Source organism: Prunus avium, chromosome 2 (assembly GCF_965620075.1).
Source record: "Prunus avium chromosome 2, drPruAviu1.hap1.1, whole genome shotgun sequence".
Lineage (NCBI taxonomy): Eukaryota > Viridiplantae > Streptophyta > Magnoliopsida > Rosales > Rosaceae > Prunus > Prunus avium.
Window position 1 is genome coordinate 26527891 of NC_142285.1, and position 72089 is coordinate 26599979.

At 37.0% G+C, this 72089-nt stretch overlaps 5 protein-coding genes across 6 annotated transcripts; 1 reads left to right on the forward strand and 4 right to left on the reverse strand.

The window, feature by feature from the left end:
* Nucleotides 1–7638: 7638 nt before the first annotated feature.
* Nucleotides 7639–10634, reverse strand: LOC110759844 (putative 2-oxoglutarate-dependent dioxygenase SLC1). The gene is made up of 4 exons (XM_021961984.2): nt 10058–10634; nt 9544–9791; nt 9099–9444; nt 7639–8168 (listed from the first exon to the last, which is right to left on the reverse strand). The coding sequence occupies exons 1-4, from the start codon at nt 10349–10351 to the stop codon at nt 7920–7922; spliced, it is 1137 nt and encodes a 378-aa protein (XP_021817676.1). The 5' UTR covers nt 10352–10634; the 3' UTR covers nt 7639–7919.
* Nucleotides 10635–31586: 20952 nt separating this feature from the next.
* On the reverse strand, nt 31587–32508 carry SIM (cyclin-dependent protein kinase inhibitor). The gene has a single exon (XM_088247777.1). The coding sequence runs from the start codon at nt 32296–32298 to the stop codon at nt 31960–31962; it is 339 nt and encodes a 112-aa protein (XP_088103903.1). The 5' UTR covers nt 32299–32508; the 3' UTR covers nt 31587–31959.
* A 6510-nt stretch (nt 32509–39018) lies between these two features.
* LOC110759831 (DNA binding protein) lies at nt 39019–43817 on the reverse strand. Of its 2 annotated transcripts, none has more exons than XM_021961968.2 (5): nt 43662–43817; nt 41665–41834; nt 39861–40851; nt 39351–39517; nt 39019–39237 (listed from the first exon to the last, which is right to left on the reverse strand). In XM_021961968.2, exons 2-5 carry the CDS (start codon nt 41796–41798, stop codon nt 39129–39131), a joined length of 1401 nt encoding a protein of 466 aa, XP_021817660.1. In that variant the 5' UTR covers nt 41799–41834; nt 43662–43817; the 3' UTR covers nt 39019–39128. The 2 variants fall into 2 exon arrangements, with proteins under 2 accessions (XP_021817660.1, XP_021817661.1); XM_021961969.2 differs by lacking the exon at nt 43662–43817 and adding an exon at nt 43007–43214.
* A 586-nt stretch (nt 43818–44403) lies between these two features.
* Nucleotides 44404–46961, forward strand: LOC110759830 (protein LOW PHOTOSYNTHETIC EFFICIENCY 1, chloroplastic). The gene is given in 2 exon segments (XM_021961967.2): nt 44404–44499; nt 44501–46961. Coding segments are annotated over 2 exon segments (2205 nt in total). The 5' UTR covers nt 44404–44448; the 3' UTR covers nt 46655–46961.
* A 588-nt stretch (nt 46962–47549) lies between these two features.
* On the reverse strand, nt 47550–58239 carry LOC110759828 (UDP-Glycosyltransferase superfamily protein). Its single transcript, XM_021961964.2, has 14 exons — nt 57590–58239; nt 55053–55139; nt 54325–54428; nt 54078–54128; nt 53014–53185; nt 52585–52905; nt 52059–52262; nt 51457–51966; nt 51117–51326; nt 50587–50775; nt 49738–49910; nt 48827–48979; nt 48614–48695; nt 47550–48529 (listed from the first exon to the last, which is right to left on the reverse strand). The coding sequence occupies exons 1-14, from the start codon at nt 58076–58078 to the stop codon at nt 48140–48142; spliced, it is 3135 nt and encodes a 1044-aa protein (XP_021817656.2). The 5' UTR covers nt 58079–58239; the 3' UTR covers nt 47550–48139.
* Between the last annotated feature and the right edge of the window lie 13850 nt (nt 58240–72089).

Consider the following 72089-nt stretch of genomic DNA (forward strand, 5'->3'; position numbering starts at 1 on the left):
GTCACTCACTCCTCACTCTTCTTGTGTTAAAAAAAAAAAAATTAAATAAATTTATATGCCACTCTAACATTATATATATGACGGTGAAGAATTTGTTCGTATTTCTAAAAAAATGGGTGTTCATGTAGATAAAAATATAGTGTAAGTAATATATATAAAAGCTCATAAGAATAAAGTAAAGTATAAGTTGGTTTGTAAGGTTGTGCAAAGTGGAGATTGTAGGTTTAGCTCAATTGCATTTTACTTTTATTACTTCGTTTTTAATTTATTTTAATAAGGCAACACTTGAGGTTGCAGCCAATATTTCAAGAGTAGGGGGGCAGCCACGTATGGGATCAAGTGTGGCATAAGTGAATTTTTGATATTCTTGCTTTTGATTTAAACCTTACTATTCAACTTTAATAAAGCATCTCTCTTTCATTGGCTGGAAAAAAAAAATTATTTTAATAAAGGTGTTAACCCTTAAACTGCAGGTCATTTAGCATGGTGTCACACATGGTTGTCGACGACCGGCAGTGGTGGCTGGCTGGCATATCCTAATTCCTTAAGATTTTCTTGATTTAAACTTAAATTTTCTTAAATTAAAGTGGGAAATGTGTCATTCGAATAAATAGGGGACGTGGAGGGTATAGACAAATTGGGTAATACAAGTACTTAATAAGATTGTGAAGTATTCATTACTTATTGACTTAGAACATTGCCTGCCGTATGAAATACAGCAATATATATTTCATCAAATTCATATTGCATGCAAATCACAAACGTTCTCCCTGTCTTATTTTCCTCGATGAAAAATTCCAACCTTGATTATTTCTACCAAGGATGGGTCCAATAAAAGGTAATAAAAGTCAAAGATTGCCACACACATCCCAAAAAACAAAAAATTTCACTTTCTTATTGTATATATGGTATATATTTGACAACATCGATGGCTGCTTTTGATTTGACTTTTGTTACAAACCATTCATTTGTGTCAAATGTATTTACTTTATTAAAAAAATTATTAGGGTTGCCAACCACTAGGGGTGAGCATCGGGCCGAAACCAATGGTTTCTTAACAATCCAATCCAATCCAATTTTTCATTGGATTACAGATTTTACAATCCAATCCAATATAATCAAATATCAGGATCCAATCCAATCCAATCCAATGTACATTGGATTGGATTGGATTGGATGATCGGTTTGTATGAAAATATAATCCCCCACCCCGCAAACCCCTCCCCTCACCTCCGCCTTTCTGTTTTTTAACCCCCAAGCCCAGCCCCCCTTGGGTTTTCTTCTCCTCCCATTCCCCATGTAACCAGCACCTTCTACCCTTAGACCAATCCTCCATCCCCAGATCAATCCCCCACCCCACAGATCCCTCCCCCCTCCTCCTCATTCTTTTTGTTCTCTCCCCAGCCGAGACCTAGCCCCAGACCCAGACCCATTCCATTCCCCAACCCTTGCCTCCAGATCCATCCCTCCCTTCCTCCCCGACGGCGGCTATAGATCCCTGCTCCCGCCTCCCACCCACGGAACCCAGCCTGCATATGCAAGAGAGGATTTGGTTGGTTCGGTTTTGGTTGGATTTTAAAAACTTGATCCGCCATCCAAACCGATCCAATTGGATTTTCAATTTTCTGATCCAATCCAATCCGCCGATGTTGTCGAAACCAATAAAAATTGGATTGGATTGGATTGGATTGGTCGGTTTTAGCGGATTGGTTTGGATCCTGCACAGCCCTACCAACCACCGCCACCTCTTACATCCCTCTACCATCCAAATCAGCGCCTCTCTCTCTCTCTCTTTAAATTAAAATTTTCAACCAAAATTAAAATTTTCAATACAGTCAAAGCAAAATCGATTTGTCTTACAATTGGAACAGTGAACATGTACAAACTTGTTAGGCTTGTCCTACAAAACGCAAACTTTTCATTGTCGTTCATTTCACAAAGAACGTATTTGACCATCCATAAGAATTTAGAACAACACCAACAGAGAGTGAGAGAGAGAGAGAGAGAGAGAGAGAGAGAGAGATCACCTCTTTCAATCTACAATTGTTCATGGTGGAAGGCAAAAGGAGGAGAAGATAATTTTTTTTCCTTCTAAAATGAGGAGTCAATAAATAGAATAAATAATTATTTTTAAAAGTATATAAAACCTGAAGGCGCAAAAAAGTTTTTCGTGTCCTATGGAAAGCACAATTAATCATGCTTTTAAACTATAATAATTACTCTCACTAACAGTGAGGTGACAAGATGGAAGTTGATATTAGCATTGGACCCAAAGGTCGTGCCCAAATTTCAATAGGCACAAATAAATTTGTTCTTAGACATACATTTATTGTGTTTTTTGTGGAAAAGACATCTTTAAATATTTTTTGTGCCAAATGAAATTGAAAAGGCATAAACCCTTCTTTCGTGCTCTTTGAAATGTGCCCATAGAGGAGTTTTGTAGTAGTGAGATAAGTACAAAGTAAAGTATAAGTTGGTTTGTAAGCAAAGTGGAGATTGTAGGTTTAGCTCAATTGCATTTTACTTTTTTTTTTTTTCACTTTTTTTAAAATTTATTTTAATAAGGCAGTGCCCTGACTGACCCCTCTGACTCCTACCACCCCGCCCACGGAAGGTGGACTGAACTCCGCTGCTCGATGAACCGGCTGCAGAAGAAGATGCCCCGCCCCGGGTCTGACCATGTCCTCTACCGCTTTGCCCCTGCTGGGCCCCAAGCTCCTGTCCGGTAGTGTCACCAGTAATAAGGAGTGGACACTCACTCCTGTAGTGCCCTGACTGTCCACAACTAAAACAAGTCACCCCGGTCCTCTGGGGAATACTACTATGCTGTGCACGTTGCGGGCAATTCCTCTTGATATGTCCTGTCTGTCCGCAAAGGAAGCAGGCTGCACTGGTAACAGGCTGATATCCCAAGTGCTGGCTCCAAGCTGGTCGAGAGCCAGACCTACCGCTGCCTGAACTGGATCCCAATCCTCCGGACCAACCACTACCTGCTGAGCTGGAGCTGGATCCTCCTCTCTTTGATGGGCCCTGGCTCGGTCCACCAAAGCCTGAAGTGTACCTGCGACGCCGGTTTCCGTCCATACTGTGAGCCTTGGCTACCCTATCTGCTGCTTCGGCCAAAGCCCTCATAGTGGGGTAGATGGTGGCAGTGGTCACCCCCTGTATGTCCCACCACAGGCCATTTTGGAAGCGTCTGCATTTTTCCTCCTCTGTGAGTACTGCCTCAGGTGCAAATTTGGATAATTCATTAAACTTCTGCTCATACTCAAATACTGACATAGTTCCCTGCCTCAAATTTTCAAACTCGGTCTTCTTCGCATCCTGATAAGAGTGTGGATAATACTGTATGAAGAAGACTCGCTGGAATTCCTCCCAAGTGATGGCAGCAACACTGGGGTAACCCCTCCTGATAGTCTTCCACCAATAATAGGCATTCCCTTTCAGAAGGAAGACAGACAACCGTACCTTGTCTTCCTCTGGACACTGTAAGACATCAAAAATTCTTTCCAAATCAGTAAGCCAAGCCTCAGCTTCAATAGGGTCTGCACTTCCAAAGAATTCTTTAGCCCCTAACTCCTTGACCCTCTTAATATCCAACCCTTCCACATTTCGTCTCCCTTGCCCTTGGAGAGCTGTGGCCATGGTCTGAGTGAACTGGCTAGTGAATTGATTCAGCACTTGTTGGAAATCCGGCACATTGTCTCCCGCTTGTTCTCCAATAGGTGGAGATGGTGATGGAGATGATGGCGGAGTTGGAGATGGAGGCGGAGGATTAGGTCCGTATCTCTGTGTACGACCATGACCTCTTATTCTGCCACCACGGGGATGCATGGTTCTAAACAAAAGAAACCACAAAATCATTAGTACCAACACGCAAAAGAAGCATGAAAGTCACAAGAAAAGAAACCTAATGCTCTGATACCAAGTTGACAGGACCCGCCCCGAATTTCCTCTGAAACCGGGACGGATCCCGTCTATAAATCCGGCATTCCGCAGATGCCAGGCCCACTTACTAATAACCGAGACTTTCTACCAGAAAAATTTGGCAGAGTCTCCCCTGTAAACAGGACAAATCCCAAACTTCAAACCTGCCAAAAACATAGATAAAAACAACCCAACAGCCAGCATGAGCACGAAAAGTTATCGAAAATCCATACCTCACTTGTCGAAATCGGTTGAGAAACGAAGGAGAACGAAGACTTCGAAGTTTCTGAAATTTCCGGCGACTTTTCTGCAATTTCCGGTGGTTCTCGTTGCTGCCGGCGTCGGAGCTGGAGTGGAACGGAAGGAGGAGGAGCTAGCGGTTCTAACCCAACCGGTCTGGTGGCTTGCCGTGAACTGTGGCCGAAGTTGCAGAGAGAGGGAGGTGGAATGGGTCTGTCGCAGAGGGAGAAGTCGGGGGGGAGAGAGAGAGAAATGAGAAAATGAAAAGGAATTTCTGATTTTTTATCCAAATTAATTTTGAAATAATTTCAATTAGGTCCTCAATGATTTTTTCAATCGTAACTTCTTCGTTTCAAGTCCGAATCGAGCCTACCGCGTGTTTACGGACTCGGCTCAGTACGACCTTCCTAAAAATACCATCCATTGCTCCAAACTCTTCTCGGATAAAAATGACCCTTTTTGCCCCCACTTCAAGGGCAAAATTGGAAATTCCATTTTTAATTTAATTAATTAGTGAAATGTCCTAAATTTTGGGTCGGGATGTTACAGTTTCTTTGTAGTTTAATCGAAACATACCATCCACAATACTTGCTTTTCCAACTAAACTTTTATTTCTGAAAATAGAACAACCAAAATCATCAAAGTTCAAAGTGAACTTTGACTTTACAAGCCTAGTAATTGAGATAAGATTCTTCCTCATTGAGGGAACATAAACCACATCTTCTAAATCAAAAACAAAACCAGAATCTAGTTCAATCCTAACTACTCCAATATAATCTACTTGCACTTTATCTCCATTGCCTACGAACACCTTCACTTCATCCTTGTTTGGCAGCCTCCTCTTTATGAACCCCTACAAAGAATTAGTCACATGAATAGATGCACCACTGTCTAACCACCATGAATCATCAGTAAAATCAACTAAATTGGATTCAAAGCAAACCAAAACTTGATCAGTTTTACCTTTAGTTTTTTTGTTTGTCCAACCACTTCTTATACCTTTTGCATTTCTTCTTCATATGCTCAGTTTTCTTACAGAAGAAGCATTTCAATCCCACTGGTTTCAGAGCATTTGGACTGTTATTATCCTTTTCCTTTTCTTTCTCTTTTCCAGCAGCAGTACCTTTGTTCCTATATTCCTTATTTTGCTTTGACTGCACCAGATTCACCATTCTTGCACCTCTTTCTCTTGTTATATTGTGTTCCTGTTGAACACATGTGGTGATAATATCATTTAGTGTCCAACTTTCCTTTTGAGCAATGTAGGTATCTTTGAGAGACTTAAACTCCTTAGGCAGTGAATTCAAGGCAAGATGAATCCAAATCCTGCAACTTAGTTCCAACGTCAATCATATTCATGATATGAGCTCTCACACATCCTTGTCCATCATATCTCATATTAATCAACTGATTTAGTAAGGTACTTTTGATAGCTTTCTCAGACTCCTTGAATCTCTGTGCAATAGCTTCATTGTATTGTTTAGCATTCTCAGATTTGGGAATGCTACCTTTCACAGATGATGCCATTGACCTTTGCATAATTAGCATGCTCATACGATTAGCCTTTTCCCACTTGGCATATTTGGTTTTCACTGCTGCAGAAGCATCTGCAGCTGGTTCTTGAACAGGTTTTTCTCTAAGCACATAGTCATAATCAAGGAAACCTAAAGAAATCTCCCAATCTTGCTTCCATTTTTGGTAATTCGATCCAGACAGTGTTTCAATGGATTGATAGTTTGAAGGATTCAATGTAAACATATAACAAATAATAAATAACTATCCCCATTAAACTTTACTTAAACATTATCAATTCACACCTGTGGGTTGTGATTTGAGCATGTTCCTAAATACTGGATTTAGAGTTTGAACAAACTTCCTGCACAAGTAGAACTTCTCATCTGTGGATTAAGAAGTTTTCTTGTTAGTCTGTTCAGTCCCTTCATCCATATTGTACCATCACATCTGTTATCAGTTTGTGTACTTACTATCTGTGGATAGAAGTAATCACAAAAGGCTACCAGTTGTGATGCAAGTATAGATCAATTTTTCGATTGAACATTACTCTTGCAACAATTAAGCAGCTATGGCTTACTTAATTTAAGCAATAATAATTCACAGTCTTTGATCAATAGTCTTTCAAGCATGATCGAGCAGATATTCTTGATGCCCTTGATCATACCTTATCACATAAGATATGCAATTGGTTAAAGTCTACATGCTTCATGACTTATGATCAAAATTTTATTTTAGCAGCAATTTTATATAAATCTGTAGGTTAGATTAGAGAACAAGACCTAGTGCTCTGATACCACATGTAAGTTCTTTCAAGTCTTTGAATCTCAAATACTAACCTTGATAAGACATTATGAATAAGGATCTTCTTGGTTGTGAATAAGGATCTTCTTGTCCTACACGGCTCTTTATCTCTATCTCTGGATGGGGTGAGTTTTCTGTTATGAGTGTATTTTAGCCGATAGGGAAGGGACCTTATTTATAAGCATCTGTTCTAGTACCTTACCCATCAAAGAGTACTCGAACAAATTCTGTTTGCTTAGTAATAGGATGTTTTTAATCCATATTGAATTAGGAATCCTTAAGATACTCCTATCTCAGTGTAATCGCACTATTTGATTGAGTATCCTACTGGTATGAGGATTAATACTTCCTGATCAATTAGAGTTCCTCCAAACCAGATATGATTAGAAGACCACAACTTAGACTAAGACACGAATTTGTCTTACAATGCCAACCATCTGTTCGATGTAATGGTCCAAATAAAGGCTTAGCGGCAGCTTGCATGCATGTCTGTTCTTCTTTTATTATTGATTTATTCTTTAAAGTTATCAACCTTTCTCCCCAAGCGAAAGAAAAACAATAAAAACAAAAAACAAAAGAGGAGGCCAATAATCCCCCAAAGTCAAACATATTTCCCTCAAAGCAACTCAAATCCCCAACGCAAACCCTACCCACCCAAATAATTGAGATATTTAGTCATATACTCGTCACTAGCTTTCTGCAAGAGCCTCGACGCTTCTTCAATTTTGTTCAACTGGAGTGAACTTGGACTTTTGTATTAAATTATTAATAATAGTATATAATACTGATTATGACCACGTGCAAGGCTGAGAGGAATTTTATTTTATTTTGCACTGGTCCAAAAACGACAGCGTTTTGGCCAGGGATTTTAAAAAAAATTATATGCATTGTGCTGCGTGCAGTAGCCCAGAAACACAGCAAACAAAAAGGAGTTTCGCTGAGGCATTTCCTTGAGCAGTTTGTGAGCACCTCCATGACAGAGCAGAGGTACAAATTCTGCCACCTCCAAAGCGTTTTCCTGTTAAACTTAAATTTTCTTAAATTAAAGTAGTACATGTGTCATTCGAATAAATAGGGGACGTGGAGGGTATAGACAAATTGGGTAATATAAGTATTAAATAAGATTGTAAAATATTCATTACTTATTGACTTAGAACATTGCCTGCCGTATGAAATACAGCAATACATATTTCACCAAATTCATGTTGCATGCAAATCACAAACGTTCTCCCTGTCTTATTTTCCACGATGAAAAATCCCCCCTTGATTATTTCTACCAACGATGGGTCGGATAAAACCTAATAAAAGTCAAAGACTGCCACACACAAAAAAACAAAAAAGCAAAAAAATTCAATTTCTAGATCTTTCTCTCATTTGCAGTCATGGCATGTGCAATACACCAAAAATCTTGTGGAAATCTACTTTTCTTTTTTGGGTCATGCAGTCAATTTCCTGGATTCTAAGAAAGTCTTGGCGTTCATGTCATGAGAAGAAACAAAGCGAAGGAAAGTGGCAAAGTCTGTGTCCTTATAACGTGTAGGGTTGGCTTCGTCAATGAGTTTTGGTGATGGTCGAACCATGCTGTTGAATGGCAGGCTGTGCAATGAGGCCACAGAGATGCGAGACTTGCAGGAGTTGACAAGAACCCTGTGGAGTACGCTCTTGTATCTCCCATTGCTGAATATCTGTCCAATATTTTTACCACACGTAAAAGTCAAAATTTCATATTATATATGATTAATGTTGTTTGTAAACCGTTGAATCTAAAACATTAGGTCTTTTTTTACAATTCTTTTTTAGGAATGAGTTAACTAGGTGCATGCTCAACCAACACGTGGAGAGGCATTCTCATCCATCACATTCGAGACACTGTATACCTTGCAAATTAATAAGTAGGTGGCATGGGAGATAGAATTTTAAATTCGAAAAAAATATCTCGAATGCTATGTTAAACAACCACTGAATTCAAAGAAGCTTAAGTTTTACGAAATAGTCAGCTTAAATACGTATCAAACCCAGAAAAAAGTTTGTGAGACCCAAATGAGAAATTTTTGTAGATGACGGTATATTATCTGATATAGTGTTCAATTATAACACACATGATTAGACCGAGGGGTTCTCTATTTTGATTTTAGGGTTTCGATATTAAAAATTGTACAAGTGTTACATTTTGGTTGAAAATATAATACAAATACTATATCAGCATGTCACGTCTTCATGTTATTCTTGTTTATTCCTTTTAAAATAACACATTATTGTAAAATGAGAAAAGTTGCTTGTTCAACATTTATTGGTTAAATGTTTGAGATAACTATGTCACTATCATATGACTCATTGTTCACATAAGTGGATCTCATCACCTTTCTGAGAGAGATGTGGTTGAGTGTGTGGATACCAGCTTTGTAAATGAGATCTATATGAATTAGAATGTTATCATTCTATGTGTGGAATAAAATAAATTAAAAATAATAATTCTTTACTCTTCCAAAAATATCTGTGTATATTGGTAGCTTCTAAGTTTTATATAATGATTTGATGATGATTAGTATGACTTAATTAGGAAATCTTATTGGGATCTATGCAAGGATATGATGGTTAATTTGGTAATTACTGACCTCAAGATGATCACCAACATTGACAACGAATGAATTTGGAAGTGGTTCCACAGTTACCCATCTGCCCTCATGTTGTATTTGAAGGCCCTCAACTTCATCTTGAAGGAGAAGAGTGAGGAGGCCATAATCGGAATGGGGTGGCATGCCTAGTGTTAAATCTGGCTCAGGGCATGCAGGGTAGCAATTTGCCACAATGAGTTGGCTTCCATCTTCAAATTCCTCTATACTTCTGCTTTTTCTTTCAGCACCTTCTGTTGTTTCCTCCAATCCTAGGCTTTCCAAGATGGCCTCCATTAGCATTAGATACAAAAAATTTGTGCTCTTCGAGTAGTTCACGACTGCCTCCCTATATATATGCATGGTGGCACAATATATTAATGTGATCGCATTCAAATATTAAGCACTACACAGAGAGAGAGAGAGAAAGAGAGAGAGAGAGAGTCACCTTAAGTCCCCAGGAGAGGAAGGCCAAAAAGGCACAGTGTCTTCCAAAGGTTGGCAGCTAAGTTTCAGAAAGTCTCTCCAGCAGAACACTTTGTCATTGCTCTGGTTAAAGCTTGTTCCATACCTAGCCGGGGAAGCCATGTCCTTTGACATGTACTTTGCTCTCTCGTCGAAAGGGAGCTCGAAAAATCTTCTACTTACATCCACCATTCGAAGAATATCATCATCTTTGATACCATGGTTTACCAACTGCACACCAATCAAAACTTAATGATCAGGATTTTATTTTCAATCTCCTTACTTTTTGTATAACTAATTATGCATGGATCAATATAGAGTTTAGGGCATGTTTTAAACAAAATTCAATGCCCCGTTCAAAACCCAAGCCTGATCCGATTTAAGAAGCAGACTAAGATGACATGCATATGAACAAATACACACAACAATATGAAATAGATGATGTATACCAAGAACAACGCGCGAGAATGCATGTATGAAGTTAAATGAAGATCAACCTGAAAAAATCCGAATTCTCGGCAAGCTTTTTCGAGGGAGTGTATTGCTTGGCATCTATCTGAGCCTTGAAACTGAGTGAAATCAATAACTGGCAGCTTGAGGTTAAGGTTACCAGCATTGACCCTTGTGTCTCCCAAGTTGGGTCGTTCGTTGATGGGCAATATGTACTTGCTTGGAACTCTGGTCAGCCCTTTTTCACACAAGTGTCTCACTCCTTTCTGAAGGTATTGGATTTCTATTTCTTCATTTTCTGTGGTGGAGCTTTCAAGGATTGAACCCATTTCAAGTAACATATATTATAGTACTGACTAAGATCAAAGAGGGAGTTTGTTTATATATAAATACAAAGCAAAGAAAACTAAATGGCAAGAACCCCAAGGAAATTATTGGGTGGCTTTGGACCGTCAAGTTTGGGAGAGAGAGAAGAAAAGGGTTGGGTGGGGAGCAAAGGGAGGGCTGGAAGGCAATAATTTGAAGAATGATTTCAGAGGTGGTGTTCTACTTATAGGTAGAGGAACAATTGGACTAAATAAAAGTAGTAAATTTGTGAATTAAATGGAGGTCCCCATATGTATAAATTCCATTTCCTTTGTGCAAAGTGACCTTTGACCAAGTTTAGTCTGACCTTATACTGGAGCTAAAAGAAGCCGAGTCTAATCTTGAGGCGGTGGTGCATGACTGGTGGTGGGTGGTGAGGTGCTTCTACAACCTGCATGGCCCGCAGAGAAGAAAAAGTCAAAGATTTCATTTTCTAGGCTTTTCTGGCTTGGGCTAGCCTCTAGAAGTAAATCGATTTATCGACTTTGTCTTCCCATTATTCATTTCCCGACACTTGCAAGTAAATCTTTACGGTAGAAAAGTATGAGTCTAGATATATGATGACGCCAAAAGTAATGTTAGGGTTCGGTAAGAAGGTGACGACTTACCTGAAATTGATGATATCAACCGATGTCACCTCCATGTAAAAGATGTACAAATTATTTGTTTATTCTTATGCTATATGGATACTATTATTAACATAACTAATCTCATCGATAACTTGACACTAATGGAGTTTTAGTTGGATTGGCTCAAGTCTTTAGTGTGCTCCCAAGTTGTCTGGGTTCAAGCTCTCGTGGTACTTGTGTGTGTAAGTTTACCCCCTTCCCCTTCCTAAATTTGGAAAGAAAAAAAAATCCAACTCATTTATTAACCGTGACATCTTACTTAGCATGAGCAACATACATTTTGAACTAGAAAGTAGACTAATTAAGTAAGAAACCAAATTAACTCATCTCTCATACACTCTCCTTATATAAAATGAAAATTCACTTAATCTGGATGTTCTTGGAAATTTTGGCTAGAAGGAAAACAAAATCCTATAACTTTGAAAAAAAAAAAAAACTCGACTTATTCATTATTCATGTTAGAAAATTATGTATATCATTTATCTATTTTTTATATATTGTCTCATCTTTACAAGTTATTCTTGCATGTCACACCTCTTTATTAGCAATGTAATTAATAAATATGATAGCAGTTTTTGTTCTTTCAGGAAAGGTATTTCATACTGGATGTCAATTATAAGCAGTTGATCATTTGTCGCTTGTTGCTGTTGCTGGTCATTTCTCATGCCTTTTTTAGGTAACTTAACATATGTTTGTCCAGGGCCTCCTAATCAGGGGCGGATCCACATATGTAATTTGTATATAGAGAGTTATGAAACAATGCAGATTTCCTTATTTTCTTCTTTGTCCTTTTACTTTTATTTATTTTTATATTACTCCATTTACTTAAGTTTACAATGTAAATAAGGAAGTACCCCCCATTTGGATTCAAATAAAAATACTAGAAAATCAAATTCTCACCAAATCAAAATATGAAAAATCGGTTTTAGTACAAAATACGATTTAGGCTAAAAATGATGGCTCATTAAGTCAATATATACGTCATAATAAAATCCCATAAAATCAAGTTTTCTTATTTGATGTGTAAGGAATAAAAGCCGCCAAAAATTATCTTGAGAAAATTATTATGCCGAAAAATCATTTTTCATACTTAGCCCATTGTGGAGTCAGGAAGTGCGCCATGATGTTGTATTTTTTTTTTAAAATTTAAATTTAATGCAGTCCCTTGCTTCCTCTCTTTTTTAATGTGGAAAATGTTCGGAAAGATTGTTTTGAGTCTTGTTCTAGTTTTTTGTTTGCTCGAGGACTATGAAAAGATTGACCCCCGGAATGAAAATTTCTGGATCCGCCACTGCTCCTAATAATATAAACCATTTCCATTATTGCATGCATGTGTCCATGCTTCAGTCTTCATGTTACTCCTCCCCCATTATGTTGTTGACTTCAACTCTAATTGCATATATATATATATATATCATCATTCCATATAGGCATCAGTACTTGGGATTTTGAGGACCGACACATTTTCTTCAGTTTTTTTCTGTACTTGGCCGTTTCTCTTTGAATACAACTAGTAAAGTCATTCAAACCTTCTACTAAAGTTGTTTCAAATCAAACTGCTACGACTTTCCACTATATGGTATAGTTATTCTAATTACCAGTAGTAGTTTAAAGCCTTTGTTGACATCATGTTGACCTCACCTTTTTCCTCAAGTAAATTCCACCAATTAAGGGATAACACTTGCTTATCATATGTGATATCCCACCAAATAAAGAGTAGCTAGCCATGCCCCCTCCTATGCCTTCTCAATGCCCAAGACCCTAAATTAAAGGGGGCCATGCAAAGGACCCAGCCATCAATCAATCTTGTCTACTCCAACTTAGACTATAAAGGGAGCTCACCACCTCCAAGCAAAGGATCAGCTGCTACTTCCTCACTTCTCCAAGAGCTGTCCAAAGCTCTCCCAAGCTTTTTATTTCTCTTCTACTAGAGCTCTCAAGTCACTCTCCCCATATCTCTCTCATGTATAATGTAATCTCCATTTTCAAATACAAATACAAATACAAATACAAAGCTATAAGCTATAGTGGATGTAGCCCCATTATGGGTGAACCACTCAAACACTTGTGTTATGTGTGTGATTATGTCTTAATCCGTTAGGTACAAATTCGCCCATTAACATTTGGCGCCGTCTGTGGGAAACGCGGCATAGATCCATGTCGTTCTCACCATTTTGTTACTAACCGTGAAGCACCTTGAGCAACCAAGAGGTCCACCAAAAAATTTGTTCTGATTGGGGGTAGCCCCTCATCTCTTGGTCTGAACAAGGCCTGTGATGCATGAAGAATGACCTTCTCTGTCACGACACACCCAACCTGTTGCTCCAGCCAAGCAACTATGAAGACACCCATGTGTCTCCTCTGCCAAAACTTTTCAAGATAGGTCCTACCATTGCTGGACTTGGGGGCTTCTCTCCAAATACAAACACTCGGTCGGCAACCTCATCCATTTCTCTAGGCATGATCAGTACCATGTGTCTTCCACCTCCTAAATTTCATGCTCCTTTGTGCTGGGTCTGAGACCATTCGAAGAAGATGAGAAATCTCTTCTCTCATTTAGTGATTTTACCATAAAATAATATCTAAACATAAATATCTAGGTATGATATCTCAACTTAATATCTGTGATGGGCTGTCATAACATAATATCTTATGATATTATATTGTTATTATGTATCAATACACGAACCAGGTTATGACCACCTTGTATGGCCGACCCGACCACCGTGGATGAGCGCCGACCACTTTGCATGGTCGCCCGCCACCTTGCATAGCAGACCCGACCATCGTGGATGAGCGCCGACCACCTTGCATGGCCGACCCGATCATCGTGGATGAGCGCCGACCATTTTGCATGGTCGCCCTCCACCTTGCATGGCAGACCCGACCGCCGTGGATGAGCGCCGACCACTTTGCATGGTTGCCCGCCACCTTGCATAGCAGACTTGACCACCGTGGATGAGCGTCGGCCACCTTGCATGGCCGACCCGTCACCGTAGATGAGCGCCGACCACTCTACATGGTCACCCTCCACCTTGCATGGCAGACCAGACCACTGCGGATGAGCGCAGACTACTTTGCATGGTCGCCTGCTATCTTGCATAGCAGACCCGACCACCGTGGATGAGTGTCGACCATCTTGCATGGCTGACCCGATCACCGTGGATGAGTGCCGACCACTCTGCATGGTCGCCCACCACCTTGCATGGCCGACCCGACCACCATGGATGAGCGCCGACCACTTTGCATGGTCGCCCGCCACCTTGCATGAGCAACTCGACCACCAAGCGAGGCGACAAAATGTGTTCATTTCCACTGACTACCCAGCTTCCCTTCTGTCACTCCTTGATTTCGACCAGACCTCACGATTGTCACCAACCTAGTCTCATTGCTGCCTACCAGACCTTACCACCGTAACCAACCAAGTCCCATGGCTGCCAACCAGACCTCTTGATTTCCTTCAACCCAATCTCATCTCTACCGAGCAGATCTTACTATTGCTGCTGACCAGGTCCGGTCGCTGCCGACTAGATCCATTTAACCTTGGGACACGGGGCAGCTAAGTTTGTTGCACCCATGCCTCTTCTCTCTCAAAGAGACTAGGAAACTCTCCCCCTACTCAGACAAAAAGGCAACACGTGAAAGGAGAATGGAAAAACGGCTCAGCTCAGAACCTGCCTGCCTTTCTCTCATGGGGTGCCCCATCACTCTTGCCTAGAAGTCAGCTAGTAGCACCACCGTGCCCTACCACAGACGAAAGTCCAAATGGGCTTTATATCTTGATGTTGCCAGGACATGTGTGCTTTGCTCCTATCTCAGCCAGAGATCAAATAAAGAGCATAGGTGCTATTCAGTGAAGTTGCGTGGGATTGGTCAAACCACCGTCTTGTTACATTATCCATTATGATTGGCTTGGCACTCTCTCCACCTTGTCCCACCATGGTCAAAGATAGAAGTAATATTAGCTTCATATGTGAGCTCGGCTTGACCTCACCATCTCCACCTTATCTTACCATGGCCAAAGAGAGACAAGGAAAATTATATCACCACACTTGTGCTCAACTAAGGACGAATGATGACTATCTCGATGTCGAAAGTAAGGGATTACACATACCTATTATTATCTAAATTACCAATTAGTGTGCGCTATCATCGTACCATCATATCATAACATATATACAACTCCATTACATCGCCATCATTACATGGCATACATCGCCGTCATTTCATGGCATACATGGCAACCATGACACGACATACATTGCCATTATGACATGGCATACATCGTCATCATTGCATGGCATACGTCACCATCATTGCATGGCATACATCACCACCATGAAATGACATACATCGCCATTGTGGCATGTCATACATCGTCATCAAGTCATTACATACAACACCATCATCACAACATTATGTGATATTTGCTTGGCGCAGCCTTGCTATATTTATGTGTGAGCTCGGCTCGGCCACACCATCTCCAATATGTCTCTCCATGGTTAAGGAGAATGAATATTATCTCCATACATGTGTTCGGCTCGGCCTTATTATATCTTCACATATGTGTTCGGCTCAGCCTTATTATCTCCATACATGTGCTCGACTTGGCCTTATTATTTTCATATATGTGTTCGGCTCAGTCTTATTATATCTTTACAGATGTGTTCGGCTCGGCCTTATTATTTTCATATATGTGTTCGGCTTGGTTTTATTATATCTTTATAGATGTGTTCGGCTCGGCCTTATTATCTCCATACATGTGTTCGGCTCGGCTTTATTATATCTTCACATATGTGTTCGGCTCGGCCTTATTATTTCCATATATGTGCTCGGCTTGGCACCTCTTTCACCTTGTATCGCCATGGTTAAAGAGAAGGAGAATTATCTCCATATATGTGCTCGGCCTCATCATCTCAACAGATATGTGCTCGGCTGGGCCACACCATCTCCAATATGTCTCTCCATGGTTAAGGAGAAGGAATATTATCTCCATATATGTGCTTGGCTCAGCACCTCCTTCACTTTGTCTCGCCATGGTTAAAGAGAAGGAATATTATCTCCATATATGTGCTCTGCCTCATCACCTCAACAAATATGTGCTTGGCTCGACCTCATCACCTCAACAGATATGTGCTCGGCCTCATCACCTCAAAATATATGTGCTCAGCTCGGTCAGACACTAGTTTTACTTGAAAGTCCCCAGCCAAGAAGCCATTCTAGATTGTGAACTTGGGGGGCTTCTGTTGACACCATGTTGACCTCACCTTCCCCTTTAAGTAAATCCCACCAATTAAAGGATAACACTTGCTTGTCATATGCGACATCCCATCAAACAAGGAGTAGCTAGCCATGCCCCCTCCTATGCCTTCTCAATGCCCAAGACCCTAAATTAAAGGGGGCCATGCAAAGGACCTAGCCATCAATCAACCTTGTGTACTCCAACTTGGACTATAAAGGGAGCTTACCACCTCCAAGCAAAGGATCAGCTGCTACTTCCTCACTTCTCCAAGAGCTATCTAAAGCTCTCCCAAGCTTTCTATATCTCTTCTACTAAAGCTCTCAAGCCTCTCTCCCCATATCTCTCTCATGTACAATGTAATCTCCATTTTCAAATACAAATACAAAGCTATAAGTTATAGTGGATGTAGCCCCATTATGGGTGAACCACTCAAACACTTGTGTTATGTGTGTGATTATGTCTTAATCCATTAGGTACAAATTCACCCGTTAATAGCCTTGTAGTCAATTAATGTGAGAGAATACAGTATTTTACCAATGACATATCTTTAATAATTTAATATCTTGCCATGCAGTACGTATTAGGGTCCATTTGCATGGAAGGATTCCAAATTCAAGGATTTAGAGGCCATTGTAAGATTATACTAGTGTAATTTATGTATGTCAAGATTTGAATATGAACAAAAAGAAAAAGAAAACAAGTGGATTTCAAATGACTCCTTTCAGACATTTCAAACATTCCAAATATATTACATCTAGTTATTTTAAATACATTGAATCTCATGTTTTCTAGTTTCTTTTTAGTAAATTTAGCTTTGTTCTCAAATCCAATAATTTCTTTCAAATACCTCCATCCAAATGGAGCCTTCTACTTTTTCCAAAAAGAAAAATTTATGCAGCAAGAGAGAGAGAGTGAGAGCTTCAATTGAGAGATCCCTCAAATAAGTTATTTGAGGGACACCCTTGTAGGGTCCACCACACATTGTATTTCAATGATCCGAACCGTCTAGTTTTTAGATATTCCCTCAAAGTTCATCTCAGCAAAAAATCACTTAAATCCAACACCATTTGACCACTCAATTAGATGGTTGTTATTATAGTATTCTCTTGAAGTACCGTCTTCGTCTATTTTGTTGGTGCCAACCAAATTCCTTAATAATTTTCAATTTCTCTAAGTTTTTGCAAGGATGATCTATGAATGAAGACTTGAAGAATAGATAATTTGGATCATTGAAAAAAAAATTATACGGGACCTTAAAGGGTGTCCCTCAAATAAAATTATTTGAAGGATATATATAGGATTAATGATAATGGCAAATTTGTTTGATTTAGCTAGAACAACATATGCACATCTTGTTTGAGTTAGGTATCATTTCCTTCTATCTTGTAGGAAGTTGTAAGAACATAGTTTTGCAGGGGTTATAAGTTTTCTAAATTGACCTAAAAAGCATAGAAGAGCTCAAGAGAATAAGGGGGCACTAGTGTGGTGTTGGCTAAAGATCCTCCTTAATTCAGTAACCTTACAATTAGAGAACACGAAGCAGTATGTTAAGGTACAATGTATGGTGTACCTTTGTATATGGTCTCTAACTAAATCGGAGTAACACTTGCTTGAATTCCACTCCAAGTCAAACGAGATTCAGAGACCACTATTGGAAAGGATTTAGGGAGGGGTTCAATCAGACAGTTCAAGAACAACTCTGTACTGGATCATACCACTATTAGGCCATCTCCAATAGTGGAGGTTAAAATATAGCCCACCCATGAAATATAGCCCACTATTTATAGTTTTGTAAGGAATAGTGATGGCCTATATTTTTACCGTCTCGAACAGTGCATGGCTAAATCAGTCTCCTCAATATTTTATTAGTTTTTAGTATATTCTTTAAATATATTGGATAATTTAAAAACAACGAACAGATTAAAAAAGATAATCTTCATCTCCCGGCATTGTAGGATGGATGAAAAAATTGTGGGAAATTATGTAGGTTGGTATTTATAGAAAGAAAAAAAAACTGTTTGAATATATATATAGGGGGCGAATCCGTGGCACTATGTTTTTAACACAAATTTTAATCCATTAGAGTTAAGCACTATTAATGGCTGAGATTAAATCTAACAACTAATTTATTATTATCTTTCTAATAATTACATTTATTCAAATTATTATTATTTTAATCTAATAATTATGAATTTCACAGTACCCCAAATTCTACATCTCCTTTCCTCCATGCCCAATGTTGGTAATCTCCGTAGCCTCAATGTGCTAAAAATCACCATTTTCCCACCTTTCATACCCAGATCAAAACAAAGCAATGCATATGGAGTTTGAGAAAATACCCAAGCGGACATGAGATTGTTAGGATCAGAAAACACTTCTCTCCACTCAAAACCAGAATGAATTTGGGGGACTTCCATGGGAGGGCAAGGTAATCATGCTCTTAGGTTCTTGAAATTTCATTAGGGATGATCGCAATTTATCTCAATCAATTGCTTTTCCGCTTTATCAGTAATCTTAATTTTATTTCAGTATGTAATAAGTTAGCAACTAAAGAGCCGTTGCTGGCTTTTGAAAAATCCAAAAGTCTTGCTTGCTTTTGGAAACAAAAAAAAGCCCACCCCAGTACTATCCTATATTTGGCCCAGCATATAACCCTTTTGGCATGCTGATTGTGTTTGGCCCAATAACATGGCACATATAGCCCATTTACTGGAGATGGATTTTGGGTGTGAAAGGGCCAAAAGTGAGGATATAGCCCTCTCTTGGAGATGGCTTGGAGGGCTAAATATAGTCCACCCATAAAAATTGGCCCACTATTTATAATTTTTTAAGAATAATGATGGGCTATATTTTTACCATCTCCAGCAGTGCAGGGCTAAATCATAGTCTCCTCAATATTTTATTAGTTTTTAGTGTATTATTTAAATATATTGGATAATTTAATTAAAGTACTATTTTAGACCCTATTTAAAATTTATTTTAGAAGACACAATTTTTTCGGATATGATTTTTGACATCCACGTGTCAGCATGTGATTAGCCCCCTTTTTTATTCTTTTTTATTTTTTGTCCACGAGGCACATCTTATCCTGATGTAATCCCAAAAAAAATTCAGATAGGATTTTTTAGTGCCACATGTCAGTACGTGATTAACCCTCTATATTTCGGATTTGATTATTTTTGTCCTTATGGCACATCTTATCTTCATCTTCAAATGTCAATTAAAGGGATGTTTTGGGTTTCATATCTCACACCTTCATCTGATTCCTCTCAAATTTCTCTCTTTCATTTTGTATAATTTGTCATTCCAATTCAATTCTGCAATGGATTTCAATTGGAGTTCCTATTCTAATTCCGAATTGGAAAACCAATGGGAGGAGAGGAGACGCCAACTAATGGAGGAGGATGAAGAAGATAAAGCCCGAAGGCGCAACAATGACCTTATGGAGGCAACCGCGATAGCCTTGGTGTGTGAGGTAATGTCCAAACAAACTAAGTGGGGTGGCTTTATTGTTGGTCATGCTAGCAAACCCCAACAATGGGAGACTCCTTACTAAACATTGATGAAGAACTACTTCAACCCTAATCAGGTGTACACCCCATAGGATTTCAGAAGCTGATTCCGAATGAGGCGCAATGTTTTCGAGGGTGTGCTACATGCCATCCAAATGGCCAACCTTTTCTAATGGCAAAGAGTGAATAATGCAAGTTGTCTTGGTTTCTCACCCCACCAAAGGCTAAATGTTGCACTCCGTATGATGGCCTACGCATCCTCGAATGATGCGATAGATGACACATATTGTATGTCTGAGTCTTCCTCCCTTGAGAACCTTGCTGAATTATGTCGTACAATTGTAGACATCTACAAAGATACGTACCTCTAAGCACCAAATTTGAAGGACATAGAATGGCTCCTACGGAAAGTGAAAGACCGAGGCTTTCCCGACATGATAGGATCACTAGACTGCATGCATTGGGATTGGAAGAATTGTCCAATCGGATGGTAAGGAAGCTCCAACGGAAGATCGAGAAAGCCAACTATTATTTTAGAGGCCATGGAATCGTACGATACATGGATCTAACATGCTTTCTTTGGGATTCCAGGAGCCCAAAACGACCTCACCGTACTCGGGCACTCACCTCTCTTTGATTCCATCATAGAAGGTGAATCACCCCAAAACAGTACTACGTCAATGGTCGTCAGTACAACATGGGTACCTTATTGAGACCCAAAGTGGGCAACTCTTGTCCAAGAAATTCCACAACATGTGAATGAACAAGAAAAGAATTTCTCTAAGAAGCAAGAGGGGTACCAAAAGGATGTTGAAAGGGCATTTGGTATTCTACAAGCGCGATGGTTAATCATTAGGGCACCAGAAAGAGGGTGAAGTCTAGAAAAACTGAACTCCATCATAATGGCATGCATGAATTGCACAACATGGTTGTAGAGGATGAACGAGATGCTTATATTGATGGTTATTCTGAAGATGATAAGGTTGACCCTATTGACCTCCGCAAATCTCACGGCCTGGTGCCCTGGGCCAAGGGGATCTGCGTCAACACGGGTCGTCCTTTTTTGGTGTGGTGCTTTTGTGCGCGGGCGTGCCAGCACGGTCTATCGTGCATGCAAGGATGGTGAGGGTGGATGGGTGGATGAGTTGCGCGCTTGTTTGAGTTTAACTTCTAATCAAAGCGATTGTGGTCGAGAGAGGAACTGATCTCGACCGTCGGGTTCATGGCCTGAGCTATAAGGCCGTTAATGGTGGATTTTTAGGTGGTGCTTCGGCGCGTCGCTGGATTGCAGCGATCATATAATATGTGGGATGAATGGAAAAAAAACAAGGATGGTGCTCCGGCGCCTTGGAAACCAAGGGTCATATGATATATTGATGAATGGATTTTCCCACAAGTTGTCACTACTCCTAAGAAAACAAGTAAAGATACTGAAAGTGCATTACAGGAATATAAATGACATAAGGTAAATAACAGGAAAATATAATCTGCTTCATTGGAGGCTTGTGTTTGGTGTTTGAACCCTTTAGACGTAATTGGAGCCTGGTATTTATAGGAGAGGTCCTGAGAGGACACTAAGGCTGAAAATCTGCATGATGAGGTTGACCAGAGATAGTGGTTAGTCGAGCTGACGTTCGGGGACGTGAAGTATGGTGGTGTGACCCCCATAAATCTCGGTCGCCGCCCTGATCGTGGGTTCTGCGTCTTGGGCCTTGGAGGAGCATTTAATGCTTTGGTCTGGTGGTTGGTGGCTCAACCTCGCCAATTGTAAGATTTTCGCACCTAATCACCCTGATTTTACTCGCCATATCCTGACTTCAATCACTTCCCCTCTTCTCTTGTGCATTAAATGCTCTCGCATGGATCGTGGGTCCTCTACTGTAGTCAGGGGCGTTACTTCATTAAATGGAGTGTAGGGCCTCGATGCCACGTGGTGACGCCACTTAATCATTCTACTTTGGTCGTGCATTTGAGTGTTTATCAATTTCTTCGTTCATGCTCACCGTGGTCGTGGCCGGGATGGTTTCGCCTTCACGGCTCATCCCTATCCTACGAGAGAAATGAACAACAACTTGACGCGTTCGGCCCCCCTCCCCCTTTTTCTTTTTGGTGGGCGCCCTGGCCGAGAGGTCGCTCCTTCGGTCGGCCCCATAGGCCGAGATTTCTAGGCACAAACAGACCCAAATGGGTCAAGGAGAGCTTGTGCAAGAATATATGATGGCCATAATTTGTCGCAGGATCCAAGAATTGGTAGGATTTATGTGAAGGAATACATGCATCCTCATATGTCAATACGTTCTCGTACTAAAAATGACAACCTACAACGAGATCTTGTTGCACATCTTTTGGCTAAATGAGCGCTAGAGTGAAATTGTTTTAGAGTCTTTCTTTTCATGTATGGGGTTTTGTGGCTTGTTTTCTGAATGTGTAATAAATTGAGTCATGTTTGTGGTGTTATACAAAAATTGAGTCATGTTTGAGGAGTCATGCTTGTTTTTTGAATTTCTAATAAATTGTTTTTGAGTCTTTCTTTTCATGTATGGTGTTTTGTGGCTTGTTTTCTGAATTTGTAATAAAATTGATAAATAAAAAGGGATATGATTTCCCCACTCCCCTTTTCTCCACTTACACTCCCTTTTGCTTTTTAATACTTTTTAATCAATTTTGTTCTTTCTCTTTCCTATTCTACCCTTACCCTACATTATTTTCTTTTCACTTCACTTTTATATTAGTTCTTTTTCTTTAAATTTAATTTTCCAACTTGCACTCCATCTTCAGTATTTTTTTTCCCTTTAATCGAGTAAGAAATTAAGTTTTTTTCCCCCCTTAAATATTGAAAATGGAGTGTAAGTTGGAAAATTAAGTATCAAGAAAGAGAAATAATATAAAAGTGAAGTAAAAAAGAAATTAATGTAGGGTAAGGATAGAATAGGAAAGATAAAGAACACAATTGATTAAAAAGTATTAAAAAGCAAAAGGGAGTGTAAGTGGAGAAAAGGGGAGTGGGGAAATTAGCTCCCAATAAAAATTATGTAGAAGGGTGTAAAGAGTAAGGATAGTATGTAAAAGGATGAAAATAATGTGGGAAATTAGAAAGAAGGATGAAGAGAATGTGGGAAATTATGTAGAAATGAGGTTCGTATTTATAGAAGAAAAAAAAATATGGGGATATTTTTTTTAATATAAAAAAACCAATTTAACGGCTTGTTGACGTGAATAATAATAATAGAATGCTGCTAAACAAACTCTAAAATTAACTGAGTACATCCTACTATCAAAGTATTTATTGAATTACTAATTTACCCTAATATAAAATGACCAAAAAGGATATATGGAATTGTGAAACAAATATAATTTTAATAAGTACACCTACTCACCATATTCAACCCCAATCAAACGTATGTAGAGAAGTTTCGTATAATTTTAAGGGCATTTGATGCTTCAAAGGCTTAGAGCTTCCTTACAAACATGGCGAAAGACAAGTGTTGGCGTTTCTCCATGTACTTGATTCTTCCTGATGCAAAAGATGGGCAGCCATATTTGAATGAAAAAATTTGTTCCAGTTTGACTTCTTAGCTCAACATCATACACACAATAAAGTTGAAGTGGATGACTTTAAAATCCCAGGGTTTAAATTTTTCTTCTAACTTGGAAGCATCCAAAATTCTCAAGGATTTCGAACTGGAGATGATGCATTTCACTAGTAATTTGACAGAGATGTTTGAGTTCCTTCACATATTTCAAAGAAAATCACAAGGATTTACAAGAATTAAGCCTTGAATTGAAAGAGCTAGCAAATCTGCTCCAACAACAGCTTACGAAATTAAAGATTTTGATGCGAACCCAAAATCTAAAAAGATGGCATAAAAGGAGAGACCTGGTTTAGGATTGGTATTAGGGTGTTGTGTGATAGAGTGTATTGAAGTGTACCAGGGGTATTTTTGGTAGTTCAATAGGGTGTACTTAGTTAATTTTACATTTTGATTAAAATATTAAAGTGTACTTGGATCATACGGTAGTTAACTTTAGGGTTCGTTTAGCAACACTCTAATAATAATAACGGTTTGTTGACGTAGCAGCTTGAGAGAACGTCATGGGCTTTGCAGGTAGTGTCCGAAGAGCCGTTTGTTACTTTTGAAAAAATAGAATTTAATAAAATAAGATATAGCCCACCCAAAAACCATCTTACATTTAACCCAGCATATAGCCCCTCTCAAACTGGAGTGACAATCATGGGCCGTTTTTCCTTTCTTGGATTTCATGTGCCTGCCTTGGGCTTCTATATTAGAAGTAGAGGTAAGTTGGATCAAAGTTTTCTCTGGGCCTTGTCTTGATTGCCACATTGTAATCCTATGAAAGGAGAGGTCATTGAATTTTCCAAAACAATTTGGAATTTAAGTTTATCAAGAGTTTGTACCTTAGCAGATGTGGGTTTGGTAAGTCAGCTAGAGCAGTGAGCCCATCCCTTTTGTACCAAAGTTTGAGTCCCCCTTCCCGTAAATTAGATTAATTTAGAGTAATTTAAACTACTGCTTGTATTTGTAAATAAATAAAAAAAACTACCTTAGACTAATCATAATACAGGTATAAAAATAAACATTTTCAAAGTCCATAGTAATTTTTCAGGGATTGTTCAACGTGAGATACATAATTCATGCAAAAACCAACAATCAAGTAGATTGTACGTTTTCTCTATATAATTTGTTGGATAAATAAATATGTTGTTACATGATTTAGACACATTTTTAGATTTATTTATGATTATTTCTTTCACTTGATTTATTTATGATAATTTGTTGGATAAACAAAACAAGGACTGTCATGGAGTAATCAATCATCTAATCGAAGTACCTAGTCCAAACAAACAAAAGATATCCTATCGTGTTTTTTTAAAAATTTATAAATAAGTAATTATAAATAATTTTTTTAAAAAAAGGGAGAAATTGTAACTTGTATTTTCTATATTAAAGTTTTCATCACAGGATAATTTATTTGTATGAAAACAAAATGCAGTCTGATTGTCAACTGATCCATGAACATGGCGTGTGTAATAGGTTGTAATGACTGAGAGACAATATCCAACACAATAGGTGCTGTGGAACCTGCTAAATACTTTCCTTTTTGTCATTTCCTACATATATTCCTGCTCCAATGTTTGGTGATGAGGCATGAAATAATTAACTGAAGAGATAAATAATGATCATGGAGCTATCATGAGAGCTTGAAAAAGTCCAATTCCATGGATCTTTTTTTCCTCGAGTTTAGAAGATGACATGTATTTTGATATGGTACATGATTGGATGAGCCCAACTTATTATTTTTCCCTTTTTAATGAATATATTTTGATGAATTAATCTGTGAAATGCGTTGGTTGGTGTTACTGTAAGTTATAAGTTACTTGTAGCTCAATTAGTTAAAAGTATTCGTCTCTGTCTTTAACGGCTTAGAGTATCTCCGAGGGAGATATTAAAACACAAATTTCGAATTTAAATTCGATGACTTATGTGGTATTTTTACATATTGTAAACTTATATATGGAATATATTAATAAGAATAAAAGCTATTGGGACCATCAAGAATAAAATAAGCTGATGAGACTAATGAAAGCTACAATCATTAAAAGCTTGTGGGACCAGTACAAATAGAAAAATGAAGACTATGAAAATAACGCCTGAGCATTTGGACGTCAATTATAACGCCTTCACTCCAACCTTCATTTCCATGTCAATTTTGAGAGTTTGGAATGCTCTTATTTGTTGAAAGCATGCTTACCTATTGCCAGGAATGGGGGAATTCATGAATCGGGGACGTAGTAGGGATTAGTTGGAATTAGATCAACTACTTCCCTCAGTTAATAATCTCTTATTCTTAATTTTGAGAGCATGAGAAGTCATTAATTGGAATAATTTGAAAAGCTAGAATTAGAATAATTCTTATATATTCATTCATGATAAGTAAATATGTTATTAGTTCTTGTCTTCCCATATTGTCACTTGTATAATCTTATTACAAGTTTTAAAATAGTTGTTGCGCTAGGATATACAAGTAAGAATATATTTTGTAAGGAATTTTTTTTTTTTTTATACAAGCAATATTATGTGAGTGCAAGAATCGAACCTAGAAGTTCAAATGCATGAATTGATACTTTTAACCACTTTGAGTTACAAGCCTCTTACTTATTTGAGAAAATTCAAAGTGGATGTTGAATATGTCTTGACATTTTTCTTTTATATAAACTTTGACTAGAGCAACTTATCTTAAAAATATGTGAAACTGGCCAAGCTAGTGCAGCAAGTTGTGTGACAGAAACAAAGACACATCTGCAGTGGAGTGGTTGACTGGAACAGTAAGTCTGGTAGCCTGAAAACAAAAAAGACTTAGCCATGGACTCTTAATTTGGTGTGTTGCCAAATGTCTCTATAATGCTTATATTCAAAGGCAATATCAATACGTAAACGTCCAACTCAGAAGGTTGAATTGAGTTATGGTTGGTGTGAACATTTAACCTAAAAATCAATCGAGAATGTGAAATACTCTTAATACGCCCTTTCACATGCATAACTTTCAAAAGTATTAATTGTAATCTTAAGTTTATTTATATTTCTATGCAACTTTCTAGGAGTGCAATTTCACATTCCAGGAAATTCTTTTTCTTAATTTTCCATCCACACCACACAGAATAACATGATGAAGTATAAAGTCTACGATGCTTCAATATTCCCAAGAAGCAAGATTCCTTTAGCCTTTCTTTCACTGACAAAATAAATAAATATATAAAAAAAAGAACAACACTTCCAAGTACAAAATGGTTGGTCTTGGGGAGCCCTTTTCTTTCACTTTTCCACGATTTTCTTTTCTAAGTTGTCATTTCTGTTTGATTTGCTTTTTCCTCTGGTCTTGTGTACCTTTTCCCAGTTTTGTTTCCTGGGATTTTGATTCCTTTCGGCATCAAAGAAAGCAATACTTAATTTGCAAACAATTGGTTGGATACTCTCTATTTAGGGGAAGAAAAAAAAAACTACGTAAAGCAAGGTTCTTAGTTATGGCTTTCACAACACGTTTTTTGGACGGTAGACTCATCTTTCTCTTGTTAAAGCTTATTCTCAAGTTCTCAAGCTACTTTAGGACTTAGGATTGTGGCACCATCATACTCTCCTGCACTTTATTTTCTACAGCGAGTACGATGTATATTTGTGATGAGTTCGATTGTTACTGGTGTATTAGCCCGTTGTAAAAGTACTTGTCGTTTGTTGTAAAATATATATATGATGGTACTTTCCTTTCTTTTCTTCTTTTGTTTGTTTCTTATTATTTTAACAAGGAATCCAATGTCCCTTTCTTTGGAGCCATTGGCTAAATCCAGGAAAATGGAATCCTTTCGCACAAAGCATGTGCCTTCATTTAGGGATTTTCAGGAAAGAACAGTGTACCATTTTCAAGTGGGGCCGGCCTAAAACACAAATTAGTTGTATTGATGGAATGAGATGGTTGGACAAAATAAATGAAATGGATGAATTTTTATGGTGCATTCATGAACCATACAAATCACATTTCCTTACTGATTTATTTCAATGATTTGTATTCTTTAAACCGTAAATTATACAAAAAAGAACAAGTTGCATTTCGTAATACATACACAACTGCGATTGAAAGTCAAGTGGAGAATTGATTGCTGAAAATTCAAAGCCTTGTAAAAAAAAAAATTAAAAAAATTTAGTTCTCCCACATGTTTGTAAATTAAAATTTTTAAAGTCTCTAACTTTAACCAAGTATATCATGGCTGAAATATTTTTTTTCCCATGTATAACATGCTTGAGTATCCAACAAGAAATACATCATTTACAACAATGAGTAAGTACACCTCTCGAAAAACAATTTGAGATATCACAAGAGTGCACATTCTACTATAATTCTGTTAAATTCAGAGAGACGAGTCAGCGGCCCACTACTAACAACACCGATATTGTCCCCAACTTAACCACCTACAAAATTCTGTGGGTGTGGAGTTTTATCACAAAAGACCTCGATGATATTAGTAGTGGAACCATTCATCATATATTGTATTTTACTTAGTCAAGTTTTCAATGTGGGATTTATATTCTTTCACAAATTCGACATAATTTTAATTTTAAAATTAAAGAATTCAAAAGCTTGTCAAAAAAATATAAAATTTTAGTTCTCCCCACATGTTTGTAAATTAAAAATTTTTTAGTCTCTAACTTTAACCAGTTATATCATGGCTGAAATTTTTTTTTTCCCATGTATAACATGCTTGAGTATCTAACAAGAAATACATCATTTACAACAATGTGTAAGTACCCTCTCGGGAAAAATAAAAAAAAGGGATATCTTATTGTCAAACTACAAATCAAGAGTGCACATTCTATCTTGATTCGACATAATTTTAATTTTAAAATTAAAAAATCATAATAATATATAAAATATATTTAAATATATAGACGACTATCAACCGTTAATGCAAAGTGTAGATTTTACTAAATCGATAAAAGGGTTAACGACTATTCCAAGCATTCTTCCACCATATAAAATAGTAGGCGTAAGGGAAGATTTATCAAAAGAATACTTTTTTCTGTTTGGGTAATTGACCCGAATATTAATTAATATTGATGGATGGCTGTTATATGTGCTTGCTCAACTCCCGATGGTGATCCCTTCCTAGTTTTGTCCTGGACAGTGACTCTGCTTAATCTTACGTACTGGTGTGATTGGACAGTCACAGAGTGTTTCTTACACTTTGAATAGCTAGACAACTCTAAAAGCAGAACTTCCCTTTCTAACCAACCCTCCCTTCTTACACGAATCTCTGGTACACTTTATCCTCTTCCTCTCTCTCTCTCTCTCTCTCTATCTTTTCGATAAACGATAGAATATGTACAAAATAATAAGAAGGGCCAATAAACCACAACTAAGTATCGAACTCATCACAATTAAGTTTACACATTTTCTCTTGTCATGATGTTTGAAATTTTTTATCGTACAAATATTATTGTTTTTTCAGTCCTTTCTCAGTTTTCCTCCCTGTTTTTTTGTACTCATATGCTTCAACGAGCAGCAGTGGGTATACAAAACAAACTTTAGATGTAAGAAATATAGCTGTAAACAATAGAGTCTGTACGGTAAGAAAATCCAAACGTCCGAATAAGAGAAGAACTATATATATATATCACCATCGTCATCCATATAGATTGAACCTAAATAGAAACCAATTCTACAAGACGAAAGCCTAGTTGATTCTTTCTCTCTCTCTCTCCCTCACAAAAAATTAAAGTAAGCCCTTTAATTATTCTGTCAAAATTATGAGACCAAAGAGTAGCTTATAATCTAAGCTCTCTCTTCTTGTGATTATTATTCCTTCTCCCTCAATTATGCATGCTTAATTTTATATAATATGGCCCGCCTGCCCCAACTTTTATGACAACTTTAGGACATGTAAAACTCAAGCCAACCCCTAATTTTCCCATTAAAATATAAGCATAAGATCGAACAAGCTGGTGTGTACATGGCCCTTGTTGTTAATGTTGGCTGAGATTGATGTGGCCTATCCTTTTGCATTTTATCTTAAATTATTCATCATTTTCCCAGATACTATTGGCACATGGGAATATATCCTAATCGATCTATATGCCTTAAATCAACCAATAATTAATTTTAATTATCTAATTAGTCCCAATTTAGCTTTTAATGAGCCGTCAGCAGCCAATTTCGTCTTTTGGTAAATTTTCATATATAAGAGATATTTTTCTTTTCGAATTCGAAAAAAGTGGAGATTTTCCCTCTTTTTTTATGAAAAAAAATAAAAATGTTACATGTATCAAATTCGTGACCACATCTTATTTACAATCCGAATAGTATAGTTGTAGATGATTTTTTTTTTTTTTTTTTGTTAGAGTTCGATACGAATAAATATTTATTTTTGTGGTCTCTTTCTGAAAATTTTGGGCACTGCTGCTAACAATGATAAGGCAATTAATATTGGTTTTTATTATTTAGATGAGGGACATGGAGGTCAGTAGGACTGAGCTTTCAGTTACATTTTGAGCTTCGATGGTTAAGGTACAACATAACCATCAGTGATCAGTTGATGGTGTAAAATAGAAAAATAAGCTATTTATAGTATTCAGGCCACAGAAAGTTTACCGTAAATTTGAAAAGGTAGAAATCGGGAAATTATTGTTTGGCTTTTGTTACATTGCCATGAAGTATTTTAAATGAATGCGTTGAAGCTTAGTTCCATTTTCAAGTTATGTAAATTTAAGGTTAAATTGTAGCAGTAGTCTCTACATCGATTTGTTTTTTATATATTTATATACATAGAGAAAAACAATGATTGTATTCATAAATTAGGCATAAATACTATAAGCCACAATGGCTAGTAAAAGTACCCATAAAGGATTAATACAAAGATAGAAGCATAGTAACCACGCATGGTTAATCTAAATACATAGAAACACATAGACAACATCAAGCGCACAAAATGTATCCAATACTGGCCTCATAAGACAAAAGAAATTTGGGCATAAAGGATGCAAGCTTGAATAAGCCAGACATGAACCGCAGTGCATGAAACTATCAATACAACTATAACTGTAAAGGGAGCTATCCCAATAACAACAAGGCATACATGGGTAAAACTTTTCTAGTGGCCTGAGCCAACTAAAAAACTGAAATGATATGGCGAGAATCACTCTCGAAAATAACTTTTCTATAACTTCTCTCAACCACCATAATTTCCCCAAATCTAGTCCAATGACGTTAAGGACAAAAACTAGCAACTAACTGGCATGACTCTCCTAGAGAGACTAAGAACACCCAACAAACTTAACTAAGTTTCTGGAATTATAAGTGAAAAAACATAGAAAACTCATATAATTTCTGGACTTGATTGAACAAACCAACTCAAAAATACAAAAAAACTAAACCAACGCCATCAAAAGGAAAACCAACCCCTGCTAATCTTCCTCGAGACATGACATATAGAGCGTCACATAGTTACTCTAGGGCCTCAACACACCAATAAGCAGTGAATCTACCATGACCAAGCCGCAACACCTCAAAGAGTAGCCTCGCAAGATGAGGCACAACTAGAGCCAACCTAGATATGAGACAATAGATCTGCCAAAAGGATGAGCAGATCGACATAAGTCCACCAAAATTCGAAGAACACTGAAGATTTGAAGGGATCTGGGAGGAAATTACCCTAGAGTAAAATTAATATTTTATAAGCATTTTATTGAAGGAGGGTGTAGTGATGGGAGGTGAGGGAGAGGGAAATTACCCTAGAGTAAAATTAATGATGTGAATTGTTATTTGTCAAAATAGACAAAAGACAAACACATTGAATTATACTAGTATTGTTTATGACATCCCATATTGCACCATTCTTGGGATTGTAAAAGGGTACAAATCTCTCCGTCAGTCTCTCTCTCTCAGTCTCAGACACACAAAGAAAAAAGAAACTTAAGAAGAAAAAAAAACAGAGGCTGATTAATCAAGTTTATCGATCCCAAAGCCGTGTCAATCACTCAACTCAACGTGGAAAATGTCAAACGTCGGGTAGATCAACCAACTTCTTAACCAACAAACAACCATTTAATTACGCAACAAATAAGCCATCAAATGCTACCTTAATTATATGATTAATCTAAGTCATCTTCCTTCCTTCAACCCAACTCAAACAAGCAATCATCACACCGACCCGGCATCTACCATCTTCCCCCACGCAGATCATGCTTTTGAGTATATACAAAATTCCAAGAAGAAACAGCAGGAAGATGAAGAACATGAACCCAAAATGATCAAAGTCAAATTAATGAAAAACACTTTATTGAAGAAAGAACATGTACAAACAAAACAAACCAATTGGTTATAGTGGAGGAATGTAATTCATACTCTCATGAACATTGATGAAGGGCATACAAATATATATAATTCAGATCCAATTCTCTGAATATATAACCTGGAAATTCTCTCTTCGTCCCCAACCGACCGGCATGAATTTATCAGCCACCGTGTAATACAAATTATATCAACGTAATTTTCACGTTTTGGACCATACAAATCCCATATATATAAAACCCAGAAACCAAAAACTACGAAAAAAAAGAAGAAGAAAAACGGTGTAATAATTAATACTCCGTTCCGTTCCCGTTCAATTGAATTGGCACCGGTGGAAGCTTTGTTTATGTACAGGGGCAGCTCCTCTTGGCACGAGAGTTAATCAAAAAGCTCGATCTGAAAAATTCCTCGACCTCATCCTGGTTCACCGTCTCGAAGAATTGCAGCTTCCTCTTGCATGAGGAAGCCGCCCGTCTGGCCGGCTTTCGGGGTGCAGGCGGGCATGTAACAACCGTGGGAATCTTGTGCTCTTTGGATGTTGGCGTGCGGCAGTCATGAACGACCTCATCGAGAGCATCATGGTCATGGAGAGATAATGGTTGTTGGGCTTTTGGGGTTGAGATTTTGATGGTGAGGAATCTCGGATTTGGGAGGTCTTGGCAGAAGTCTAGACCAGTGGCCATGGTTGAAGATGAAGATGAAGATGAAGATGGAGATGGAGATGGTGAGGAAGAAAAATGGATTATATTTTGGAGAGGGGTTTTGGTGTGATGTGGGTTTTTTTGTGGGGCTATTATATATTTATGGTTTTGGGATGGGGAAGGTAAAGGGGGCTCATCACAACGTGTTAAAGAGTGGGAAGGCGTGCGTTTGAAGGTAATACAGCAGAGAGACAAACAAAGAAAGCTCATTGCTGCTTCTTTTATTCTATCTTCTCAGCTACTAGCGCTACAGTCCTTTAGGAAAATGACCCCTACCCCCTCCACTCTCTTCGTGACACGTTTAGTCCAGTTAAAAGATTACATGCGTTTAAGAAATAATTGCGGCCGAACAAATTTGGACACGTATAATATCCTTTTGTTTCTATTTTTGAGTGGCTGAGCTGGGAGGAGTGATTATTGGATATCCTTTTCGGTAATTAAATTTGAATTAATAACCAACAAGTATATGCAGGCAGCTTAGAGATGTAGGTGATGAGCTTAGGTTTATCACCATTTCTGTGATGTCAATTTCGATCTATAATTTCCTTTTTTGGGTAGTTATTTCATTGTTGTCGTTTCCTATTTATACTTATGAAAATTTTGGTAATGTGTTAATATCGTAATGAATACTATGAGTTACATACTTGGACCACACATGTTACTATTTTGTGCATTAATGTCATATTTACTTATCGGAAAGGGATATGAGAAGAAATAAAAATATTCTAATTCATAACTTTCTTGCAGTTACTAAAAATATATGAGTCCAATTACTTATTACTTACTTTCCCGGTTCCTAAATTTCCCGATTTCTTACTTTTTCGTTCTAAATAATCAAACATACCAAAAAAATAAACGAGGTAAAAAAATATATCCACCGAAGAAAAATGAAGGTACGTAATAATTAGGAATTTAATTTAGTTGTACGACAAGCTGTGAGGTTTTGTGGCCAAGGCCTTGCATGAATCAGATCTCATTCTCCTTGCTTTTTTGTGTCTTTTTTATTTTTATTTTTATTTTTCGCTTTTGTTTTGGATCGACATATTTAACGTAAATCTTACGTTAATGGCAAAAGGTCGTAATTCTAAAGCTTAAATTATAATCAACGCGCTCTGGAGGAGAGTGCATCCCGCGCTCAAACCAAAAGGTGGGTATGGCATGATATTCATGTTCATTTTTTGCTTTTTGGCTAACCGCACGATATTCATGTTCAATGGTGAGCTTTTTAATAATCCGCAATTTAATTTTGTTTTTTCTTTTTAACTAAATAGTAACTTTTTTTTCTTTCTGTTTTTCTATTTCATTTTTTAGGAGCAATAATATTTTATTAAAGACAATCAAAGTCGATTATAAAATACGACATCCGACAGTCCCCTATGTAAAGCGAAACGTACCAATCAAAGTGTAACTATATTTGCAGTTCAAAAAATATGGCCAAAACCATCCCCGGAGACTTCTCGCAACCAATGTACGATTAACATACTATATTATCTTTTTAACTTTCCAAAAAGAACTGAGATATGAAAAAAAAAAAAGAAAAAAAAAAAGATGATATTAAATTAAGACTGAAAAACTGCAAAATCGATCGAACCGATCAAATTTTTGCCAACACAGTGCCCAAAGGGAAAGAAAACCGATCGACTAGGCCGATTTTTAAGGATGGACAGACTATTGCGGTTTTGAAAACCCAGAACCGACAATATACTGCATCGACCGACTTATATATAATTACTTAATTAAGTATATATTTTAAATTATATTTGTATTAAAAATAGCCGTTAGATCTAACGGTTAGGATTTAAGGATTGAGATTAATCCAAGCCGTCAAATTAATCTCACTCAACCTCATCTTTCTCACTCTCATATCAGACTTTTCACTCCCTCATTAAAAAAAAAAACCTACACATCATCTTCTCTTCTTCTCTATCTTGTCGCTTGATTATTGCCATCGACCATCGCTCCCCATCGACGAATTTGACCTCTCTCATCATCTCAGTCTCACCTCTTTGTATCTCAGTTCTCATCTCATCATCTCATTCACTCACCCTCTATTCTCACCTCTTAGTATTCTTTTTTTAAGTTATGGGTTTGCTTTATTTGTAGGATAGTCGAAGATGACGATGAGTTTAGTTGTGGTGGCGATAACTGGCCAAAGATGACCGCAGTCGACTAACACCGAAACATTTAGTAACAGTCTTTTGGTGGTTCGGGGGCTGTCATGATTTTAGCCATACCGCACCCTTTTCGTGGGTATGCGATTTCGTCATTTTGAGTCAATTGCCGAACCGAAACTACTCCTATGTTCAATAATGAAATACATCGAAATACAACCTGAAATACATCGAACACGTACAAATATATCTCATTTCACTAAGTTTTTTTTATTTTACATATATTAGCCTCTCCGCATGCGCTTTCGCGCCTACAAGAGGTTTTTTTTACAATTTTAAAATTTATTTTAGAATTAAAAAAGAAAATGGGTAGTTGTGTTCCATAAAAATAGGATCCATTATTTGATTTTTCTTTTAATTTTAATTTTGTTAATATGAAAAAGTATGAAGTTACCATATTATCCTCATTTAATTAATAATTTCAATTCTTAATATTTGTATTAATCAAAGGAATTTTTTGATATTTTGAATATTTTACTATTCTCTACCTTTTACTTTATATGTATATATAGATATCAAATTTCTTGACCACATAAATCAAAGTGAAAGTGCTATGAAATACCTATCTAAATTTGGGGGTGCATTTATTCCAATTTACAGACAACATCTTTATTAGATATCATATCATACAATGCCTATGTATAAAAACTAGAAATAAAACTTAATAAAAACATGGCGCTTTTGGCCACGAAATCGTCAACTCTTTCAAATATTTTATCTTTCATGGTGGATGGAACCTACCAATATAAGTAGCTTTTAATGATAATAAAATAATTTTTTGTTTTGGATTTTTAGGACTTGAAATTTTGGCCCCATCTTTGTAGAGTGCCTTGTTGGCATGTTGTTCTTTCGTTTTGGCAGACATGTTGGCATGTTGCTCACTCACTTCCACCATGTGCGCGTAGACATGAAGATATATATACAGCCTAATAAAAACACATCAAATCATCTCTCTCTCTAAAACGCTCAAAACGGTGCATTTTATATAGATATAAATATATATAGCAGCATAGGATACCATGTAAGAACCTTCAATACGCTTATCTACCGATACCAAAAAATCTTTCGTCCCCAAAAAAACCATCTACCAAAAGATCTCTCTCTCTCTCTCTCTCTCTCTCTCTCTCTCTCTCATACCATAAAAATAAGAAATATAAAATATAAAAATATAAAATATAAAAATATAGAAATATTAAATAATAAAATAAAATAAAAGTATGGATTAGATTACCAAATACCAACCTTTTATGAAATTGCATCTTTCCACGTGAACTGTCCCCTCCCTCTTGCTTGGTTTTCACCGTCAATCATTAGCCTATAAACCAAACGTATTTTTATAATCACAAATTAACATGCAAAATAATATTCCTTTTCACCACGCGCCAGATATTTCCAAAATTTTAATTCATTAAAATGATATGGTGCATGATATGGTTCATGTATCTTAACAATTCAAATTCGGATGAGCTTAGATCCAAAATTTTGTGTTTTTATTGTTGGTTGTTTGTAGGTATTGTATAAGTTTTTATGTACTACTTGTGCTTTTGTATAAGTTTTTGTAAATATAACTTTGATTGGTCGAGCAGTTGAGTTTTGATTCTGCCTCGTCGAATATTGCTTGTATAAAGAGAAAATCGATACTCCTAATAATCGCCTCGTATATTTATGTAATTATAAATACATTTAATTATTTACAATATACATCTATGTAATTATCAAAGCTATGGAAGCTTTATCGTGAGGTAAACCAGACAACAACATTCCAAATCTGACCTCGTTCATCACCACTTTATTCTTCATGTCAAGGTAAGGATATATGCTTAAGAATTCCAGTCTTTATCTCCCCTTTTAGTATAGTATTATACCTTTTTATATGTACCCATATGTATATATATAGTAATACGCCTTTCTATATATATACTTCTTCTTTTTTATACATGAAATCAGGGTTCTTTCTTCTATCTAATTATTTTTCGTTTATTTAATTAAAATTAATTTATCGAGTGCTTTTGACTGGATTAGAATTTAAAACTCCGGTGGTGATTTGTATTTCTCACATTAATGGAGTGGTTATTATTTATAAATTAATGGAGTGGTGATATCTGCTTTCTTGCTTTGCTCAAAACGGGGATATGCGATTATTTATAAAATGATTTATCCATGGTCGTCATCTAAAGAAGGGGAAAAAAAAAAATTAAATAGAGAAGAGATAAGTCAACTACTGTCCAAATGATTTTGGAGATCGCTACACCATGGTTTAAGTATTATATTTTCTTTTTTGAAATTGTTTTACTCTAAGTCTATGACGTGGCAAGCTAGTCCTTTTCTTTTGGGGGTGTTTGGTATCTTATTTAAGTAAGCTTTGATTTCTCTTAAAAATAAGGAGTTCTAAAATTCATTTTGTATGATTCAAAAACTTGTTTGGTATGCAACTTGAAAACTGTTTCTAGAAAATGCTTCTAAAGAAAAACATATTTTTTCTGTTTTGAAGTGTTTATGTATTTTTTTTAGTTTGGGTTTTCAAAACGGAGCATAACAAGCAGATTTTTTTGGGTCTTGGACTCAAATACTGTTTTTAAATTTAAAATTTTGGATTCAAGTAGAATACCAAAATGCCCTTAGCTTGCCACACTTTTTACTCGTTGTGTTCATTTAGTGTTTTTTGCATGTCACATTGGTTTTTCTTTCCCCCTTTATGAGGATTATTAAGTATATGTAAATTCTCAAATCCTTTTTTTTGGAGAACATAATTTCCTTTTAAATGAAAAAAAGAAACTATCAATTACCTGAAAATATTTATAGTCCTTATGCATTGCAGTTGTATGAATACTTCATATTAAAGACTAAATTTATCCCGTCAATGAGGTCTAGTCCAGTGTGAAAAAAAAAACTAAAAATCCCAATTACTAAATAACCCAGAGCTATTAGTGGAGAATTTGTTAACAGCTCAAAATGACCACCTCAATGAGATTTCATCACTTGTATGGCTTAACAGCTCAAAGTAAGTCACCAGTGGCTGAGCCACATAGGCTCAAGCACCTCCCATCGCCGGAAAACCCCATGGCAACCGCAGATATTAACCTTTGCATCTTTGGTTGGCTAGGCAGGAATGCCAATCAGGTGTTTGTGTAATTTTCTGAGTGAAGCTTGTCCTGCGTGCTGGGTATCAGGTAGGCACGCGAGGTCTTTCTATTTTTTTAAAGACCTAGCCAAAACTACTTCGTTTTAGACCATGTCACTTGAATATTTTGAACTTGTTTCTTTTCGTTACTCCTTAATTCACTCTACCCTAAAGAAGGGAAATAAGAAGAGATTTGATCCTAGACCTCTTATAGCAACAATAAGAACATTTATGCTTTATTTTTGGTCTGACCTGAGCAGTTCATTTGAAAGCCATAGATGTTATTTTCTTGAAAACATTATTTGAATTGAAAGACCCATGTATATGTCATATGTTATCATATCTAGAGAGTTTAATCATCTTCGGTTTGTAACAAAGAGAACAAAAGGAAAAAATGGTGGTTAGCAGTAAGAAAAAATGTCCCGCAATCCTTAGGCCTAACCATGAATCTAAAGGGAATTAGTATTATTTAAAGTATAAGGGTATTTTTGTTGTCTGAATTTTTTTTTGGAGCTTTTAGCTTGTTAAATATTGCCCCTCCCCTAAAATATTCATGGCTCCGCCACTGCTTCCCACCATACTTGAAGACTGTAAATGGAAGTTATGTAATTATGTCTTGTAGTAGGAATTTTTAAAGCTTTGTGTGTGTGTTGTAAGTAGTGGAAATGGTAGTGTTCATGTTCAGATTTAGGAGTTTGATTTAGTTATCTTTGCATATCCCGGTAGTTGGAAATCTAAGGGGATGTTTAGTATCCTATTCAAGTGGGGAACTCAAAACTTTGATTTTTCTTAAAAACAAGGAGTTCTGAAATACAATTTTTAAGATTCAAAAACTTGTTTGGTATCCTATTCAAATAAGGAACTCAAAAACTTTAAAAACAAGGAGTTCTAAAATCCATGTTTTAAAACTCAAAAACTTGTTTTGTATCCAACTTAAAAACAGTTTTAAAAAAAAACCAAGAATCTAAAAAACAGATTTTTGTTATGTTTTCAAGTATTTGAGTGTTTTGTGTTATTTTTGAGTTCAGATTTTCAAAACTAGATCTACCAAACAAATTTTTTGAGTTTTGAACTCAAATTCTGTTTTTGAGTTTAAAAAGCTGGATTCAAATCCAATACAAGAAGTTACTGAAACAGACTGAAGACTTATAATTGCTTGTTCATGTAAAATACGAGCTCACCTCTTTGGATTTAGTTTCATTTTCGATCAAACACGGTTGCCACAGAAAGTTTGAAATTTTTGCATATAGTAACGTTGATTTGAATTTTTTTGCATATAGTAACGTTGATCAGGAGGTAGTTGGTAGAAGAGCTGATGCCATAAAAAAGAAGAAGAAGAAATGTGTTTACAGATGGAAAGATGAAGAGATGTTTGAGTCATGTCAAGTATGGGAAAGGAGAAAACCAGTCTAATGAAAGACCACAGAATTAACCCAAGTGAAATCACAAATTACTCTGGCAGGTACAGAACTCCTTGTTTCACTCACCAGTAACAAAAACTGAAACTACACTCTTTAAGTTCATTCAGACCAAAATTTCACAAAGGCGTCTATAAACGCTTTAAATACATCCCAAAGTGGGTTACCTTCTGGTTTTGCCGACTTTTTAGATCTCCCTTCCCATGATTCACTGCCAAGAGAAACAATTGACCAGGCAAATTAATGATCCTAAACAATAATGTTAAATTGCCTAGTTCTGTAAGTAAAAAACAAGCACTCCGTTGGTTTACAACATATACTTACAGATTAATTCTGTCTAAAGTTGGGCTGCTTCCTTTCTGCAAGCTGCCGCTGGATTGAACATCAACTTCGTCTTCAATCACAAGCACCTCTTTGGTTTTTGACAGCTCGCTACTACCACCGGTACCATTTCTATTGTCCGTATGTAGGCTATCTGGAGCTTTGATAGCCTGTAAAAATGCAGTAACAATAGTTTGAAGCTGAAATTTCTACTCCGACATGATTTGAACAAAAGCAACTATTGTTAAGAGAAAAAGAGAATTCTGCACTCAATATGGTATGGATAATTGAATCCTTACTATCAATCTAAGAGACAATGTTGAAGCAAATTCCAGCCAGCAGTGTTAACATCATTACTAGAATTAGACTAACAATATTAAAATTGAGGGCACATCCAATCATGAATTGCAAGAATGCAAATACATGACCATATCGACACTTCAGTTTTTAATTATATATTAGTAATTAAGAGAACAATTATGAAAAATCTATAGACATTCAAAATAAAACTACCTTAGGCCCAGCAGTCAGCTGACTTTGTTCTAAGATCTCAGATGTTGGAACATCTTTATGAGGTGCTTTGACATTAAGGTCTGTGCTTCCTTTTTCATGCACAATACCATCGTTAAAGGTTGAGCAATTTGAGCTTTCAAGTGATGGATCTCTGGCATTTCCTAATGCTTCCTCATCCAGTGAGCTGGAATTGTTCTCAAGCAATGGACTTGAAAGATTCTCCTCTACTCTATCCTCGGTAGATATAGCCAAATCTGTTACTTCTTGTAACCTTCCATCCAAGCTCTCACTTGTCCCACTAGCCGGCTTTAATGGAAATGTCTCCACTATCACATCTGCTGCTATAGGAGTCACTTTAGACCTAGATGTTTCCTGAACTTCTTCAACATTCTTCTCTGCTTCCAAAGGTTCAACGGTTTGTAGTTCTGTACATGTCAGTTCCTCAGTTTTTTTGTCTTTCAGATCTACCTGGTTACCATTGATTAATCCATTGTCAACCATCTGATATTCAGGCCCAATGCAATGCCCATTATGAACTACAGATTCTTCAGCAACTTTCTTCTCTGTTTCCACTGGTCCTTTTACTTGTAACTCTGTACTTTTCAGTTCAAACTCTTTGTTATTCACTTCAACTTGAGTACCATTGATGATTTTCCCATTGTCAAAATTCTGACGTTCAAGTGTAGCTAAATGCCCATCCGATGTGAAAACCAGTTCTTCAATTCTACCCTGATTTTGATTGGAGATAAACTGAGATTCATTTAATGATATTGACAGAGTATTTGGTGGTTCTGTAGCGATGGAACCCAATGGACTTTGTTCCAAGAAATGATCAATGGTCTGCTCCTCTGCAGTAAACTTAGCAGGACCCAGCACTCTATTTTCCTGGATTATATCTCGGACAATCTCTCGTACAGTGTAGAAAGACCCGCCAACTTCCTTGTGGGTCAGATTAAGTGATGGGAAACTCCCATTGTTTAGTTTCTGATACCTGTAAGCAAGATCACTAAACAGGTTGCAGTTATCTGCTTCCTTGAGAAATTCACAAATGGAAAATAGATATTCAAAAATCTTACAACTAAGAAAATACAACAGTAGCACTATTACATCCTAATAGTCCCTCCAGCTTATAACAGGGAACAATACTACTGCATATACCTATAAAAATTGGTCCAGCTAAACAATATTGCAAGTACGACACAATCATATGTTTTATTCCTATGAAACATCAAGGTTACTATTAGTTTTTCATGTTCATTGACCTGAACTCGAGAAACATAAAAACAAAAAGTCCTTAAAAGAGTGGTCAGACAGAATAAATTATCTTTATTCTTACAGGTAAAATAAAAAAAATATCAAAGCACTGTACGTCAAAGAATTTGGCTGGCAATCAATTGGAAGGAAGCATATATCTTCAAAATTGATCATAAGCTCATCCAGAAGCAATAAACACGGATCTAGAAAACAGCCCATGACTTAAAGACATCCAAAAGCAGTGGTATCCTGCTGAATAAGAATAAAGTAGTACCAAAAAGAAAACAATCATAATGGATGAGAGGTAATGCTTGGTCAACAGCTTCCAATTTAAGATAATTTAATACAGGAATATAGAATTCATTCTTATTTAATTATCCTGTGTAAAGGGTCGGGAGAAGATCAAATTTATTACTGGTGCCCATAATCTTAGTAGATTTCTTCAGAACTATATTGGTTAACAGATTAGTGATTTTTACATCCTTTTTCTCAGTAAGTTAGAATGGTAGCAATTTTGAACAAAGAAACTATAATCATATAATGTGATTACGTTTTTATAAAGGATTCAACCATTGCCTTCCTCTCCTCCTTTGAACGCCGAATTCGGGACTTCCTTCCTTCAGATTCATTGTTTTTAGCCAGGGCAAATGTACGCCCTGCCCAGCCACCCTTTATAGCATGCATTACATTCACAAAGTTCGCCACTTGTGAAATTCAAACCTACACGCAGGTAAGCTATGTGAGATACAGAAACATTGCATTTAAAAATATCTAATGAACAAACAGACACTAACAATTTAATACAAAAAAATTACATTAAAAAAAAATAAATCATTTGCCACTTGTGAAATCTTATTTGTATTTTGGATATTTGGATGATGTCTAAGTAATTAAAATAAAAGATCAAAACAGGAACTACAGGAATACTTATGTCTCTCAATCACAAATGGTATCCAACATGCAAATGTCCAAAAATTTGGCCTTCTAATAACGAATCTGTTTCATATTTTAACAGAAGGACAACATTATTAATAGGAGGAAAAATGCTCTGAACAACAATGGTAGTCAGGAATCATTAAAATAAAATAAATTCAAAGACAAACAAAAAACAAAAGAACTGATTGAGATACAACAAATCAAGTAGTAAGGAAAGACAAGTGAAGCCAACACTGAACTTTGAAAAGAACCAAACTGGAGAAATATATAAGTTTTGGGTAAATAAAGTTTCAAAGATATACAGTGATGACTCATCATCACAATCACCATGGCTCCTGAATCATGAGTCTTACTTTCCCTTTTAGAATAAAACGACCTTGAATGTACTATTATTATCAAATCCACAAGCACATCAGTCAATACGGAAAGCTCAAACAAATCATGGGTGAAGAAAGGAAAAGAAAGAAAATCTTATACCACCTTTATGCCATTGACTACAGGGAGATAAGGAGAAATATTAATGTCGAAACTTACACAAAAATTTCTTTTGTACATGAACAACAAAAACCCCAGCAAATGAAACCAAAAGTTGCCCCAATGCTTCAGGAAATTATCATGGATATACCAGTAGGGGATATGGCATGATATGATTTGCGTGCAACTTGAAAATAGTATAAAAATATGAGTATTAAAACAAGATCATAATATAGAAGTGTAAGTTCACTTTTCAAGAGTTATAAACTCTGGTTTATTATAATTTTGAATTGATGTTTTGAGAGTTCAAAATACAAACTTATTTTGTTTCCTACAATTTATTTGAAACTTGGCAAAACATACAGTCACCAACAAGAATTCTCGCCTAAGAGGCTCCAACAACCCAAAGAAAACGGGGTAAATCATAAATAAATAAAATACACAATAATAAAGTAGCAAAATGAATCTTTTCTTAAATCAACCTTTGAAGAAAGCGTAACAGCTCACTGGTCTAGCTCCATGGATTTTTGAGTGCAGAGAGGCCGGAGAAGTTAACCCAATGATGCCAATAGGGGTCTAGCCCAGTGGAAAAAGGGCCTTGACTTGGAGACTGGAGGTCTTAAGTTTGAACCCCCATGGCATCTTCGTTGTGTGTGTGTGTGTGAGAAATCCCCCTCCCCTCTCTAGTTTAGACTATCGCTTGTATTAAAAAAATAAAAAAATAAAAAAATCAACCAAATGATTTTTAAAATAGCCGCAAGTTAATATGGGCCAGGTTTTGGTAACTAACTGAAGAAATAGAGCATCAACAACATATACAAAGAAACATAGCATGTGTGTTTTATGTGTGTGTACAAAAGGGTCGCAGTTTTAAGCACGCAAACAATCCAAAGACATCAACATCAAGAGAAGCCAAGAGCAACCCACATAAGAAGAGAGATACATCAAGAAAACTCAACAATAAAAACATGAATTTCAGAGAACTGAAGAATTTAAAACTGCCACAAGATATGTGTAAACCCAAACAGACTAATTACAAAAGACGGCGATAAAAAAGCAAAAATCTGGAAATGAGGGTCAGAATGAAGCATATAAGAATTGGGAAAACGAAAGAAGCACAGAGAGTGAGAGAATTACCTGAACTGAGGACGAGAGATTAGGTTTCGGGGTTTTTCAAAACCCTACTGCTACTACACAGCGAGGCTGACTGAGAGAGTGAGTAAGAAGCCAAAATGGAAATACAAAATAAATAGAAAAAAACAAAACGACTGTCGAGTGTTGAGTGGCAGCATTCTAATTGGTAAAGCTGTGGGAGGGCGGGAGGTGTGTAATTATTTCTACTTGAGAGGGGGGTAAATGGTAAAATCACAATACTCATCGGGTCGCACCCGACCCGACCACCATTCTGCAGAGGGTAAATGGGTAATTAGGGCAGAATAAATACCTGAGTCCATTAGGTTGAGCCCAGGACAAATTAATGGAAGGCCTGGCCTGCTTCATTTTCCCCCATTTTTTCCAATTGTTTGACTGATTTGTAGCTCTCACCTCTTATTTTCTTCTCATTACAAATGAATGGCTGTGAGAAAACCACAGCACCATGGAGAAATAAAATCAAAACCCACTTTGGAAGTTCACTTGGTTTTATTAGTGGCACAACCCAAGATTGCAAATTTATCTCTCTCGCCTTTTCAATCTACTCTCACAGTTTCTGGGAATTTCGCAAACTCAGAATCAAACTAACAGTTGTTGTTGGAGTTCAGGTATGTAACCACATCTCTCATAGTTGTTGTTTCTCATTTAAGTTTTCTCTCTCTAAAGATGAAAACTATGTTGAAATTTGTATAATGACAACCTTTATGATCCTACTCGTCCACAGGATATACAATTCTGGGTTGTTTCTCTTTTCCTGTAAATTTCATGGAAAATGCAAGCTTTGGTCACTTGGCCTTCAAGGGGTGAAACCTGGGCAGTTGCCCCAGTTAGGCTTTGAACTTGGTTCTTCTTGTAAATTTAGTTCTAGGATAAGAAGAAAAAAGATGTGGAGTCTTGGTTTTCCTGTTTGTTATGGTAGAAGTGGTGCTGTATTATTACTTTCTAGCAATTCAGGGGCTATTGGGGCTGAGGCTTTTAGTGGAAGCTCAAAATTCGATTATGGTTGTGGGTGTTTTTTTGGGTACTCCAAACTTAAACCTGCTCGCATTTTTCAGTCTAAGAAGCGTTCCTTTGGTGCTTCGTTTGTAGTAGCATGGGCATTGGAAGAACAAGCAATTGGGAATGACATTGTTATAGAAGAATCCACATCAGAACATAGGTTGTCAGGGGAAGGTGAGAGTAAGGGTGTTGATCATCTAATTGTGGATGGAGCAGAGGGTGGTGAAGATAAAAATGAAGTAGATGTAAGAAATCGAGGAGCGAATTGGGAGCAGAAAAATGACAAGATTGATGTGCGTGCGCTAGCATTGAGCTTACAGTTTGCAAAAACAGCAGATGATGTAGAGGTGGTTCTTAAGGACAAGGGTGATTTGCCCCTTCAAGTATTCTCATCCATGATCAGGGGTTTTGGAAGAGACAGATTGATGGATTCTGCATTTGCTGTTGTTGAATGGCTTAAGAGAAAGAGTGAAGAAACTAATGGTTCGATTACCCCAAACTTATTCATATATAATAGTCTTTTGGGTGCAGTGAAGCAGTCTAAACAATTTGGAGAAATGGACAAAGTCTTGAGTGCTATGACTCAGGAAGGGGTGGAACTGAATGTTGTAACTTACAATACTAAAATGGCAATTTACATAGAGCAAGGACTAAGTACTAAGGCCCTTGATGTTCTTGAGGATATTGAGAAGAAGGGCCTGATTCCATCTTCAGTATCCTATTCTACAGCATTGCTGGCTTATCAACGAATGCAAGATGGAAATGGAGCTTTACAGTTCTTCATTGAGTTCAGAGAAAAGTACCATAAAGGTGATATAAGTAAAGAGTCTTTTGAAGACTGGGAACATGAGTTTATACAGCTTGAGAACTTTACAAAACGTGTTTGCTACCAAGTGATGCGCCGGTGGCTTGTGAAGGACGATAACTTAAGTACCAACGTTCTAAAACTTCTAGCACAGATGGATATTGCTGGGCTTCCACTCGGTCGGGCAGAACACGAGCGCCTTTTGTGGGCTTGCACCCGTGAAGTACATTATATTGTGGCAAAAGAATTGTATAATAGGATAAGAGAAAGGCATACTGAAATAGGTATATCTGTGTGTAACCATGTAATTTGGTTGATGGGGAAGGCTAAGAAATGGTGGGTAGCTTTGGAGATTTATGAGGATATGTTGGACAGGGGGCCGAAGCCAAATAACATGTCATATGAATTGATAGTATCTCACTTTAATGTTCTTCTGACTGCAGCTAGAAAAAGAGGAATTTGGAGATGGGGCATCAGGCTGCTCAACAAGATGGAAGAGAAAGGTCTTAAACCTAGAAGTAAGGAGTGGAATGCAGTTCTTGTTGCCTGTTCCAAGGCTGCAGAAACTTCTGCTGCTGTCAAGATTTTTAAAAGAATGGTGGAACAAGGTCAAAAACCTACAGTACTTTCTTATGGAGCATTGCTTAGTGCCCTTGAGAAGGGAAAACTCTATGATGAGGCCCGGCAGGTGTGGGAACATATGCTTAAGGTTGGTGTAAAACCGAACTTGTATGCCTACACAATTATGGCTTCAGTTTTTAGTGGACACGGAAAATTGAATATGGTAGATACCATCATTCATGAGATGGTTTCATCAGGAATCGAGCCAACTGTTGTCACGTACAATGCCATTATCAGTGGGTTTGCACGAAACGGTTCAACCAATGCTGCATATGAATGGTTTCAGCGCATGAAGGATCAGAACATTTCACCAAACAATGTTACATATGAAATGATGATTGAGGGTCTTGCCAATGGAGGTAAACCAAGGCTTGCATATGACTTATATTTGACAGCTCAAAATCAGGGCCTTGACCTCTCACCAAAGTCTTATGATATAGTTGTTCAATCCTCACTGGCTTCTGGAGTTGCTATTGAGGGATTTTTAGGGGCTCGGCCACCGGATAAAAAGGAAGAAGCGCAAGGTAGAAAATCTTCTACCCAACTTTCGTAAACTCGGCTATTCCCAAATGAAGTAAACCATTTGATACTTGATAGCTAGACAGAGGAAATATATGCCCTAAACAGATCAACCAATGAGAATTCATTCCCATGAAATTTCTGTGACTTTCAGTTCATTCCATGTACAAACACCATATATAATTGTCTGTGAAGTAACTTTGTACCAGCCTCTTTGATCTCAGGTCGTCTGCTGCTTAAAACATGGATGTTTCTTTTTCCCCTTTGTAAACAACAAATTAGAGATATGCTCAGGCATTTACAGGAACTGCTAGAATATAGTATGTGCTATGTTAATGCTATTGGAGCTCAGAACTCTGGACGAATATGAACAAACTCAATATAAATGCACAAAGCTAAATCATTCTTCAACCGAAAGTGAAGGTGTTCTTGTATCTTGTTTGTCCGCATATTTGTAATGGATGAAAATTTGAGTGCTTATCTGAGTGGAGATTTACGACGTTGCTAAACCAATTGCATGAAGATCGATTTTTTGCTTAATGCCATTGCTATAGTAAAATACAGCCTTACGAGTTCACATGTTGCATGCCAGTTTCTTGTCAAAGAGAAACCTAGCTAGTGTTTCTTTTGAGGTTGTGATACATCCTGATGTTTCACTGAGTTGTATAGGCTGATGCCCGAGCAAAGAGCTCGCCGCACAACCCATTCACCACTCACACCCCGTCACCTTAGTGAGACCTTATTTTCAAGTTTGGATTACCATTGTCGATATAATAACATGGGGCAAGAGGGCATTCAATTCACTGATGTAGGAAAATTGATGCATTTTCTTCCCCTACATCATGTAATCACCTCTGTCGTGAAAATTGATGCACTACACTAAATCTTGCACAGTTTGTGTCTGTTAAAAGAGGCATGTATTAGATTAGTTGGGTCAAGATCAACACAACATGATTATTAATCTCGTCGAGTCTTCTCAACACGAACATGCCACTATTATTACACGTGTAACCAAGATGACATGAGCGATTACGTTCAGTGTACGAAAAAATCAAAACAAGAACCGCCGAGAACTGCTTTATTTTAATCAAAATTTCCTATCAACATTGCCAAAAGAATACATGATGTCAATTGTGAAAAAGAATTTCAACGAATGTTTGTGTGTACTGCTCAGAAACTTGGTAGCCTCTGCCTCTGTTTGTGTATACTGCTCAAAAACTTGGTAGCCTCTGCCTCTGTGACTTGAAACGTGTAAACGCCTCACATGCTAAGTGAGCTGCAATTGCTGGAAAAGCTACAGTCTTCCACCCACTTCGAGTATCTATATATTCAGTCAGAGAAAAAGACCTACAAAATTCCTCTTTACAAACCATACTGTCGCCGTTAGAAAGAATAAATCGTATCCAATCCTCGAGAGTCTTCTTCTCCCACTCCCAAGTTGACGAGTTCAGTAACCATATCGTAATTCTGAGTGTGACAGAATTAGGACTAGACCATTTCAACTACAACTATAACCTTCCTATCCTCCAAGCGTCTTTTGTTTGTATCCGTACTTCATTCTTTCAAGTAATTTTTCTTTTGTTTTCCTCTTCTTGTCCATCTTTAGCCTGTATCTCTCTTCCCTTTCCCTCTCATAAATTCCTTGCCAATGCAGTTCCCCGGTTAGCGGCCACAACCACTTCTCCCTTGGATGGTCACCATCATCTGCAGCTTCTGCTAAATCTTCATCCATACTCTTCAGTAATGTAGCATTGAAATATTTTGCCCACATGAATGCTTGGCGTTGCTCAAGTGGGTGCTGCTCCTCCATTGAACCAGAGATAGGATCTAAGTAAACTAACTTTCGTGCACTATGATAAGCCCAGACATTGACAAGGACTTCTAATACCCGACAGTAACAATGTTTTTGCTGTTGATTATTAAAGAATGAGTGAGGAAAGTCAAACTCCCAGTGCGACCAGAAAAACTATACCTAAAGACCTACATGACATACCTCAAGCTCCGAAGAACCCAACAAGCACATGCTTTGTCCGCTGTTGTTGGTGTGCAATGCATCCAGAGAATCAACAAACATCCTGTAGTTCAAATACAAACTTTCAGTTATAATACTCTCATAACTAACCATCATCAACTTCCTTTAGTGTTGAGGGCTGCGACTGAATAAAACCAAAAAATGTTATTAGATTTCAGATCCTCAGTAAATTACCGGGAAAACATTACGAACTCAAGGAACGAATGAGTTGGCATCACCCAGCTATGCAACGCAGACCAGTGACCACCATCTTCTGGCATGGGAGGAAGAGCTTCTGTATTATTTGGCAAGGCATACATCCAGCGAAATGCATGTTCAAAAACATTTCTGCATTCATTTTGGGTGGAAAAAAAGTTATGTTCAAGGAACATCGATCTTGATGAATTAATGAAATCAAACTCATGATTATAGGACCAAGACAAACCCAATCAGAATTGAATTGTGCAAATATGAAACCTTAAGCACCCAATTAATACATGGGAGTGTCTATGAATGAACATTTTGTGCATGCTCACATTACGAAACTGATGGCCCATCTTTTTGATTCATTGAAAAAAAAAACCTGTATTTGAGTATGCATACCTTCCTTTTTTTGCTTGACAATATTAAAGAGTAGTTGGTAAAAAACTTGTTTTCATACATGATTTTATGAAGCTCAAAACAAAGCTAATTGTGTGGTTTGGTCTATTAATCCAAAAATGTATTATAAAGTTATATGAATGCTCTAGCAAAAAAATATGGTAATACTAATGAAACTGGAATCATTTGGTTCTAAGTGCACCATTGGCATTTGATGACGAGGCAAGACAGGAACCTCATATTCTCATAATACCAGCCATAAAATCCACTGTTCAAGAGGATAATTCTTGTATAGCACAGCCCTATGTGGCCACCTTCCCACCCACTGTGAGAGGTGGTCGCATATGGCTGCCTCACCAAAGAATTTCACGTTCAAGAGTGTATCTCCTAAAAGCATGGCATCACATTATATTCGCAACCCATGAAAACAGTGACAGCTATAAGTCACCCAACCCAAGTTATGCGTGCAAACAACACTAGCTCAACTAATATTTCATAAAACATACCTGCAATGGCCCCCATTCAAGATGTCACATGCGGACCAAAAAGTGAGTGCATCTTTGCTTCCCGTCACCCCACCATTCATGTTCAAGCGTCCCCAAAAGTACATCACATCACCTTCCGTGTTCTCTTGTATTGCTTCTTCCAAAACTTTTTCAGCTTTCTTGGACAAAGAAACCTGCTTGGGGAAAACAATGATGAATATGATGCGAAACTAAAGAACAATGCATGCATTGTACACACATACATTTTCTTTTCTTCTTTTCCTTTTCTTCAAGTATACGTGCATATATACATACAGTTGAATCAGGATATACCAGGTTCAATACTTGTGTTGTAGCTGATATCTTTCATTAGTACATTAAAGTTGAACTATAATTTTCTTTTATTTTTCTGTGACACCAAAACCATTCCAAAGAACCGACAGGTTTGTGTGAGTACATGTATGTATATATGCATATAAATATGAAGTCCTAATCTTATAATGTCCTCATGTTAACAAAAGGACCAAATTCTAATTCTTGCAGTCCACCCCACAATGTGATCCTTTGATATGGACCATGCATTTGTTAGGTTCCCATTCAAGGATCATCCACGCAAAAAATTAGTCAAATTAGAAATTATTTACCTATTTGAATATCATTTTATTTCTACGTTAATTCAAAACATTTATCTATTTATTAATGACAAATAGATTACTAAACAGTTTTCGATTTTGTAGATTTTTTTCTCAGATAATCACTAAATGGATGCATACAAAATAGATGGTTAGGATCATAACCACATTGCAGGGAGGGACCCAGTGAGACTCACAAATAACTTTAAAGAAAAATTCCCACCACAATAAGAAATACCTTCCTACCAGCAGCACGCCAAGATTGAAACCCAATCCAAGGTCGCTTATGGACACTATCCACCTTGTTTGCAATAGCGAACATTCCTCCAATCTCACAGAGAATATTGCGATAGTGAGTTTCATTTAATATGGGAAGCCGGTCAACAGCATCCACATCATCTGATGTTGATCTCCGTGCTCTGGTTGACTACCAAATACATTGTAGGGTAAATTCAAAAGGATAAGACAATTGACTCAGATGTAAAATATTATTTCAGAGTTCAAGAGAGAACTATAGCTTTCGTATTTAAACAAAGATTTATATCTCTTACGAAATGTAGATATTTTATGTGATTTATAGCATGTTTAAATGCTTTCATTGCAGTTCTCAGTAGAAATGAATCCAAGTCACAGAATAGAATTATTAAGAAAAGAACATGAGACTTGCAGAGATGTAACTAAGAGAATAGTAGAAATACTGAATAATAAAGTGAGAAAATTAAAACAGTGTAAAAATACACAAAAAGGAAAAAGGAGAAAGAAACTCACAAGACTTAATCCACGGTAAAGAGAACCATGCTGCAAGAACGGCCAGGTCCCAGATCCACTGTATATCTCATAAATGCATACTGACTGGCCTGTTCTCTCAAGTTCTCCCTCATCTCTCTCATTTGCTTCAAACCTAAGCTTTTCAACTTTTCGGGCATTACGATAAATATCATCCCATAGACCAGGGTCTCTCTCCATTCTTTCAGATAGCTACAAGTACAGAAAAAATTCCATGTCAGCTGTCTTTCGAGAAAGATTACATTGACACATAAAGGGTGTGGAAGAACTGGAGGGATTGAGCTCATATCACACAAGTTCCATAATTTCCAGAAATACATACCTCCTCCATTTCTAACCTCTCATATTCTTCAGAGTTTTCAATTTCTGTCAAGAGATCCCAATCTAATTGAGTTGGAATATCTTGTGCCGATTCCCAAGTTCCATTATCAGAGATGTTTGTTGAGTAAGCCAAACCCGAAAACTCCTTTTCAAGAGCATAAACAACACTAGTGTTTTCCAAGGATGACTGCTCATCAACGTCTTGCATATCACCTGTTGTATAATCAATTTCATTCCCGAACAAATTCCATTCCCATGTACCTTGTTGAAGCTCGGAGATTGGGCCTGGCAACAGAGCATCGGATGGAAAATTGAGTGCATTCTCCAAAACCCTTGCATAACCAGTTATGCATTCTGATGCCAGCAGGTTCATAGCAAGCAGTCTTCCAGAAGAAGCAACTGTTCGAGCAAATTTAGAAAGTTTCCCGTTTGAAATCATAAGTGAGAAAGCCTTCATTAAAGCATCAGGATTATGGTTTGGAAAAGTATTTATGTGAACTCCATCAGTTACCTGTAATTTCACAAAAGTAAAAGACAATGAAACAGACCCCTCCCAAGCATATCAATGAACTATCAAGACACGAAGAATTTTAGGGAACTCACGTATTTCTTCAAGCCAGGAAAATCAGGTGCAATGACTGGGACCCCAAAGGTCATGGCGCGGATAAGCAATGGAGGAAAACCTTGTACATCTTGGGAAGAACCGTAGAGAACAATGTCAGCCATTAATAACATACTGTTCACGTCACCATTCAGGCCGAAATGCCTTACAGAACCGCGAGGAAGTCCCAGAGGTGAAGCAACTTCCTAAAAAAGAGATCAATGGATCAAAATGCATTTCATATTAGTCCTATGAATTAATGCCTGTAAAACAGATCAGAAGATTGACCAGAGTATCAAATGAAATATACAGAAGGACTTCATTTTCAGCCACCATTGTCATTCTGTCCGCAATCAAATTCATATTGCAAAGTTATCTTTCTTTTTCCAGTCATCATTTACCAAGAAAATCCTTTGCTTAAGAAAATACAGGAACTTGAATGCATTTATATAAGATGAAAGAAGCTCAAAATGTGATAATAACTGGGACAATAGCATATTCTAGTAGCATCGATTAAAGACTAACTACCTGGAAAGCATCATCATATCCATCGGAGGAATTACCACATAAGAAAACAAATTTAAATGACCCTCCTGCATCTTCCCTCCTTGCATATTTTAGTAGCAGTGGTCCAATAGAATGCATTGCCACAGCATAGTCCCATGAAAGCTCATTGTAGAGGAATGAACTCCCAACAACTACGACCAACATATCATCTTCCTCGAATCCATTGCTTTTCCTCAACTGATTCTTGGAGTGGGTTTTACTGTACCTTTCTGCAGCCCAAACATCCACTGGTGACCCAGGAATGACAAAGAAGTTTCCAGTGTCAAGAACACTATATAACATCTGATACAGGATGGAAGGATAAAAATAAGAAAATTTGAGAACCAATAGAATGATAATTTGCAAAAATAATTAGAAATAAGGTGCAAACCAATTATTTTGCAGACCTACCGGCAGAGTGAAATCTGGAAACACTACAACATTAGCTCTTTTAAAAGCCCTTTTCCAATGAGAAACAAGATGCTTCAAGCCCATTTCTCCATACAATTGAAGACGATTGGCAAGTGTATCTTCTTGAATTATCCATATCAGTGGTACTGAACAAAATGGCTCCTGCATAAGGCTGCATGAATCTAAAACTCACTAATCATAGCATGTCCAACTGAAGCAACTTTGCATATGCATTTTGTTACGTGCAGTCTTAATATGAGTATGCCTTTATCTTTAATATGAAGCTGTTAGAAAAGAAAAGAGAAGGGAGGCGGAAAAGACCTATTTGTGAACACATTTATATTGTTTCCAAGAAAATTGAAGATAGACAGAGAATTTCAATTAGCTCATAGACTAAATGATAGCTTAAATAATTACTGCCCGTCAATATTATATCTCAAAATGAAAATAACAAGGAATTCAGAATAAGTTTTTGGACAAAACAAATCGCTTGAACCAACTGCCTCTCAAGTTGTCTCCAACTTTTGTTATATTTTTCTTTTTCAATCTCTGGATTCACTGCCATGAATACTTCAGCAAAATCATCATCATACCCATCATATATTACAACATCAGACAATATTGCTTGAGAACAGAGACAAACAATACGAAATATTATTTTTGGCTACCCAAATAAGAATACAATTTAATATAGTATAGCTTTTGTTTAAACTTCATACATTCTGTAAATCTGTCACAACCATTCCTAACATCTCATCCTAACGCCATGGAACTAACTCCTATATTCCAATTTTACTCCAAACACAAGCTCATAGATTGGACATTTTCTCAGCAACATTCAACTTTCATATTTGCACCTAAGTTTTCTTGCTATTGAAGAGCAATTACAAATTCAAGATATTAATATGAACAACCACCAAAAATACTTTTTGTCTATCAAATGGAATATGATTGGATTTGTGTCAATCAGATCAAGAAGGTATTGCATGCAAGGGAAGTCCTTTTAACGATAACTATAGATCATAGAAGTCAGCATGGTAGAAAAGGAATGTCAAACAACCCACCTTGACATGGATTCTTTTGCTTCAAGCGAGTCCACAATAACACCTCCAAAACTGTAGAAAATTATATGTATTAAATATTTTGCCAAGTTTGCGAACAAAAGAAAAGGGTAAATTAAAGTTACTCATTGATCAACAATAGAAAAACTCTGCCCTAGTAAACAAAATTTAAATACTTTCCATCAAATTAGAAAACCCATTTATAAATTAGGGTAAAAAAACCCCAATATAAAATAAGAAGCAAACATACATGGACCAATCAATAAGGCCATAATGCTCCGGAGCTAAAATAGAAATGTGGCCACCAAGTTGCTTCCACATTTCATATGCTTTACCCTTCGCTACAGAAAAGATCTGTCATATAGGCATTGAAAGAGGGCATAAGTAGTAGTGAGAACGCAGTCATTTATTTTTATGAATCACTAAATTTAATAACACAACGTACATCAATATGCACTGACACCTTCTTCTTTTTTCCCATATAAAAAGGAGCAGCATATGCAGTACACACAATAAGATAAAGAATAGCAGCCAGTAATAGTGAAGCCACTCTCTCTCTCTCTAACCATCAGACAACACTTCCACAAAATTTTTGTTTTCTTCTCTCTCTATTGGTACCATGTACCTCAATGAGCAAAGAATTAAATAATTCGCAAAGCACCAACAACAAATTAAAAACCATGAACAAATTGTTTTCTTTTGGCCATTGTTGCAGACTTCATTTTCCTCTGAATTCCAAGATATACCTTTCCTTTATTCATCCAGTTGTTTCTTAAGATATTGTTGAGCCAGTTTCTAATGTTAATTTGATATACTTAAAGCATTTATATGAGTGTTTCTAGCAGATGGATTTTAGGTCTTTTATTTATTTTCATACACTTTCTTACTAAGTTTGGACATATCTCTGTATTATATTGAGAAAATTATTTTGTTTCTCATAAAAAGGAATAGAAAAAAGCACATGTAAGAACAACTTACCTTAAGCTCATAACCCAATTTCTTGATATTCTTCATCACAGTAATCAACATCAATGATTGTGGATCTTTCTTCATGTTTCCCAGGATCTGACATGTATCAAAAGTAGGCACAACCAATATGAAAAACAACTCAGTGCACAAAATATATTAAAATAAGAAAGACTTTTCTGGTGAGTATGGTATCCAATGATATTGAGGCAGTTCCATATTCTGATCAAGAAGTGAAAATAAGATTTAAACATGGAAGGCTGCTAACATCAATCTTATTAGTTAATAAAAGAAAAAAACTGCATATACAATAAAGCTTTTCTAAGCTAACACATATACACGGAAATAGAGGAACCTGGTGTCTCAAACTAAGAATATTGACATAAGAGACAGCATAAAACACGAAGATGAAGCTTACAAATAGCCAATCTATGCTTTAATATTAGAAAGCCACAGATTCCAGGTGACGATACAGAGATCAAACAGGACTGTTTTCCAATAAGTAACATTGGTCTTGTAAGTTACTGGTAGAGATTTACTAGTTATTCGAGGAAAAAAAATATACACTACCATAAACTTCCACGGCTAGCTCAGCTTCAAACAGCCAAATTCTTTTTTGAAATCATGACCAATGAGATCAAAACTTAAATAACATCCACTCTAAAATTGGAAAATAAAGTATAAGGACTACGTTTGGTTTCTGAATTTGAGTGACCAATAAATTTAGCCTATTTATGAAAATGGGTTTACCAAAAATGTAAATATACAGTCAAACAAAAAGGATCTGAGGACCACTTCATGTCAAGACAAATAATTTTTATTGTAAAATTTGCTTCTTATTTGCATCAACATTCAGCAGAGACACTATACTAAAAACAAATAGTTATTTATTGTAAAATCTGCTTATTTTCAGACAAACCTGCAGGCTGCAGATATAACTTTCTGAACCTGACGAAGCATAGAGGATCTTACCAAAGACTCCAGCAATACCCAAGAAACATAAAAGATAATCTAAACACACACAATTTACGGGTACCGCACAATGATAAACTGATAATTTATAAGAAACCAGGAATAAATTATTTTTAACCTCATGTTCCAAATTTTTTAAATTAAACATCCCAATACATAAACACATAACTTTCCTACATAGTGCAAAAAGATGAAAGAACTTTTCCTTTAAATTGGCTTCTCACTCCACTAAGCAAGTGAAAGAGCAACCATTATCCACATGGAAAGTCAAGCTTTCTGCTTGCACCATATCAGCCATTTGAGCATACGATATCCAGACCACAAAATGAACAAAATCAAGAGTGTGTGGCATGTCACATGTTTTGCACCATCCCTTCTCAAAGATTCAAGCAACACAGGTGACATTCAAACTTCTCAGAAAAACACAATTCATTTGCCGTCCTGATAAACATCTTTCTGATAGCATCACTCTATGGTCTAAGTACTTTTCAGTTTCATTTTTCTTCCGATAATTCCAGTTAATCTCCACACCTTTGCAACAGAATTGTTTTTTCCATTGTAACCTACCCTTACGTGGTGTAATAACCTCTACTATTTCCTTAGAGAGAGCTTTCCATGGACAGATAAAATCCAGGTCTTAATGCTGGGTGACGATAAAAATTTTACTTGTTTTGGGCCAGAATAAAAAACTACTTTAACCAGTGTTTCTTTCTCTTTTGTTTTTTCTTTCAACTTTTTTTGGAGGACAGTGATAACAATGAGTTTCATATAGCAAAAAAAAGAGTCTTCTACGCTGTTATCCTGTTTTTTAAGTGAATACTGTGACTACAACACTAATTACAGCTTCGTAACGTCAATGACTTGATGTAGAAAATTACAAACTCTGCTCTTAATAGAATTTTAGAGACAAAGTCCACTAATCAATTTAATATTTTTCAGAACAGAATCAAAGTACCAGCAGTCTATGAACCTTTCATTTCAATTCCTTAAATGTACAAATCCAACCTTCCTCACCAAGACCATTTTTACTTGTCTGAATCTTTGCACATATTCTCATAAACCCAAGAGCTGCTTCCCCCAGGTTTCCCAACTTATATACCCTAGTATCATAACCTTTACGACACTTATAATACTCAAAGAATTCAGAAAAATAAAATAAATCAAAGCTCGGCATCTTCAATATTTCATCATCTACAACTTGAGAACCTGCAAGCCTCCGCTCAAAACAATGCACCTAAAGTTACATAGTACTTTTTAAGTCTATACTTTTAATTGAGCGGAAACAGGTGATAATAAATTATTAAACCATTAAGCATTCATGATATAAAAGAGTAGAAAAGATCATATTCTAGCTCATTTCTTTCCCTTCTGTTTTCTCAGAAATCAAACATTCATGTAAACTGCATTTACCAGTTCCAGATTTGCTCCCATTGTCAGAAAGTGCTTAATTAAATTATTAACAGAGATCAACCACACTTGGATAAACACTATTTACCAATTTCCACTAAGAACTGTAATTTCAAATTCACGAAAACCAATCCAAATTCAAGCAAAAGCAGCGAGCGGATAACACTCACAAGAGCTAGCCTCGGCGGCCGAACACCTATCCTCGCCTCCATGCGAACCCGATCGAGCCCATCACCCTCCACGAACCTCTTCGAAACCCTCCCAGGCACAAACCTGAAGGCGCTCCCAAACTTCAAGCCTTCCCTGAGCAACCGCCCTCTCTCACTTCCTTGCCTGAAAACCAAAGTCATGGAGCTCTGCAACACCATCGTGGCCACCGCGAAGACGAAGACCGCGAAGATGAGGACGACATAGAACGCTGACTTTCCTTTGAAGGGAAAAAGCCACAGCAAGCCCTTGCGATAGAAGCGGGTGTTGTGCGATCTCGGGCGCGGGAACGGTCGATCCCCGTAGGCCCTGGCCCGGTCTGGGCGGTGGCTAGGGTTAGGGTTCCGCTTGAAGGGGAAGCGACCGCGAATTGAATGGAAGCCTAGATCGTTACCTCCAGCACCGCCATTGTCGTCGAGGATAGCAGGAGGAGACGATGAGTTCCGGCCCATTTGCAAGGACTTTTTTTCTAAATTTTCTCGTTGGCTAATTTCCCGGGAAAGTGACGAGAAGCCTCCGAGGTTTAGAGAGAAAGTGAAGGTGATAGTGGGGTGGTGGTGAGAGGTGGCATGGAGAGAGATGGAAAGAGATAGGTAGAAGAAAAGAAAGAAAGAAAGATGAAGCGGACTTGCAGACTCTGTTTTTATTTATTTTATTTTATTTTTATTTTATTTTAAATTATTTTCTTGCCAACGTGAATGTAATGTAACTACGCAAGTGACGGAGTGCTTGAATTTCCTTTGTCTGTTTTTATTTAATTTTTTACTAGCCTATCCATAGTGCTTGCGAGAGGCTTTTTTTAAAAAAATTTAAATTTTATTTTAAAATTAAATAAGATAATGGATAGTTGTTTTCCATAAAAATAGGATCCATGATCTGATTTTTCTATTAATTTTAATTTTTTTAAATATGAAAAAGTGTGAATTTACCATATTATCATCATTTAATTAATAATTTCAATTCTTAATATTTGCATTAACTAAGGACATTTTCTGGTATTTTGAATGTTTCACCATTCTCTGCCTTTTGCTGTATATATAGATGAGGTGTATTCTACGCCCTCATAAATGATGAACTTTTTTCTATAAATGAAGGAAATTGTGAATCTAAATTGAAATTTTAGTACGACAAGACAATATTTACTGTGATAATTATACATGAGCGTATTTATATTACAACGTAGTTACATTCACGTTGATAATTCAGTCAACATTTTCATAAGAGTCGATAATGATTTCAGCGCATGGTTACTTATTACGAACATACTAGGTTACAAATTGGAAAATGAAGGAACTAAAATTGGATCAATTACTGTCTTAGTTGTTACAATTTCCACTACTAGTTGATCTTGAGAGTATTGGATTACAAATTTTATGTTGATAAATACAATAAAAGTTAGGAATTTAATAGAAACATGAATTGAAATAATTTCAATATTTACTAGCCTCTCCGCACGTGCTTCAATGCCTGCAAGAGGCTTTTAAAAAATAATAATAATAATAATTTATTTTATAATTAAAAAAGATAATGGATAGTTATGTTCTATAAAAAGAGGATCCATTATCTTATTTATCTTTTAATTTAATTTTTTTTTAAATATGAAAAAGTGTGAATTTACCATATTATCCTCATTTAATTAATAATTTCAATTCCTAATGTTTGCATTAACCAAAGATATTTTCTAGTATTTTGAATGTTTTACCATTTTCTGTATTTTGCTTTATATATATAGATTTTTAATAAATAAACACGCTATGGTTGGAATACATGTGACCAAAAGTCCAGTCCAGCGAATGAATGAGTGATTTCGAAAGTGACGCAAAACATGAAAAGGACAAGCTAAGTTCACGCAAAACATGAGCATGGAAAGCAAAAACGCGTTTTCAATAAGACTTTTGCTACAAAAAAAAAATAAAAAAAATGGTGCGTGTAAATTAAGGCCGTTTGGACTTCTTGCATTACAAAGATTATTTTTTTGAGAGAACCTCCATGGGCAGACAACACACCGGATTGCGACTCAACAAATCATATAATAGGGCGTTCTGAATAAGATCTTGGAGCACCTCAAATCAAATGAAGCTGTCCACATTATGCTGACCGAATCGAGCAAGTCAGTGTTCAACACCATTTGCTTCCTTATGAGTAAATTAAAAAAAAAAGCTGGGAAACTGCTTCACCGACATGACAAGCTATTATTAATATGCATCAATTTTATGAAGTACAAAATGCCGTTAGTGAAATTATTGATATGTCCAACATTCAAACTACATTATTAATTAGATCTGTCTCATTGTCAAGTTGATGCGAATTATAGGTGTGATTTTGTAGGGCTGTCAGGTTGTGAGTGTACTGCCCTACGACAATGACGGTGGGTTAGTTTTTGTTTTTCATTGGCCTAAATTGGTTTTGTTCGCGAGTGAAAAAAAATATTCGTTTTTTAGTTGTTGGAAAAGATGCTTTATTCATTTTCTTCGAGTATGATTGACTTAATAATATGCTTATGAGAATAATAAGAGAATGTGTCTCAAATTAAAGGGAGGTTTGTTTTTCTTTTTTCTTTTTTCTTTTTTAATTTGACAAATTAAATTGATCAATAATTTCAGTTCATGACATGAGATAAGAAATATTTAAACAGTCAGCTTACTTCTTTAATTATCAACTATTGTATTGGTCTCATGTAAAAGTAGTTTGTAAATATAATACTTTTTTGTATAAAATAAAGTTTACTTCAGTAATTGCTAAATAGTTAATACATTTTAGGAGATTAAAGCAAACTATGCATGCTTGTGCCTCAAATAGCTAAAAGCATTTATACGATAAACGCATTCTTCTGTCAATTGGTCTGCAGGTCCCCAAGCGGAATTTGCACTTTTGCCTTCCATAGGATTAGAGGTGTCAAACAGGACGGGCCGGCCCAACATGGCACAAGCCCAACCCGTTTAAATGAGGCACGGCACGGCATGGCACGAGCACGAATATTAATGGGCCGTACTCGGCACGGCACGAAAACTTGGGCCGGGGCGGGATCAAAAAATAGGTCCAATGAATCGGGCCGGCCCATGGCCCGAGCCCACTTCAAGCACGGCACGAGCCCAAGCCCGCTTCAAGCACGGCCCAAGCCCGGCCCATTTAGCTTTTTATTTTCTTCTCAAAAAGTCAAAATGCAATAAATTGACATCTAATGTCATTGTTTATATATATATATATATATATATATATATATATATATATATATATATCATAAACATATATTTGATGTCTTTCATTTTAGGGAAATTACTTGGGTCCTTAATTAATTAAACATATCAACTACAAATTAATTAAACAACATTGGACTTGATATCTAATCAATACATATGACATATACACTTATCTTATAATCAAAGCAAGACATTTCTTTACATATAAAATAATAAGTTGTTTAAAGATGAAAAGTTGAAGTGGACTTTGTGGAGTTGGACACTGTTTGCCCTCCACCCCTTCATATTGTTTGGATGTTTGATTGATTAATGTTTTTAAATACTTCATCATTTCTTGCTTCTAATTATATTTTTAATGTTTATAATTTGAATTATCTAGTGGAAAAAAAAAATCAAGTGAAAAAAATTCAAATTAAATGGGTTGGTTCTTGGGCCTGAGTATGGCACAAGCACGAGCACGGGCACGGCACGAGCCCGGCCTGGCCCGTTTCAATGTGGACATGGGCATTGGACCGGGCCAGAATCAATGATTTTATTAAATGGGCCGGCACAGCACGGCCTGATAAATTAAATGGGCTGGCTCGACACAGCATAAAAATGTTAAAAGCACGAGTTTAAATGGGACGGGCCGCCCCGACAAGGCCCGTTTGACACCTCTACATAGGATGGATACAATTGGGCTTAGGTTTCATGTCACATGGTTTGATTTCTTTTCATTAATAAAGTCTCTCTCATGTCGTCGAAGTTTCCGGCACTGGGCACTGGCAAGGAAGAGGAGGCAGCCAAAGGCCATTAAACCTCAAGAATTGGTTAGACCAGAAAGGAATAGAAAAGAAATTCGTTAGTTGATACAATCTACATTCGGGGGATGTCTTGGCTTTGTGATTGACAAATATAGATTCATCTCCATGTCAAATGTTTGGGTTATAGGTTTGGGAGCCATCGCATGACTAATAAAACACAATATCGTTGTGATTTTTCACTAAGTCTCAATTTGTCTTTGTAGCTAATGGTACTGATGTCTCAGATTTGGAATAGGGAAATATTAAATTTCTTGGTACAAATGTTGAGTTCACTGCCTTATATGTGCCATCGTTCCTTTTTCAGTTACTGCTAGTCAGGAGACTGACAAATTCCTTTAATTGTGATGCCTTTTTTTTTTTTTTTTTTTTTTCTTTTCTTTTGATGTGGTCTTCGACTCACTAGGAAGAACATTGGTGAAGGTGTTTACTCAAATGGGTTGTATTTTCTTCATCATTTCCCTAACAACTCAAAAGGGCTCTAGGTCTAACATATCAAGATTGTGAATTAAAGTCTAACATATCCCTCTGAATCTATTTTGTCAAGTTTATTTTCAGCACTGGATAAAACTACTCAAGATTGTGAGATTTGTCACTTTTCAAAACAAACACGCCTGCTGTCTGGTCATTCGTTGTAAAAAAACTATCATACCTTTTGATATTGCTCATTCAGATGTATGGGGGCCATCATTCTTAGAATCTTTTGGTGGGTGTAAATGTTTTGTTATGTTTGTCGATGATTTCTCTTGTGCTACTTGGTTATATCTGTTGAAATCAAAGAGTGAGGTTGCTTCTGTCTTCAAAGAGTTTCATCCACTTATCGTGAATCATTTTTCCGCCCAGTTTAAAGTCTTGAGATCCTACAATGTTGTTGAATTTATCACTATTACTCTTTCACAATACTTAAGTTCTTATGGTCTAGTTCATCAGACAAATTGTTCCTAAGAAGTTTTGGTCTCAGGGAGTTCTTATGGCAGCCTATGTGATCAATAGACTTCTAAGTCAAGTTCTTAACTATAAATCTCCATTTGAAATTCTGAAAGGAAACAAAATTGATCTTTCAAACCTACGTATTTTTGTTGTGTTTGTTTTGTTTACATCAAGATAAATTTGACTCCAGGGCAGTTAAGTGTGTTTTCATGGGTTACTCATCAACACAAAAGGAGTAGAAATGTTATGATTTAAGAACTAGAAAGATTATTATATCTCGTGATGTCATGTTTGATGAAACTTGTTCCTTCTTTGACAAATCTTGTGGAAACAATATTGAGTGGGAGAGCTTCTTTGATAATCTACCTTTGCAAATTGTAGAAACCAGTGCTAATTGTAGTCTTACAAACATTTTTTGCCCTTGAGATACAGCTTCCAGCAGCGAACATACAACTTCCAATAGCAAAGGAACAACTTCTAAGAGTGATCAAACTGAGCCTATTAATCCTTATAATCTTCCTTCTCTCGTTGGACCCCGAATCCAAGTAGAGCGCAGAATCCCCCACCAAAATTCAAGGATTATGTCAATTGTGCTACCCGGTATCCAGTTGAAATGTATATCACCTACGCTAATGTGTCTCGATCCCATGTTGCCTTTCTAAGCCAAATTTCGAACTCTTGTGAACCTAGCTCTTTTCAAGAGTCAAATTCCCAATTGATTTTATTTGGTAAAATGCATGAGAGAAGAGCTTAAAGTGCTTGTTGAAAATCAAACATGGAGTATTGTCAAGCCCCCTAAAAGGAAGAAAGTGGTTGATTGCAGATGAGTTTATAAAATCAAGTTTAACAATGATGGATCCATTGAGAGAGACAAGGTAAGACTCATGGTTAAGGGGTTTACTCAAACTTTTGAAGTAGACTATAAGGAAACTTTTGATCATGTAGCAAAGAGGAACATAGTAACAGTGTGTGTTGACCCATGCCAGGTTAACATATCTGCAAGCTGCTCCGAAAAAGGCACAAAAGGTAAAGAAATTAACTTATGCTTCATCTTCTCTTTAAATGCATATCAACTTCTACATGCTTAGTTCGATCATGTTGCACCGGATTGTTAGCAATTTCAAATGCAGACTGACTATCATAGTGGAGCTTTGTAGCAGCACTCGGTCTAAACCCAATTTTAGCAAGTAACCACCTCAGCCACAGTACTTCACAAACACCCTAGAAATCCCTCTATACTCAAACTCTGCAGAGGTCGAGATACAACATCTTGCATCTTGCTACACCACATAGCTAGGTTACTGCCAACAAAGGTGAAGTAACCTGATGTAGAACGTCTATCTGTAATATTCCATGCATAATTTGCGTGAGTGTAACCTTCTAGATCCAAGTGGTCAGTTTTCTTAAATAATAAACCTCTCCCAAGAGCAGACTTTAAGTTATGCAAAATACGCATCACAGCAGCCATATGATCCTCACTAAGTGAATGCATAAATAGGCTAGTAGCGCTTACTGCATAGGCAATATCAAGGTGTGTCAGTGATAAATAGATCAATCTCCCAACCAACCTCTGTTATCTCTCTTTTTTAGTTGGGACCTAATCCGCTTAAACCCTAAGTTTATGATTCTCAACAGTAGGTGTCTTAGCTGGTTTACAGTAAAGCATCTCAATATCTGCTAGCAAGTCCATGACATACTTCCTTTGTGAAAGAGATAGGCCATGTTTAGATCAAGTAACTTCCACTCCTAGATAATATTTCAAACTGCCCAAATCTTTCATCTCAAATTCAAATGCTAAACGCTTCTGCAACTAATCGATTTCTACAATATCATCACCAGTCATAATTATATCATCGTCAACATAAATAATCAACACAGTCACCTTACCAACCCTATGTTTAATTAACATAGTATGATTAGTATTGGTCTGTTGGTAACCAAATTTCTTCATAACTGCAATACAGCTGCCAACCCATGCTCGAGGAGATTGCTTTAATACATACAACACCTCTTTTAATCTACACACGTTCCCTGTGCCACTAGTAACGCTATACCCTGGTGGCAGATTCATGTACACTTCTTCTTCTAGTTCACCATGTAAGAACACATTTTTTACATCAAATTACCTCAGGGTCCAATCCAGGTTTACCGCTAAGGACAACAAAACTCTGACAGTATTCATCTTAGCCACAGGTGCATAAGTATCATGATAATCAACTCCATACATTTGAGTGAACCCTTTAGCTACTAATCTTGCCTTGTACCTCTCCACAGTACCATTTGCATTATATTTAATTGTAAACATCCATCTCTAACCCACAGACTTTGTTCCCTTTGGTAGATCAACAATGTCTCATGTATTATTTTTCTGCAACACCTTTATTTCAATATTCATGGCTTAAACCCACTTTAGATCATTAAATGTCTCCTCAACATGAGTTGGAATTTTAAAACTATCCATTTTGATAACCTGTGATCAGACATGTAATGGGTAATAACATATCTTGCTTTGCCTTATGATGAGTAACGATCAAGTGGAACCCCACCGTTCCGTCTAGGCGGTAAAATATAAGAATTATCAGCAGTAGAAATAAAAGTACTTACCTCAAGAATATCCGGGGGAGCTTGATTGGGTACTATTGGAGAAACATGGGGAATCAATTCAGCAACATGAATTCAAAAATAGCAGATTTGAGTTCGCCCAAAGCAAAAGACTCAGTCAATTCAACCAAACTAGTAGTTTTAGCTAAATAAGTAGTTTCAACAAAACCAGTAGGCTCAACTAGTTCCACTGTTTCTCCCCTTGTATCAAATCATCCAACACCACTTCCCCTTATAAATCTAGCCAGTCATGTCCTGCTTTACTAGTCTCCCCCTAAAGGACACGCTTAGGTATATCAAAGAAGAACAACTCATCCTTAATGAAGGTAACATCCATAGAGACATACAACCATCTGATAGTAGGATGATAGCACTGGTAGCCTTTCTGGTGAGGAGAGAAACCCATAAAGACACAGAATAGAGCACGAGGGTCAAACTTACTCATCTGATTCTTATGGAGGTGAACATAGATGACACAACCAAACACTTTTGGAGATAGAGTGAGCATAGAAGAGAGGAGACATGATGGGTTAGTATATACATAGGAGTTTGGAAATCCAGAACTCGTGAAGGTAGGCGATTCAAGAGATAGACTGCATAGGTAACAACATCCATCCATAACTGCTTTGGAATTGACGTACAAGCAGCAAAGCACGGGCAACAACAAGGATCTGCCAATTTTAATGTTTAGCTATCCTATTCTGTTATGGTGTCTGAGGGCAAGTAGTCTCATAGATGACACCTTTAGTGTGAAAAAAACTAGGATAAAGCAGAATTGACAAATTCTTCACCATTATCGAATTGAAAAACCTTGATATAGAGCACAAATTGAGTCTGAATCATCTGATAGAAATGCAGAAAAATAGCAACCACATCACTTTTATTTTTCATCCCATATAACCACATTAGACAAGTGCAATCATCCACAAATAACATAAACAAGTGAACACCCAAGGGAGTAGAAATAGGGGAAGGTCGCCAAACATCAGAATGAAATAAATCAAATGGTATAAGGCATTTATTACAACTCAAACACACTGATACCTGATGACTCTTAGCTAAAATACAAGTCTGACATTGGAACGCAAACTTGTTGACACCACTAAATAATGCAGAAAACAAATGCATTTAATATTCAAAGAAGGCAAGACCAAATCGACGAGGTAGCAACCAAATACAGCGATGTTGAGAAGTTTCGGCGCTACTGTTGCATTCCTAAGAGGACACAAATTAATGTGCAAACAACCAATTAAAAATACCCGCAAGTGCACGAATCTATTGAAGTATAGATTATGTAAGTACGGGGTCGATCCCACGAAGAACTTGTCGGCTTCCTATAAGTTCTAATTTGAGTACGTAAAGAACACTTAATTGACACACCACAAATGCACAAATGCAAAATGGAAACTAAAAATAAGTAAGGAAGTGTAAAAGAAATGAAACAACACAAGAAAACTAAAGAAAAACACAAACAGCATTTTCTATCGCCATTTTATCACCTGTTTATCACCTGTGAACAGTGCCGTGAACAGTGAACAGTGAACAGTGATGACCGGTCGCGTGAACAGTGATGACCGGTCGTTTTTAGGCAGAGTCTAAATTTCAATAAACGTGAAAAGCGACCGGTCGTTAGGTAAAAGCGACCGGTCGTTTTTGGGCAGAGTCGAATTCTCTGTTTTTCAGTTTCGACCTCTGTCCAGTGTTTTGCCTATAACTTTCCAACCGTTTGTCCAAAATTCACGTTCTTTATACGGTTGGATTCAGCACAGAAAATGCAAGAACACAACGCGGACCAAAAGTCCAAAACAATTACGGAAACAAATAAAATTCAGTAACAAAGACACATAACGTGTCGAACACGCAACTCACACACACATTTTGGGGGGGGGGGGGTTTTGATTTGGTTCAAGTGATCTATTTCTATTGCATGTAAGTAAATGGACTTCGAATTTAAATGAGAATGGCAGAGATGAATTATCAAGATGTGAAATCAAAATGTAACAAACACTAGGGTTTCGGAATCCACCCTAAACAATTCTACCAATGTTCATGGATACTCAAGTGATGAACTCTAAACGTGTTGTTGAAGATGTTCGCAATCAAGACCAGTACGAGTGGCTCAAGACGCATTGATTCTCTCTAATGTACGTAAAGTGCAGTACGAGTGCTACAATACTTGTGCCTTCCCTATAATCGAATCTAGGTGTGCTTAGTACTTTGATTCAATTACAAGAAAAACCCATTAAGTTCAAAGAGAATATGAACATCACAAGAACCCTAATAGCATGGTGTTTACATTAGGTATTCAAGAAACCAATTCACATGGATGATTCTTACTTCATCCATTTATTGCTTAGGATAACATGAAGATACACATAATCCCAACAATCTCAAGAAGCATGCTTTCAAAGGTGATCAATCAAAGAAGAACATACATCAAGGATAGATTAATTTGGTGAATTGGAATTCATCAACAATATCTAGAAATTCATACACTCAAGCATCAAAACAATAAGGTAATCATGTTTAGGGCCTCAACCTAAGCCCTAGCTATGGAGTTTAGTTCCTCATACTTATTTCAAATACAAACTCAAAACAAAACTAGAAAGAAGTTACAGATTTTGTGAACATGGGAGCTCAAGGTCTTCAATGGTGGAAATCTCTTCCACTTCTTGCTTTGTTGCCCTTGTCTTCCTCCTTGAGCTCCCTAGCTCCAAGCTTCATCTCCAGCTCCAAAATCTCTGCAAATTGTGGAATTATGTAATTGAATTTATTCCCCCACGTTCAATAGCCCTTTCATTTCAGATTGCACTCTCTTGCCCATCATTTCCAGCTCATACTTTTAATATAAAAGTCTTGCTTTTGTTAAAGCCTTTGCCTTTGTCCCCTTGTCATGATGGGTTCTTTTGTTATTGTCTTCACCAAGATGCTCTTTGTTTCAGATAATATCTCTCAACCAAAGTAATTTCTTGTTACCAAGTGTTATGGTAACAAGAAGAATCAAGATAACATTATGGAGGTAAAAGCTGGAGCACTTCGGATTTCCAGAGCTGTGGTAACATGCTGGATTGGTTGGATAGGCAATACTTGTCCAATGAAGCTCAAATTTGGATATGTTGTAGTTAACATCCATTGGAACAAGTTTCATGAAGATCTTCACCTCATCCGAGTGCCAGAGCATGTTGATCCAAGGCCAAGAAGTTGACCTACGAAAATGAACAAAATCAGAATTTACAACCAATAATGCACTTTTAGCTCATTTTCATTCTAACCAAGGTAAAATCTAAGAAAACACAAAAAGGAAGTAAAAAGCTATAAAATGTCAAGAACTAACTCAAAATAATAGGTGAATAACATGAAAAATCATGTGTAAAAATGAACCGAACAGCTACCAGCACAAAGAACCTGACTAGTCGCCACGTCATACACGTAATAAAACCCCTTATTTTTAGTACCATAACCAAAGATCTCTTGAGTTTGGATATCTTGTAGTTAGACAATAGACGGATACATCAGTACAACACAATTTAACTACTCAGTAACTTGTGGCACATATAATAAATTGCTAGACAAAGATAGAACTAATAACACTTTGTCTAATGGTAAAGTAAGTGTCAAGAGGACAGAACCAGATACCATGATAGGAGTAGCAACATTAATAGCAGTCATAACATGATCGCGATGAGGCGGGATAGTAGGAGAGAAAAAATCATAATTATACGTCATATGGTAAATAGCTCCTACATCAATTATTCAACATGTATCACCTACAACATGAGCAAGAAAACCTTACCAAAGTTACCTGGAGTTGGTGATGGTGGGGTGCCTGAGGCCGTGGTCATGGCCGAAGCAGGAGCGGTGGCCAGGTAGCTATAGCAGTGGTGGCGTTGGCCACATGATCAACTCTGCCGCCCATTTGTTCTCTTTTCAAGAGCTTCCGTTCCTTTTCCCAATCAGGGATCTCATGCAATGCCTATCATGTGTCTATAGTATGCCTTTTATCACCACAGTGATCATACTTCAATTTGCCTTTTTCTGTAGAAGTCAGTTAGGCGGAATAGCAAGAAGAGCTAGATCCCGAAGGCCGAGAAACCAGAGTAGTGTTTTTGGAAGCAAACACAACCGCAGGTTCCCCAGTCTTGATACCGGATCCAAGCATAGTAATATGACGTTGAGCCTCTCGACGGACCATAAAAAAACACATTCTCAATACTTGGAACCTTATCACTCCATAGAATATCACTATGAACCTTATCATAAGTATCATCAAGGCTAACCAAAAAGGCATACACACAATCTGCCATTACAGCAGCCTGAAACATATTCATATCAACAGCACACTTCATCTGAAACAGGCGTCTCTTGTCTAATTCTAACCAGATTGCCTTAAGTTCGGCAAAATAGGTAGAGACAAGACGACGCCCTTGAGACTATGGATGGCAACGAGCCGATTTGGGCCCATGTATGGCAATACTATCCTTGTCCCTACTCCCCATCCCTGCCTCCATCCCCGCTCTTATACCCGGTTAGAATTTTTTGGGGAATTCCCGTCCCCATCCTTGTCCCCATCTCGGTCGAGGGAATGCCTACCAAAACTACCCCGATTCCTTGAATTTTCTATTTGAAAAAATTTATTATACCTTATAACAAAATAAATCTGAAATAAATATAAAAAATAAAAAATTCTCGTCTTGCATGCTCTTCAGACTCACCGCCTAGTTCATCAAATGTGTCAACATTTGGCATCCCTCTAGTAAATGGCTCACACTCAATTCTCACATCACCTAAGACATCATCACCAATAACATCATTATATTCTCTATTAGGCATTGATAACACTACTGACCAACCACGATGCATTGGGTTGTCAACAAAAAAAATACTTGTTTGACTTGAGAAGCCATAACAAATTGGTCATTCCTATGTCCAATTTTACTAAGATCTACAAGGGTAAATCCAAGGTCGTCGACTACAAGGCCAGAAGTGCTATCTATCCAATCACACCTAAAGATTGGGATTGTAAACTTTTAGTAATCAAGGTCCCAAATATCTCGAATGACACCATAAAAACCCATATTTGAGACAATTGGATGTTTATCCTTGACACTAGCAACTTGCATAGTATGTGCAAGTAAATAAACTCCACTATTTTGAATTGCCCGCACATCATCTTGTTCCTTGATGTTAAATTTAACACCTTTGATAAGATAGCTCCTATATGATGGCACTGCCATGCTTAGACCAGCTGCTAGCCACCTCAAATTTTCTAACACACCATTATTGTCTTCCCCATTAAGTTGAATTTGAACCTACAAAGTAATCATATCTTAATTCAATCTAACATAAAAAGAAGAAAATTAAAAGTCCAATATGTTATTCAATTTCATATACCTTCAAGCGTAGCCATTGAATGAAAGTGGTATTGTGCTTATCTTGCAGCCACTTTGTTCTCTTTCTAAATTTTGGATAAGTGGTCTTGATGTGGATCATATGTTCTCTACATGACACAAAAAATTCAAGCATTACAGACCCAAACATATAAGATAAACATAAGGAATATAATTTAAAATGACTACTTAAGAATAAAACTCATACTCGATATAAGGTAGGACTTCCTCCCGTATTCTCCAAGACATATAAATGCGTCTGGTTCAACAGGTCCCGATCAACTAAGCTCACTGTGCAACCTGATAATGGCTTTGAAAGTCCCATCTTCTGGCTTGATGGCACTCCAACTGTACTAACACTAGATAAATGCTCGGTGCAAAACTCTACAGCTTCTTCAGCTATATACCGCTCAGCAATGCAACCTTCGAGATGAGTACGGTTCTGAACATACCCCTTTAGCACTTTCATATATCTTTCAAACAGATACATCCATCTAAAATAAACTGGCCCACATAGATGAACTTCTCTAACAAGATGTACTACTAGATGAACCATGATATCGAAGAATGAAGGGGGAAAGTACTTCTCCAGGACAGAACGAATTGTCACAGGGAGCAATTGTTGCATCAATGTATGACAATCATGTGATTTAAGCCCAAGAAGTCTTGCATCTTGTAAAGATACAAGATTTTTTTATATTTGAAGAATAACCTTCAGGGACCTTCATACCACAGAAAGAATTGCAAACCGCTCTTTTCTCTGCTCTTGACAAATTCCAAGGCCCTGGAGGCAAGCGAGTACGTCTTTCTCTATACTTGGGTTGCAAATCAATCTTGACCCCATGTTCAATAAATCCAAACAAGCAGCAATCCCATCTTTATATTTTTCAGGGATCTCCAACAACGTACCAATGATACTATCGCAAACATTCTTCTCAATGTGCATAACATTGAGGGCATGCCTCACAGGAAGGTATTTCCAATACTTGATATCAAGGAATTTTGACTTCTTCTTCCAACAGACTCTGTCACCATCATTTTCACTTCCACCTCCCCCTTTTTCGAGCCCCATTTATAATTAATACCTTCAACCATTTGTAGCACTTCTTCTCTGATTAATGGCTTTGGAGGCGCATCATATTCAGGTTTCCCATTAAAAGCTGCACGTTGCCTTCGATATGGATGATATATTGATAACCATTTTCTAAGCCCGATGTAACAGATTTTGTGGCCATTTTTCAACCTGTGACTAGGTGTATATCATCACTGCATATTGGACAAGCTTTATATCATTTAATGACACAACCAGATAAGTTTCCATAAGCGGGAAAGTCATTAATTGTCCACAGTAATGCAGCTTTGAGTGTAAAGTATTCTCCTATATGAGCATTATACACTCCTCTAATCCCATCCCACAAAGATTTTAAATCATCAATCAAAGGCTCTAAGTAGACGTCTATATCATTTTCAGGTTGTTTAGGACTGGAAATCAATAATGTCAACATCATGAACTTTCGTTTCATGCATAGCAATAATGTCAACATC

What these genes read in the sequence shown, in the direction of transcription:
- LOC110759844 (XM_021961984.2), bottom strand. Translation starts at nt 10,351, where the DNA reads ATGTTACTTGAAATGGGTTCAATCCTTGAAAGCTCCACCACAGAAAAT. An exon ending in GAGAATTCGGATTTTTTCAG is followed by an intron (nt 9,792 to 10,057) that starts GTTGATCTTCAT and finishes ATTGGTGTGCAG; the next exon opens with TTGGTAAACCATGGTATCAA. An exon ending in ATGTTGGTGATCATCTTGAG is followed by an intron (nt 8,169 to 9,098) that starts GTCAGTAATTAC and finishes AATATTGGACAG; the next exon opens with ATATTCAGCAATGGGAGATA.
- SIM (XM_088247777.1), bottom strand. Translation starts at nt 32,298, where the DNA reads ATGGCCACTGGTCTAGACTTCTGCCAAGACCTCCCAAATCCGAGATTC.
- LOC110759831 (XM_021961968.2), bottom strand. Translation starts at nt 41,798, where the DNA reads ATGCATGCTATAAAGGGTGGCTGGGCAGGGCGTACATTTGCCCTGGCT. An exon ending in GTTGAATCCTTTATAAAAAC is followed by an intron (nt 40,852 to 41,664) that starts GTAATCACATTA and finishes TCTTGCTTACAG; the next exon opens with GTATCAGAAACTAAACAATG. An exon ending in AGCTGACTGCTGGGCCTAAG is followed by an intron (nt 39,518 to 39,860) that starts GTAGTTTTATTT and finishes GCATTTTTACAG; the next exon opens with GCTATCAAAGCTCCAGATAG.
- LOC110759828 (XM_021961964.2), bottom strand. Translation starts at nt 58,078, where the DNA reads ATGGGCCGGAACTCATCGTCTCCTCCTGCTATCCTCGACGACAATGGC. An exon ending in TTCCAGATTTCACTCTGCCG is followed by an intron (nt 52,906 to 53,013) that starts GTAGGTCTGCAA and finishes ATCCTGTATCAG; the next exon opens with ATGTTATATAGTGTTCTTGA. An exon ending in AGAGGTTAGAAATGGAGGAG is followed by an intron (nt 51,327 to 51,456) that starts GTATGTATTTCT and finishes CTGTACTTGTAG; the next exon opens with CTATCTGAAAGAATGGAGAG.